General features: G+C 39.2%; 1 long non-coding RNA gene and 1 pseudogene across 1 annotated transcript; both read right to left on the reverse strand.

Moving 5' to 3' along the window:
* Window positions 1-25,055: 25,055 nt before the first annotated feature.
* LOC138839111 (U6 spliceosomal RNA) lies at window positions 25,056-25,152 on the reverse strand (annotated as a pseudogene).
* An 11,534-nt stretch (window positions 25,153-36,686) lies between these two features.
* Window positions 36,687-38,808, reverse strand: LOC138839105 (uncharacterized). The gene is made up of 3 exons (XR_011375845.1): window positions 38,558-38,808; window positions 38,152-38,205; window positions 36,687-36,738 (listed from the first exon to the last, which is right to left on the reverse strand). It is a non-coding gene; the product is annotated as an uncharacterized lncRNA (long non-coding RNA).
* Window positions 38,809-72,089: the final 33,281 nt, after the last annotated feature.

Genomic DNA, 72,089 nt, shown 5'->3' on the forward strand with positions numbered 1-72,089 from the left:
GTGTAATTTATTTTCATGTCTTCATTCAATCTGTTCTTTATTGTAGTGAGGCAAATAGGCTCTGTAAAATAACTTTAGGTAGCTAAAATATTAAGAGAATCTATATCAAAAAGTTTTGGTCTCTCTCCACTGTTGAAGCCAATATGCTTAGCTCGGGTTCTAAAAAGAGATTTCTTACATTTTTCATTTCCTCAATTCTTTTTGATCCCAAAAATTTTTGGCTTATGTAATAAGAGAAGTGTTCACTATCTCATCTTAATAAGGATATTATTTTTTGTGAGCCACTTAGAAATGTGAAATCATTGGTTTGAATTATCCTATCAGATGTTTTTTCTGTGTTTCAGTGCTTCATGTGCAAGACATTGTGGAAAGAATTACAAACAGAAACATGTAAACCCAATACATTCTTTCATTGTTCAGGACACTTTCTCTCTAAATATTTTGACTCAAAATATATTTTTCAGAGAATTACAGTTTGGTAATTAAAGGTCAATTCACAAATTTTGATGTCTTTTTTTTTTTTTTTTAAAGAACTTTGAATTTAAATTCCACTACAACCTTGTTTCACAAACTGAAAATATATTTCCTGGGTAAGGACATTTTCAAGGGAACCTACATGATTTCCAGCAAGTTTTCTGAGGTTTATTGGTTTGTTTGTTTGTTTGTTTAATGAGCCATCTTCACCCACATTGCTCTCTCTCCACTAAGTCTCCATGGATTTCTTTGCATGAAAGCCTCTTTTCCCAGGCAATTTTAAAATTTCTTAATAGGCTAAGTTGTTAAAAATGCTGAAGAATTAAAATTTACCTGTCATAATTGTAAAACTCTTTTGAAATTCCTTTATCAGAATCGTGAATTCACCAATCCCAATTCCAACTTTACCATCAGAAACAGTTAACCTTGTTTTCATGACATAGTGTCCATGCAACGATTCTTTTCCAGTGGCTTTGTTATGCATATATATTAACATATAAGCTGATGCAGAGCAAATTGAACTCCAAGATATGAAAACAGAGGCTTTTTTTCTTTTTGCGGTTGCTGTTTTTAAGGTAGTATATGATTTCTATTTTGTTTTGGGTTTTCTCCCTATGGTTTATCCCCCTGATTTTGGTACCCTGTATTTTGTGTATACATTTACCTTAATTAGGGAATGGAAGAGGAAAAACAAAATGGTGAGAAAAAAGACAAAAGGGCAAACCAATTGAATAGCAATGCTCACAAGACAATATATGAGAAATGTACATATCAACTTGTGAGAGGTATTGAGGAGAAGGAAGACTGTGAGAAAAATGAGGGAGGAGGTAACAAGTATGAAAAGTTATGTATTAACTACTTTACAATTACTGACCGGATCATTGCAAGATAATGTTAAAGCATGCATAGATGCCTCACCAGCAGTCACTCAAGGAATGGCATATGCTGCAGCAATGAAAGGAGAACCATTCGGTTCTTATGAACAAAAATTACATAAGACACGACCTCAGGCCAGAAATTGGGTCTGTTTCTCATATGGCCAGTCAGAACACATGAGTAAAGATTTTCAAGAAAAGCAAAATAAACCTAGTAACAATAAAAAGGATAAAGTGCCTGGACTTTGTCCACGATGAAAGAAAGGCAATCATTGGAAAAATGAGTGTAGATCAAAATATCATAAGGATAGAATTCTCCTAATAGCAGAAGAAAGGAGACAAAAAACAAGAAGAGGGGTGCTACCTCTGCCCCTTAAATGAAAGAGGGGAAACACCTACGGTTACACAAAAATCCCCTAAGGGATCAGTTCCATTAAATCCCTTGTCTCCTCCATTTACAGTATGGGATTTGCCAAGAGCTACTCCAGGAAGTGCAGGGTTTGATCTGGCAGCAAAAAGAGATTACATCATCTCTATCATGCATGATGTTCAGCTAATAGAAACTCAAGTTTATGGTTCTGTAATTGAAGGAACTGTGGGCTTGATAAATGGTAGAAGCTCAAATTATAATAAAACTTTGAGGTATTACCCGGAGTAGTTGATGAAGATTACCAAGGGGAAATTAACGTAACCGTAAGGTCTTTTAAAAATATGCAAATACATATGGATCAAAGATTAGCTCAAATCTTAATTTTAAATTATGTCCATCTTCCAAATCAAATCCTAAAACAAGATCGAGGTACAGGAGGTTTCAGTTCCACAGAAACTGTGGCCTGGGTACAATCTATTTCTAAGGATTGACCCATGAAAACTATAAAAGTGGATAGAAAGCCTATTAAAGGTCTCTTGGACACAGGGGCAGATCCAACATGTATTTCAGGAAAAGACTGGCCCTCATCCTGGCCAATTATGAAGACAGAATCTACATTAATGGGGTTGGGTATGGCTAACAATGTTGCTCAAAGTTCAAAAATTTTAAAGTGGGAGTGTGAAAATAGATTTGGAACTTTCAACCTTATATTATATCTTCTTTGCCCTTACATTATGGGGCAGAGACATTTTGCAAAACATTGAACTAAAATTCGTTACTGCAGATTCCTTTACTGTACAAAATTTTTCATAGGGGCCGCTGATGAGAAGTTTGCTGATGCAATATCATGGAAAAATGATCAGCCTGTGTGGGTTGATCAGTGGTCCCTAACTCAAGAGAAGATACAGGCTGTAGGACAATTGGTAAATGAGCAAATACAGAAAGGATATTTAGAGGAATCCAATAGCCCTTGGAATACTCCAATTTTTGTAATTAAAAAGAAATCTGGGTAATGGATGTTGTTACAAGACCTCAGAGCCATTAATAACACCATGTATGACATGGGGGCTCTTCAGCCAAGACTTCCATTTCCTGTGGCTGTTCCTAAAGGACATTATATAATAATCATTTATTTTCAGGATTCTTAAACAATAAAATCGGATCCTAATGATTTTCAAAGTTTTGCATTTCATGTGCCCTCATGTAATTTGAAAAGGCCCCGGCAGAGATATCAGTGGAAGAACTTGCCACAAGGCATGAAAAATTCCCGTACATTGTGTCAAAAATTTGTGGATAAAGCTTTACAAAAAACTAGGGAAGAGTTTTCTAATGCTTATATAAATTCATTATATGGACGATATTTTAATAGCTGCTGAAAGTAAACATTTAACAGAACAAATTTTAACAATTAACCATTGAGCAATTAACCAACTTTGGTTTGCATATTTTCCAGATAAAATTCAACATAATAAACCTTTAAATTATTTAGGAAAAATAATACATCATGTCACAAAAATGAGTATTAGGCTAGATAAATTAAAAACATTAAATGATTTTCAAAAATTACTAGGAAACATAAATTGGGTTAGACCCTACTTGAAAATTACCACAGGAGAATTACACCCATTGTTTGAAGCCTGAAAAGGGGATTCTAATCCTAAATCTAAGAGACAATTCACTCCAATAATGTTAGAAAAATTTCATTGGTGGAAGAAAAGTTACAAGCAAAAGTGGTCCAATTGGACTATAATAAAGACTGGGATATTATAATATTAAAGACATCTTATATAAGATGTTTATGGCAAGATGGAGTCCTGGAATGGCTTCACTTGCCTCACAGTCAGACAAGAATGATAGCTTCTTATGTATATTTGTGCAGCCAACTCATTGTCAAGGCAAGGAGTAGATCCTGAGAGTTACTTTAGAAAGAAATGTATAAAATAATTATAACTTGTAATAAAAAACAATTAAAATATTATTACAGAATGATGAGAATTGGAAATTAGCATTACTAAATTATACAGGACAAATAAAATTTCATGTTCCTCCACATCTTTCATTAAAATTTGTGGAAGAGGGAAAAACCATATTTCCATTAGTGGTAACAACACTTTTCGAAGGAGCTCTAACAGTTTTTACTGATGGGTTCTCAAATGGAACTTCGGTTGTATACATTCCAGACCACTTCCCTATTATTAAAAGGGATCTGACATTTCAGAGCAACAGGCGGAAATTATTGCTGTAATTTTAGCTTTAACCATATTTCCCCAGCAGCATAACATTTACACAGACTCTAAGCATGTGGTTAACTTATTTCCTACCATAGAGACAGCTCTTTTATCAGGACAATCAAAAATTATAGACTTGTTACAACAGTTACAAAAATTAATTCAACTTAGAAAAGAAAAATTATTTATAGAAAACATAAGAGACATACAAATTTACCAGGTCATCTTTCATTTGGAAATATGATGGCTAACTTATTAACTAGAGAAACCATCATGCTTTATTTATAATTAATCACCTTAATACTAATCAACAAAATCTTACACTTATGCAAAAACATTGGAGCGAAATTGGATTTAAAGTTCAGCCAAAAGTTAAAAGGAAAGATTTGCTCACAGGCACCTGATGTATTAATCACCTCGGGAAGAGGGTATACATGTGTGTTTCCACAGGAGCCGAGTCACCCATCTGGAATCGCAACCGACTTGTGTGCCCTACAAAAATAAGAGAAACCCAGGAAAAAAAAAAAACAAAACAGAAGATGCAAATGAAGAAAGCGATGGCAAAGCTCAAAAGTCTTCACCTTTCTCCTCAACAGGCGAAGACAACAAAAGAAGCCCAACCACCAACCTGGGAATAAATTAAGAAGCTCACCCATTCTGCGGAGGAGATTGTTGTTTCTACAGGAAAGACTATCACTGTTGAAAATACGTTTCTTGCTATGCTTGCCATTATTGCTGTGCAGGCAGTGTCTGTTTCAGCAGAACAATACTGGACATATGTTCCTAATCCTCCTCTTCTACACCTGTAGGATGGGGTGGGGGGATGAGGATATAATACAAGTAATGACAAATAATAGTGACCTGTTACTGGATTTGGAGGACTATTCTAATTTTCATATGACTTCTCAAACAATTAATTATGAAGGAATGACAGATACCACTCCAATTTGCATAACGGTATCAGGAGAAAATCTCCACAGGTGTTTGCCTATAAACTATAGAACTTTTTTGACTGATACCCTTGATCAGTCCAATGATAAAAAGTTCAAAAAAAGATTGATGTGGGAAATTGCCATGACATTAGATTTTCATACTTATAACGAATCCTTTTTCATTCCCAAGAGGAATATACATTTAGATAACTGCCTACAAAAATATCATGACAAAGATCAGTTTGGGGATGTATTAATTACCTCACCGAAATGGTGAGAATGTGGATTTCAAAAGGCCTCTTTTTACAACCCTTTGGGGCACCAGATAGTATTATTGATTTTTCCATTACTAACCCCGATTATGATTATGCCACCTACTTAAAACATAATTCAGGAAAGTTTAATGGCTATGCTCCTGATAGGCACGAGGAACCCCTGAAAAGTTGGCTCACTCCAGCGTGGGTGGCTTCCGTTTTGGTGAGTCACCCTCCCTTTCACAATAAAATGGGCATTCATCTGTATTTGTTTAGACTTTTTGCAGCAACAAACATGATTTTACTGAAAAAGCCCAAAGAAACTAAGAGTACTGCAATTGGGGTAAGAGCATGTGTAGATTATCCTATGGGAATTTTAGCTAGAAAACTAGATAATTTAATCATTATTAATCAAGGAAAATCTTATTATATTAGCTGTAAGGATTATATTTTTACTAATTGTCTTACTTCTTCTCTGGATAAAACATATTCTGGATTTGTTATTTTAAAAAGACGTTCATATGTAATGTTATGTGTAGATCTATAAAATGACCCTTAGTTTAAAAATTCTGCTTTACAAATGCTGAAAATTCTGTATATTGTGTTTCAGCCAAAATGCTTTGTTGCGGCCTTGATTTTAGGAATAAGTGCTTTATTAACAATAATTAGCTCTTTAGCAATTTCTACAGCAGCCTTAGTAAATGAAGTAAACACTGATCATTTTGTTACTGATTTAAACAAATATGTTTCATTAGCCCTAGCAGAACAACAAATTATAGATAAAAAGTTAGAAATGAAAATAAATGCTCTGGAGGAAGTGGTTCTGGCTATAGGTCAGGAAGTTAAAAATTTAAAAACACAACTCTCAGTTAAATGTCATGCTAGTTTTAAATATATCTGTGTTGCTGTTCTAAAATATAACATTTCTTTTAATTGGAATGCCACCAAAAATCATTGGTTAGCAGTCTGGAGAGATAAAGAAATCTCTCATGTTATGGAGGCTTACAGGATAAAATTACAGCAGTTAGTAAAGCTCATTTAGATGTAAAAAGTTTACAGTCTTTGGCAGCATTATTTAAGCATAAGGTGGAGGCCCTCAATCCTCTGGATTGGATTAATGTAATAATTATAATTACCATTGTCAGATCAATTCTCCCAATTCTTATTCTTATATTTCCAGTCATTTTCCGGATGATCTTTAGATTTATGTCTTCTGTGCACCAAGACATTCATGAGCTTCAATTAAAAAATAAAAAAGGAAGAAATGCCATGATACCTCCTGCTGAATCTGCATGAGAGATCACACCAGACAAAGCATAAGCTTCATGGAAGCATGCTTGCAGGAAGGGGGTGTTGGTTCAAGGCTTCCTATATACTTGGCTGCACCTTTATTGCCTCTACCTTTATTCTAACTATATTCTTCTTGGCTGTACATTTGTTTCCTTTATTCTCATTTTGGCTATTTTTCTATTGATCCACGAAGAGAGCATGTGAAGCCACTTACCCTCGTGCCTATCCTTGATCTTCTCTGCTCTCTCTCTCTAATTCTACTCCTCTTGCAGGCCGCCTCACATCCTCTGCGCATGTACACCTACCCCTGGGAGACCCTGGCCACAGCTGACTACACAGTGAGGCCCCGGGACCCTGGCTCCTCCTCACCTCTGCCCAGTCCCCTCTTCCCCTTGGCTCTGCCCCCTACCCTTGCACACAAGAGCAGCCCTGACTGGGCCCTAAGCCTTCCAGGCCACGGTAATTACAGCCTCAGCTCAGCTCTGCAATCCCCGCCAACCCTAGCACTTGCTCAGGGGATCGAATCTCCCCTCAGCCCCACCACTAGAGGAGACTCCTCCAAGCCTCTCCACTCCACATATCAAGAACGTGCACAGTGACCCAGTTAGAGAGAGAGACAGAGAGAGAGAGACTGAGAGACTGAGAGAGATTGTTGGGGAAAACTACCTCTCAAGGACTCAGAACATAGCACCCTTTGAGATGACTCAGCACACAGCATACTTCAAAAAACAGCACAAAGCACACTAAGAAAAAGAGTCAGCACAATGTGTCCTTTGAAGGACTTAGCATATAGTAGCCTTTGGGATGACTCAGCACACAGCACCCTTTGAAGGAGGGAGTCCATAGCACGCTGTGTATAGGACTCAGTGCGTGGCATGCTTTGAAAAACTCAGCACGTAGCAGTCTTTCCCAGGACTCAGCATATAGCACCCTGTGTTATGACTATTTAAATACGTATACTTCAGCAGAAAAGCAACATGTTTAACAACTGTTACAAATAAAGTAATAAATCAGAATATATTACTATACTAATCATTGAATGGATTTTTAGTGGCAGTCAAATATGTAAGAAAAGAGGTAATATACCATTCGTTTGCACTTAATAAGTGAGAAAGAATTTTCTAGTTCTTTTAAAATATATCATAAGTTTAATGAAGAAACTATTCTGCCATGTCATACGATAATCAGATAAAGATGATATTAGAGCAAAAAACAGATTGTACTAAGTTTTGGGATGTTAATGTATGTATTTATTTTGGTTTTGGAAAATTGTGAGGATTTCAAATTGGGGTATTGTTCTTGCTAGGCTGGCATTATATCAGTGGTTAATTTTAGGATAAGGGTTCCCTTTCCACAAGAACATGCACCTGATCTGTCCTTTTAAGTTTCCCATCATCAATGGCATCAGAGTTGCACACCAACTTGTCTAGCTTCCTGGATCCTGCAGTCCTTCCAATCTTAGTCTCTAGATAGTGCACGATGGTGGAAATGATCCAATGCACCCAGCTATAGATTGAGAAGGAACTCCCCTAAAATTTGGCCTGGTTTCTGTTCTCAAGCCTCCTATGTAGTTAAGAGTACAGATTGGAGCCCCTGGTGCCAAACAGTAACAGTATTTTTAAAGCAATTAGACATTTATATGACAGGTTTGTGATTACCTCAGAAAAAGAATAAGAAAGCAATGAAGCATAGAGGACAAACAGAATTTTAGCGAGCTACTCAGAGGGTGAATCAGCTTAGCTAGCTACTCTGGAGGCCGAGATCTGAAAACCACTTTTCAAAGCCAGTACAATCATGAAAAAACATGTGATTATCTCCAAAAAACCAGAAGTGCAGCAGTGGCTCAAGTGGTAGACCACTACCTTGGGCACAGATGCTTAGAGCAGGAATGATGAATGCATGCATGAGCACATGAACATTCATGTGTGTGTACAGTCACGTGTGCGCACACACACACACACAAATGAGTATTTCAATGCAGAGTTCTTTATTTGTTTTTTTTTTTTTTACCTTGCTGTACTTTATTTCCCTGTATTAGTTCACAAATGAACAAAATCAGCTAAGCACCTATTTACATACAACTCATCATGTTTCTCTAAAGTCTACTCTCTTTTTGGCCGCCTGCTCTATTTGACCCAAAAGTAAATTATTCAAGAGATCAATTCATCTCCCTGATCTCTGTAATGTTAGATGATTGTTTAAGTTCTTTCTAGCAATATAATTTTGTGAAATCATACATCAAGCAGCATATTTCTTTCATGAAATGGGAAGCATCTGGAAAAAAATAAACTGTAGGTTTTACTCCTCCTGGCAAGCGTCTGGAAATTTATTATCTTCATATAATCCATGATATGTCTGTGTATGCCAAAAACGGCTGTGAAGATAAAAAGACCCTTCTAAACACATAGAATTCGTATACCATTAATAGGTATGAAGGTTTTTTTTTATTATTCTGAAAATACCATACAGAAGAGTTTCAATTACATGGGCAAGATAATGAGTACATTTCTTATCAAGCATTGTTGCCTCCTCTTTTGTTTCCACTTCCTATCACTTTCCATCTCATCCCTCCTGCCCCTCCCCCCGATTATGCCCCACCTTGCGAAAATTTTAAAGTTCATTTTTCGACAAAACATCTTGTATATCTCATTGTTACAATGGATCCAACTCTATCCTTTTTTTTAAAAGATTTGTTTTTTCCCTTCCCCTCCACAAACTATACCAACATATAATACAGTGAAAACAGGAGCTTTATGGTGGGGAAGGGACATACAAAGCAACAAAAATTCATCTTATAAATATGTTAGAAACAATCGCATGAAAGAAAAAATATTTGAATGCTTATCTTGGGGTACATTTCACCTAACATCAACGAATCTTACCTTTTCTGCTTGTCTCAGACATATCCTATTTATTACCAATAAGGGAAACCATGGGGCCTAAGTGTACTTGGGCTTGGCTTACTTCACTTAATATAATTTTTCCCAAGACTTTCATTTTCCTAACAATGGGGCAATGTCATTCTTTCTGATGGAGGCAAAAAATTCCATTGTGTATATATACCACAATTTATTGATCCATTCATCTATGGAGGGGCATGTGGGTTGGTTCCAGGCTTAGCTATGGTAAATAATGTTGCCATAAACATAGTTGTGCTGGGAACTTTAGTGTGGTCTTCTTTGTGATCATTTGCGTAAATGCCCAAAAGTGTGATTGCTGGGTCATAGGGAAGCTCCATATGAAGTCTTTTGAGGAACCTCCATACCCTTTCCAAGGTGGTTGAACAAGTTTACAATACCACCAACAATGCAGTAGGGTTCCCCTATCAACATCTCCTCCTGCATCTGTTGTTATTAGAGTTCTTGATTATAGCCATTCTAACTGGGGTGAGGTGGTATCTCAATGTTGTTTTGATTTGCAATTTTTATAGCTAGGGAGGTTGAGCATTTCTTCATGTGTCTATTGGCCATCTTTCCTTCCTCTTCAGAGTAGTTTCTCTTTAAGCCTTTAGATCACTTATTTATTGGGCTGTTGATTCTTTTAGGATTTGTTTTTGGGGGATTTAATTTTTTGGAGTTCCAGATATATTTTAGATATAAGACCCTTGTCCATTGTATGGCTAGTGAAGATCTTCTCCCAATTTGTGGACTTTCTATGGATCTTGCGAGTTATGTCCTTTGCCATATAAAAGCTCTGCAATTTCATGCAGTTCCATTTGTCAACCTTTCTATGATTTGTTTTGTTTCTGGGTATATATTAAGCAATTTTCGGCCTGTACCAAGGAGATCTAGGGTTTCTCCTATTCCATCCTGTAATGTTTTCAGAGTGTCTTCATATTGTGAGGTCTTTGATCCATTTGGAGTTGATTCTGCTACAGGGTGATATATAAGGATCTAGATTTATTTTTCTACAAGTAGTTAACCAATTTTGAGAGTACCACTTACTGAAGAGGCTGTCTTTCTTCCATTCTATTTTTTTCAGCTATCTTATCAAAGATTAGATGGATGTAGGTCTTTAAGTTCATTTCAATTCTATTCCATTTGTCCTGAGGTCTGTTCTTGTGCCAGCACCAAGCTGTTTTGCTTACTATGGCTTTGTAGAAGAGTTTGAAATTTGGTACTTATTTTCCTCCTACACTGTTCTTTCTGTTAAGGATCGTTTTTGCTATTCAGGGTCTTTTATTGTTCCATATGAATTTTTGGATTGCCTTTCCTATGTCCTTGAAGAGTGAGGTTGGAATATTGATAGGTATCACATTCAATTTGTAGATACCATTGGGAAGTATTGCCATTATCACGATTTGATCTTTCCAATCTAGGAACATGGGAGTTTTTCCACTTTCTAAGTTTGTTTTGATTTCCTTTTTCAGGTATTTAAAGTTTTCATCATAGAGGTCCTTCACTCCTTTGATTAAGTTAATTCGTAGGTATTTTATTTTTTTGTGGGGCTATTACAAATGGAGTTGCTTTCCTAATTTCAGCCACAATTTTCTCATTGTTGGCATACAGAAAAGCCATTGATTTTTGAGGGTTAATTTCATACCCTTCTAGTTTGCCCAAGTTTTGAGTAACCTTGAGTAAGTTGGGAGCGGGGTCTTTAAATACAAGATCATGTCATCTGCCAAGAGGGAAAGCTATACTTCTTCTTTCCCTATTGGGTTCCTCTTTATGTTTGCACTGAAGAGCAGTAGAGAGAGTGGGCCTCCTTGTCTCGTTCCAGAGTTTAAAGGGAATAGCTTTAAATTTTCACCATTGAGTATAATGCTTTCTGTAGTTTTGTCATACACAACCTTTATTGTATTGAGGAATGTTCCATAGATTCCTAATTTTTCCAGGACCTTCACCATAAAGGGGTGTTGGATCTTGTCAAAGTCTTTTTCTGCAACTATTGAGATAACCATGTGGTTCTTATACTTGGTCTTGATGATGTGATGAATTATGTTAATTGATTTGTGCATATTGAAGCAGCTTTGCATCCCTGAAATGAATACTGTTTGCTCATGGTGTATGATTTTTTGGATGAATTGTAAGTTGATTAGCTAAAATTTTGGTGAGAGGCTTTGCATCAATGTTCATCAAAGAAATGGGTCTATAGTGCTTTTTCTTTGATGAGGGTTTGGGGATGAGAGTTATGATGGCTTCATAGAAGGAGTTCGGTAGTGAACTTTCTCTTTCAATTTCATTGAAGAGTTGGAGGACTATTGGTGTGAGCTCTGCTTTGAAGACCTTGTAGAATTCTGCTGTATAACCATCTATTCCTGGGTTTTTCTTAGATGGGAGTTCTCTTATTGCTCTTTCTATTTCAATGCTTGATATGGGCCTGTTAAGATGGTTTAACTCATCTTAGTTTCTGCATGTCAATATTTGCCAGGAAAATGTCCATTTCTGCCAAGTTCTCAAACATATTAGCATAAAGTTTTGAGCAGTATTCCTTTATAATGTTCTAAATCTTGGTTGTTTTTGTAGTGATGTTTCCATTCTCATCTCTGAGTTTATTAATTTGGGTGTGTTCTCTTCTTTTTCTTTTTTAAGGGTCTGTCAATTTTGTTAATTTTTTTGAAGAACCTTCTCATTTTGTTGATTCTTCATATGGGTTTTTTGGATTCTAATTCATTTAATTCTGATTGAATTTTAATTCTTTCTTTCCATCAACTGGATTGGGGTTTATCTTGATTCTCTTTTTCAAGGAGTGTCAGATCTCATTAAATTGTTGGTTCCATGTCTCTCTAATTTGTTTTTATAGGAACTCAGAGCTATAAACTTGCCTCTAAATCTTGCCTTTTCTGTGTCCCAGAGGAGCAGAAAATCTCTGTGCTAGTTTTTGTTGAATAATATGAACATTTGAACTTCGATTCTAAGCTCTTCCATGACTCACTGATGTTTGAACAGAGTGTTTTTCAGTCTCCATCTTTTACTGGACTTTCTTTGGTGGCTTTTTGTGTTGAGTTCTAATTTTATTCCCTTTTGGTCTGATAGAATGCAAGATATGAATTCAATGTTTCTGAATTTTGACAAGTTTGATTTGGAAAATGTTCCATGTGCTGCTGAGTAAAAAGTGTACTCTGATGCTACTGGATGAATATTTGCTAGATGTCTGCTAAATCAGTTGATGTATGCACTTGTTGAGATCTGCGGTTTCTCTGTTGAGTTTTTGCCGAGTTGATCTATTTAGTGGGGATAGCGGTTTGTTAAAGTCCCCAACAATTAATGTCGTTGGATCTATGTGAGATTTAAAGTAGTATTTCTTGGATAAATTTGGGTGCACAATTGTTTGGCAAATATTTAGAATTTTAATATCCTCCTGAAAGAGATATTAGTATGTAGTAACCTTCTTTATCTCTCCTCAATAATGTTAATTTGAAGTCTATTTTATCTGATATTAGGATTGCAACTCCTGCCTGTTTTGGGGGGCCGTTTGCTTGGTAGATTTTGTTCCAGCCTTTCACTTTCAAAATGTGTTTGATTTTTATAGGCAAGTTGTGATTCCTGAAGGTAGAAGATAGAAGAATCTTGCATTTTAAACCAACTAGACAGTCTACGTCACTTAATTGGAGAGTTACATCCCCTAATATTGAGAGAGAGGACTGAGAGGTATTTGGGTGCTCCTGCCATTTTATCCACCTTCTTGGGTGCTGCGCCTTCTGGATTCTTTCTATGGTTCTTGGATTCTGTTTGTATGTGGTTTCTTGGCCTTTATTGTGGTCTTGTTGTTTTTCTATGTTTAGGACATCTTTAAGTATCTTTTGTAGAGCTGATTTGGTGGAGATATATTGTTTGTTTTTCTTTGCTATGGAAGATTTTTATTAGACCTTCAATTATGAAGGAGAGTTTAGCTGGGTACACTATTTTTGGTTGATAGTTGTTTCTCTTTAGAGCATGGCATACACCATTCCAGGTTCTTCTTGCTTTAATTGTCTCTTTTGAGAAATCTGAGGTGATTCTAATTGGTTTTCCTTTATAGGTGACTGATCTTTGCTCCTTGACAGCTTTAAGGATCTTTTCCTTGGTCTGAATTGATCCTGTGTGGCTTATAATTAGTTGGATGATGGGAAGTCCTGTTCTTGTCTGGTCTATTTAGAGTTTTAAAAGCTTCTTGTATCTGAATATGCCTATCTTTTTGCTTGTTGGGAAGTTCTCTGCTGGGATCCTGTTGAACACATTTTCTATACCATTACCTTCTGTCTCTTTGTGCTCCTCTACACCCATTTCCCTCAGATAAGGCCTTCTGATGGTGTCTTTCAAATGTTGAATAGATCTATCATCTTTCTTGAATTTGTCTTGGATAGTTGTATGTTTTTTCTCTATAATACCTAGGCTGTCTTCAATGCCGGAGATTCAATCTTCTGCATAGGCTAACCTACTGTCAAGACTTTATTTTTCATTTCTTTTCCTTTTAATTGGTCGGCTGTTATGGCTTCAAATTCTTTGTTGGAGCTGTGTTTTAGATCTTGTATGAAATTCTTTACTTCCTTAATTTGGTGTTCAGTGTTTACTCTCAAATCACTTAGTTGATTGCTTATGGTTTCCTTGGACTCCCATTCCTTCTGTTGGGCTCCATTCAGCATTCCCTTTGTGGTCTCCCTGACTCCTTTCAGGTGACTGTTTATGGATTCCATGAATGGCTCTATTGATCTTTGTCTATGCTCATCCAGCTCTTGCAATTCTTGTATTACTCTTTGATTAGATTTCTCACGTTCATGTAACTTCTGTAGTTCTCTTTGACTGATCTCAGCCTGCTCACACAATTCCTTTATTTCTCTTTGAGTATTCTCAACCTGCTCATGCAATACCAGTATCAATCTTTGAGTAGCTTTCTCAAGCCCATGAGCTTCCTGTTTTGATCTTTGGTTTGCCTCCTCTCTCTCCCTAACAAGTTGACACTGAGTCCTTTGCAGGGTTTCAATCTTTTCATTCACCATGTTTACCAGTAGTGTTTGTAGAGCTTTTTGGGAACTCTCATCTGGATTATTCATTATCTGTTCTGTCACCTGATTATCTTGAATGGGAATTGAGATACCCGGACTTGCCATTTTCCTTGTGTTTTTCATGCTTGTTCTGCCCATTTGGGATGAAAGTAATGCCAGTTTTGTGCTAGAACACCATTTTAAGGCAAGCATCAACCAAAGCCCTGTAATTGCATAGTCAAATGTTTGAAGATGCAATCTAGTTCAACAGATACAGTCCATTCAACATTAAATAACTATGTTTTAATGGGCTAAGAATACCAAAGAATAATTTGAAAAACCAGAAATTGTTATGTTTAGGGAGAAAGGTGGGGAAAACAGGGTTAGAGGGATGTGGAAAGGTAAAAGGAGAGTGAAATTAACCAAGTCCTAATCTCACAGAGGGAAATGGATTGGAAAGAATGATAGAAAAGAGAGAAGAAAAAAAATTAAATAAGAGACAAGCAAAAAAGGAAATACAAATATTTAAATTTAAAAAGTGAAACTCTTAAAAGTAATGAAAATTTCAAGAAGTAAAATTGAGAGATGAACGGGGATGAGAGGAGGGGAGGGATAGAAAGGAGACCTGAAAAACTAAAAAATAAAAATACTTAAAATAATTTATAGGTATAAATAAATAATACTGCTATTAAGGAATTTAATCCTAAGAGGTTTTGAATTGAGTAATACATATTTGGATTAAGAATGTACACAATTGGGGATAAGGTCTTATAATCAATGACAGGTATATAGGAGGTGAACAGAACAACAAATAATTCATGCAAAAAGAACAAAAGATGAAAAAGTAAAACGAATGAGAAAGAAAGAACAAAAAAGACCAACATGTCAGTAAACTTTTTTTTAAAAAAGCACACACACACACACACACACATACACCTAAAATAAAAGTTATAAGAGGAAGAAAAAAAAGATTAATGAAAACAATTTTTATAATTAAAAAGTAAAAATTTAAAAAGATACCAAAAAAGACTTCTTTGATTTTGTTTTTGGGGGGTTGATGGGAAGATCCTGTATCTCCCTTGTGTCAGTAATCAGTCTCTTGGTGGAGTCTCTGGTTTGCTTGTGGTGTTTGGTTTTCTGTGGCTTGAATGGTTTCTTAAGTCAGTTTGTTTGGGCAGGCAGAAAAAATTCTGTTTATTTACCCAGAATTTGTGATCGCCTCCCAGGCTAGTTCAGTGGGAGGGAGATCTGCTTTGAGTATCACAAAAGAGGGAGGTGGCTGTTTCCTCTAGTTTGGAGTTGCTGTGATAAGGCTGGGTTCTGGGTAAAGTTGAGGCCTTTCAGCAAACAGTAGCTTCCCTGAGGGGCTAGCTTCTGAGACATTCACAGAGCCCAGCCTGGAGCCATTCTCAGGGTTTATGTTTAATGAATTTCAATTGATTGTCAGGGCTGTTGTAGGGAACGGCAGCCTCTGGCTCTGTTTACCCAGTGAAGAAGGCCACTCTTCGTGGGTGTAGCTTTCTCTGCCTTGTTTTGGTGACTTTCCCATGGGTGGAGTTGAGAATGGCAGGTCAGGGTAGGTACTTGTGACTCGCTAAATGACTCTTTTGTTTTCATCAAAGAACTGAGTTGGATCTAGCTACTTAGCCAGGCTTTTGTCTACATCAAAGGTGGATATCTCCGGTGTTGGGGGGAGGGGTGTCCTTCCCTCCTCTGCTCCCTTTGAGAAGGAGAGAGGATGTCAGTTTTGTACTCACACTGGAGTGTGGGTTCCTGGGTAGCCTCTGGTCTGCTATCTGCAGGATGAAGATATCTGCTACTTGTCAGTTCTTGCTCGTGTAGAGTAAAATCTGCTTGCCCTCTGCATCTGGCACATTTATCCCAGACTCTCTGGGTTGTAGTTATGGCGGCTATGGATGGCACCACAGTCGCCACAGCAACCTCAGCCATGGCTGCTGGAAAATGCTCAGATCTGTCTCCTTACCTGGATTTTCCCACTCTGCCCAAACTCTCTGTACTGTGATGGCACACTTGGTGTGCCTAGGACTGTTCATTGGAACATTAGAACTGCTTTCTATGCAAGAGCTTGTTTAGCCACCAGATTCTCCTCTGCCATCTTCTCGAAATTTCTGAAGGTGTTTAAATATTACTGGAATTGTTTTGGAATAAATAATGTTCACCTTGACTATCTTGAGAAAGAAGAATTGGTTTTTCCGCACTATAAGTAAGAACTTGAGTGAAAGAAACCAAAGGAAAAATGAGGAACAACTCAACACATGCATTCAAAAGAAACAAAACAACCCAAGAAAACACCAATTAACTCAGTACTCAAGAACCTGCAGGAAATGAAAAGATTTTTTTAAAAAAAGCTATGATAAGCTTATGAAAATCCTGACTACGAGGGAGTCTACTATTGTGAGGATAGTGGTTAAAGCTCAGACTAGACAGAAAGATCTGTACACAATGCCAGGCACTTGTTATTCTAAATTCCAGGAAGTATAACATAAAGTAGACTGAGCCCACGATCACACACAAGTTGGAAGCAAGATTCTATCTGAAAGTTAATCAGGATAATTTAGGGCTGTGGGCATGCCAAAGTGGTAAGAACATCCATTTAGGAGACACAAGACACTCAATTCAAATTCCAATCTTATGTGTATTAAAGAAAAAAAAAAGCTATGACTTTAAATAATGGGAATAATTGCAAGATTTGAATATTTGAGTGGAGAAAAATCCATGAGAGAGGTAGAATTTATCCATGTTGTAATACTTTCTACTTAAGTGATAATATTATGTGGTACTCCAAACATAAGAGTGTTACTTTGCAAATGAGCATGGATGTGCATTTGGGTGAAGGAAATACTCTATTTACACAGGTGTAAATTAAATACTTTTTGGGGGTAGATTTTAGTTCTTGTACTAAGAGCCTGGGTGATATCTCTGAGTCTTTTCTCTCAAGGCTATCATTCTACTACTATGAGCCACAGTTCCAATTCTGATTTTCTGTTGGTTGTTTGGAGATAAGAGGCTCATGGACTTTCGTGACCAGGATGGTTTCAAACCATGATCATCAGATCTCAGCCTCCTGAGTAACCCGGATTCCAGGCCTGAGTCGCCCATGTTTTTAATAATTTAGTAAATTGTACAGTTACAGAAGTTATAATTTATCATTATAACCTTTATAATATATATGTTTATATTTATATCAATGCATACATATAGAAATATTTAACATATTTTTGTATCTACAGTAGATTTATGAAATCATCCTTCATTACAAAATAACATGGAAACAAGTTTAATGAGGAGCAAAACAAAGGGAATTTTCACATGTTTCTTGTTGTTGAATGAAATATGAATTGTGAGAATCAGTTTGAGAAAACCATTTAACAAAATGGATAATGGCTATTAATTCCAATCCCTTTATTTGCCCATATTGTGCATCCTCACACATGAGTGTCAAAATCAAACCACACTTTTTTGCATTTGTATATAATTCACATGTTTTAATTTAGGGGATAGGTGAAGTAATCAAATAAAGATTAAAATAATACTAAATGAGGCTATGAGTTAGAGCTGAAAATTATTTAAAATATGATAATAGCTAATTTAATTCCATATCTCTTACTTTTGCTCTATTGTCATATACCTCATTCCCTCATTAGGAAAGTACATAGAATGTTCTCACTAAATTATGTGTAAAATTATGAAAAATGTATTAAAAGAATATGGGCACATCGGGGCTGTGAAAGTGGCTCAGTGGTAGAGCTCTAGCCTTGCATGCCTGAGGCACTGGGTTTGATTTCTCAGCACCACATAAGCAAAAAGAAGAAAGCCAGAAATGACGCTGTGGTAGATTGCTAGCCTTAAGCAAAAAAGCTGAGGGACAGCACCGGAGGGGCCCAGAGTTCAGGCCCCTCGACCGGAAAGAAAACAATAACAACAACAAAAGAATATGGGCACAGTGTAGATTTAGCTGATTGGTACCTGTAGGGAGTAGTGTGTTTTTGAGGACCTGAAAAACGTTGTGATGTAGATGAAGGAAGGGATGTGCTAATTCTGGAAAATTGGCTAGAGGATTGCTCCCAGAAAAACAGTGATGATTTTTTCCAAAAGGTTAGCATAAAATCACTCTCACAATCATGTTCACTACTGCACTACTCACAGTAGAGAATTTATGGAAACAGCCCAGACGCACTTTAGCAGAGGGATGGTTGGAGAAAGTGTTGCACATATACACAATTGGATTGCACCCATCCATTATAAAGACTGTTACAGCATTTGCAAAGAAATGGATAGAACTCAAATTATGTTAAGTAAACGAAGTCACAGCCAGACACAAAAAGAACGCGTATTTAGAAGCCAGAATTTTATGCAAGTTAAACAACAGTATTAATCAAAGCATGCTATTTGTAGAGGAGTATTTAACAGGTGTAATTTCTTATAAAATTGAACTTTTAATCCAACAAAATGAATGCCAGGAGGCTACCACTTGGAAAATGTGAGGGGAAATCAAAGGGAAGAAATAAAGAGACTTATGGAAGTAGAGAGTTAAGCCATAATATTCAATGCAGATAGTATGAAACTAATAAAAACGAAAGTGGGTTGAGGTTTGGAAAAATGTGAGAAAGTTATGTAAAGATCCATTGTAATTATAAACTGATTCATTGAATGGAAAACATTTCGTACAACTATTTAATAAAAATATAATTAAAAACAATGGAGACATCTGACCTTAAACCATGAGTCAAAATATTAGAATATATCACATGATAAAATAAAAGGTAGAAAGTATCAAATTCTGATTGGTTTTCCAAGTACTTTACCTTTGGTATCTAATTTAATCCTCACAATAATCCCATCAAGTGAAACTATTTCTATTTTTAATTCTAAGATGATGATATTTAAGTCTTCAGAGTTGGAATTACTAGTACAACATTCTACACACGGTAAGTGTTAGCTTGCGTTCCATTCCCACTATATGAACTAACTTCATTCTATTTTATAACTAAATACCAGCACTCAGCCTACTAATTCTAGGAAAATTCCCAAAATTATTGTGCACACTCTAATAATATTTCCTTTATCTTTGTTAGAAAATAGGTAACTAAGCTGGACACCGGTGGCTCACGCCTATAATGCTAGCTACTCAGTAGGCTGAGATCTGAGGATTGTGCTTCAAAGCCAGCTCGGGCAGGACAGACTGTGAAACTCTTATCTCTAATAAACCACTAGTAAACTGGAAGTGGCACTGTGGTCCAAGTGGTAGAGCGCTCGCCTTGAGTGGAAGAGCGCAGGGACAGCACCCAAGCCCAGAGATCAAGCCCCATGACCAACAACAACAAAAAAAGAAAATAAGTAACTGTAATAAGAAAACTCCAAGTTCATAATCAATTTATACCTCCCTGGTGAAAGGAACTGCTAAACTATAACAATTCTTGATTTCTAGCTCAAAATAGTAGAAATAATATTTTATGCCTTCACTCAACACTTCACTGCCTGGGTACCCCATCTCTGGTTAACACAGTCTTACTGAAAAAATGACCTGCCCAATTCCTGATGGAAACAGACTGCAGGTCTTTTGGAGCAATCGTTTCCACATTGTAGCTCACCTAAATTGTTTACCATTAGAAGTATTTTGATTGCTTTTTATACCCACCATTTTGAGAGAAATGTACTACTTTAAAATGTTATTAAAGAAAGACTGATATAAAATCACATTTGACCCCAGATAAATATTTTACCTTTCATATACCCAAAAATGCAGTCTTACCTATTATTAATGTTAGGAACAAGAGGTTAAAAATCATTGACACCAAGGCCTAATTATGAATTAAAGACTCTCCAACTTGTGAATACAATTGGTTTAAAAAGACAACAATACTACTGCATTTTTAAGTCCCTATGATAATGATAATGATTCGCTATGATAATCATAATGATAAACTATTAACACTTAAAAATAACTCATTTTCTTGGGAGTAGGACAAAAAGCACAAGGTTAATCCTAATCATTTTAAAAGACCTTTATTTATACTAAAAGTTCACTGATAACTATAAAGATTCTAAACCTAACTGAAGTATAGAGGAAATAATTTAACTGTATCATCTACATTCAATAGACTATTAATAGAAAACAAAATTACACTAATAATTAGCTTACCCAATTCACTTAATTCTTTTATTCTATTCCATTTACTTTCATAAAAACTGGGTTTTCATAAAATGAAGCATAAAAAAGGGTATATACCCACTTACATTTTCAGATCTTAACAATATTTCAGAAATTTTAGCTCTACAGTCAATGAACTGAAATAATACTAAAATATTCAAAAGATTTTCAGAAATTGCAAGACTTGCTCTGAGATGTTATGTATATTGGAAGAGATATTCAAAAAGCCTTATTTGTTAAAGTCGCCGTATTTTCTCCCACAAAAGAGCCATTAGTAAAGATACCTGTGCATGTACAAAACACCTTCAAATGCACCCACAATCTGGAAATAACACTTGCTTTTTGTTTGTTCGTTTTTGAAAGGAATATCTAACAAGCATATCCACAATACTTATTTTCAATGAATAAGATGGGATATTCAAACATAATATGGGTTGGATTATCTCTTAGTGAGAATAGATATAATCTTGCAAAGAAAGTGATTTTCAACAGAAATCCGGAAAGAGTTTATCCAACTTGTGTTTCACAGGAATAATCAGAGAGTAATTCCTGTTTGGTCAAGTCAGTCCAAATCACTCTATGAGTGTATCTTAAAAGTATAACCAATTTAAGAGGTCAAATACGTATTTTGTACTGACACTCATCTTATAGCAACAACTTACCAACTAATTATGTCTGAATCTTCTTACCTAACATACAATAAGAGCTGAAGCGGTCTCTTTTTCTAACTTAATATTGTAAATGCTTTGATTATGATATTATTAGACAAATAATATGTACAAAGGATGGTTCCACTGAAATGACATGACAGAACACTGATAAATAAAAACATTGCAACACAGTTAGCTTTTTTTCAGCCTCACCCTGTCCACATTGGCAAGCAACATTGCAACAGCACACAAACACATATACACATACACACATGTTCGCACATGTACACACACATATACATGCATGCTAAATTGAGGGTTTATTGTACAAAAAAGTCCACATAAAATATTAGTGATTAGGACAAATGATAATATGCCTTATTACAAAATAATACATAAACCATTACCACGCATGTTACATTTTACCTGCCTCTCCACATGTGACCACTTAATTTAGTTTTAATTAATTAATTACCTTATTAATTAATTTATTTGTTTGGTGCTAATACTAGGGCTTGAACTCAGGGCCTAGCTTTGTCCCAGAATTTATTTTTTGTTTCAGTTTTCTCAAGGCTAGCATTTTACTTCGTGTACCACAGCTCCATTTCAAGCTTTTGCTGGTTACTTTAAAATCAGAATCTAATGGACTGTTTTTTCTTGGTCTGCTTTCAAACCACAATGCTCAGATTTCATCTTTCTGATTAACTACAACTAAAGACATAAACCATCAGTGTGGCTTCTACTTTTTCCTATATAGTTATCTAATGCACATACTTAGATGGTAATTTTAAAATGAGAGTATAGAAGCAAGATGTACAGTGATGATACTGTCCTGTCAGAAATTCAAGTTAGTAATGTAAATTTATTCTTAAAACCATACACAAAAAATACCATGATATAGTGTAAGAGAACTCACTATTGAACATAGGAGCCTTAAGAGCTTTCTAATGGATCCATTATTTATTGGTACCCAACATTAGAAAAATGTATGAGGCATTGGTAAAATAGAAGTGCTTTGCATGACTACATACATTCCTTGTTTTTATAAGAAACTTGCTTTCATCTAAAAAGTAGGCCTGTCTATTGTCTTCATGTAATTTTGATGATTTAAAGTGCTTAGTGAGAAGGTCAAAATGTATTAGTAGTCCTTCACTGTCAATTCTCATTTTCTTCTTGGAGAATATAATGATCAAATCAGTAGTTCAGAATCGGCAAGCAATACTTCAGAATCATGCTTCCAGTGCAAGGGGATCACCAGTAAGAAATCCTCAATACCAATTTCCACAAAGTTTTGTCACAGATACAATCTCCCTGCCTTCTCTAGCTGCTTTACTACCCTCTTATTCCTTCATTGTACAAGAAAAGTATGATTCAACTGATTTCAGTCAGATCTGTTACTAGAACTATCAAGGATTTATTTTACTGTCTGTAATTTGGTAAAGTTATGTCTCTTTACGTAGGCTACTAAAAATGTATTTACTAACTTCAAGTAATTACATAAATTCGATTTCCATCTCTTTTAAAAAATAAAATTTTGTTTGCTCTACAAATTGATCAGAGGCATTGATTTTGTGGCTAGCTACGAAATTACACATCTGTCTCTTTCTTTCTCTCTCCCTTTCATGGTTCTCATAGATAATATGATTGCTCCATAATTATCCTAATTTATTTTGCTTTTATATTTTTGGTTGTATCATTTCACTTTTTGCTCTGCCATTTCCCAAATCATTTATATAGAAGACATTATTTCCTATTTTCTCATGCCTAGAATAAGCTTCACATGAAGACATCACTGGTCCTCATTTTCAGTGTGTACATTTGAATATGGAGGAATATCTTTCCTCTGCTCTCCATCAATTCCCTACTCTCCAGTTAGAATAATTTCGAATAGTAAAATTGGAAAAAGAGAAAAAAATCATGGGGAATAAACAGTTACAGAAAATTCACCAGATATTTCTGACCAGTTCAACCAATGTGAACTATTAGGGAAATAAATGGACACCTCATTCCCACTGGCACTCAAAGTCTCTGGTTAGGCAATTCTTAGGAATATGGGGAACAAGGTGAAAAAGTAAGGAATGGTATCAATTGCAAGAAAAAAAATTGGAGAAGGATCCAAGCATATTTCTTCATTGTGCTGCCGAAAATATTCAGCTTACTACAGTGCGGAGACTTCTTTCCCAAAAGGCCACTTATGTGAATAGTAGGGATGATGATGAGTATACCCCTCTTCAAGAAGCCTACAGTGGACAATTAAACATTGTCAGTGAGTTGGTGTCTCAAGCGGCACATGCAATAACTGTAGATGACTGGACACCCCTGAACAGTGCATATACGTGGAATAATACCAGAGTGGCTTCTTTCTTACTTCATCTTGATACAGATACCAATGCCCAAACTAAAGGACTCTTTTTAAAAAAATTTTTTTTTGGTCTGGTCGTGGGGCCGGAACTCTGGGCCTGGACGCTGTCCCTCATCTCTTCAGCTCAAGGCTAGCGCTCTACCACTTGAGCCACAGCACCACTTCCCGCTTTTTTTTCTGCTTATGTGGTGCTGAAGAATCGAACCTAGGGCCTCATGTATGCAAGGCAAGCGCTCTACCACTGAGCCACTTTCCCAGCCCAAAAATTTTTGTTTGTTTGATTTTTGTTTTTCTTGTGGGTTTTTTTTTTTTTTTTTGGTCGGTCATGGGGCTTGAGCTCTGGGCTTGGGTGCTGTCCCTGTGCTCTTCAGCTCAAGGGGAGTCCTCTACCGCTTGAGACACAGTAACACTTCCCCAAACTAAAGGACTCTTGACACCCTTATATCTTGCTGTTGAGAATTGAGATAGCAAATATACGCTGGATCGCCTTCTGTTGAACTATTATATAAATCCAGGCCTGAAGAACAACATAGAAGAAACTGTATTTGATATTGCCAAAAGGATAAGTATGTATCACTACCTCTATGAAGTTGTGAAAGGCTGTACAAATTGTTCACCGAAGTCCTAATGGTTGGGTTAAGTTTCTTAAATTTCAAAAATGCAAGTCCATCTTTTGTGTCCCTACAAAATATTTTCACAATCCAAATAAAAGCAATATCTTTTTTTTTTTTGGTCGGTCATGGGGCTTGAACTCTGGGCCTGGAGCTATCCCTGTGATCTTCAGCTCAAGGTGAGCCCTCTACCACTTGAGACACAGCTCCACTTCCAGTTTTCTAGTGGTTTATTTGAGATAAGAGTACCACAGACTTTCCTTCCCAGACTGGCTTTGAACCATGATCCTCAGATCTCAGTCTCCTGTTTAGCTAGGATTGTAGGCATGAACCACCAGTGCCCGGCAGCACCAAAATTTTACTGTAAAAATTCATGGATTCCGCGGAATTCTTCCAAGTGAATTGCCTGCCTTGGATGGAAAAATATATTCAATAGTTTTTGTAAACATGTATAATAACTTCTTCAGAGTTTGTGATTTTTTAATAAGAAATAATTTTAATTTACCTGTTGAAATGAGTAGTACAGAAACTAAAATATTTCTGGTGCTTGTCTGAAAAAGTATATTTTAAAATATTCTATATTCTATGTTTGCATAATGTTCATAATTTATTTTCTCCTAGATATACTTTGAATTCTATATTATTTTATAACATATAGGATCATTAATGTGTCCTTTTGGATTGTATTCCATATAGAAACAGTTTGAGTCCTTTTTTTCTAGGTCTTAATATTATTTTTCTTTGGGATAAAATGACAATGTTGTCTATTTTGAAAAGTTTTGTAAAGTTTATGCTATGTAAACACCTTTTTGAGGTGATTTAATACACTGATGTCAAACTTAATTTAATTATATGAATTACGGGTATTGTTACACTTGTAATTTTGCCATCAACTTTCTAATCACTTTTTTTCATTTCTTGCATGTGAAGAATGAAAAATATGGAATACTTCTCAAATTTTCATATTGTACTTGTGCAAGTGCCATGTTAATCTCTGTATTGTAATTTGAGTATACTTGCTGCTGAAGCATGTAGTATCCTCTAAATTTAATAGTTAATGATGCAATCTTTATACAGGCTTATATCTATGGGTGCATACTTGTAACAAGGAAACCTTATTGTTCCTAACAATGCTATTGATCTTATTTCCCTAAAATTCTGTGAATAGTGGAAATAATTATATTGATCAGTCGATTGCTCACATTTCCAAACTTTTTTTGCCAATGAGTATCTTAAATATTTTTATTTGGAATTTGATCATACTCTCTATTATTTATAGTTTGGTCCAAATGTGATGGTTTCTCTAGTACTTATTTATCCAGCTTTGTGGACCTAATGGAGTCAAACTAAGCGTTGCTTAAGAGCTACTTCTAAAATTCTTCAGCTGACATTTTCCCAAATGAAGTTTTACTGGAACAAATGTCTACCTGAGCCTTTACCCTTCTTCCATGTGGGAAGAGACCAACCAGAATACCTTACCATGACAGCAAAGATTTTCTTACTAGAACAAAACTAATCTTGGTTATAAGGGATCATAGAGAGATGAACAGTTCAAACAGAACTGTTCAGACGAGAAGGTATTTTATCAAAATATAATTGTTTATTATACATTCCATTTAAAAGTAGCTAAAGCCAAGAAGGTGAAAAAATTGTTCGTATGCATGATTACTTAATGTCCTGACCTGTCTCTAAGTTCCTGGCAGGAACTTACACTACTGCCTGTTTTTCACCAAATATTTTCATAGTTGCAGGAGAAGTGCATATGTTTCTCCTCATTATTAGGCATTAAATTGATAATGTTTTAATCACAGTCTTTTCTCTTGCCTCCATGCTGTAAATCTACAAATGATAAAGCTTTAGTTCTAACTCTATCAAACACTGAAGTAGAGATAATGGAATCATACTTTAAAACAGAGTTGCCTTTGATACAGTAACTACAACAGAACAATACAAAACGTGTGTCTTTTAATCATATTATATATAGTTATATATTTTATATTTTTATGTGCTGATTTTATATTTCACACAATGAAACTTACTAGAATTAGTTGATAATTTGACAAATAAATTGATATTTATTTACTCCAATAAATAGAATTGGAATATAAATATTTAGGTTTCAAATATATATTAGACTAGGAAACGTATCAATGCAATCTTTTTAGTATAAACTTGTGATACATTATAACTGTTCTTGGTCTTCTGAATCCACATGAGAAAAAAACAATGTTTTCCTCTAATCTGTAATGGATTTTACTCTGCTGCTCTGTTTATTGTTTTAACTCGCTTGTCCCAAACTGTTTTTGTCCATATTTCTGAAGCATTCTTACTGATTATGCCCAAATTTTGCTAAGATGTCTAAAAAATATTATTCTTCTGCAGTACCCATGGGTCCTAAGATCCCAAGGCCCAGTTACCTGCATCATCAGATAACAGGGGCAAGAGTTTTCACCAAGGCCCATGAAACATATCAACACAAAGTAATTGAAGATCCATCTCAATTTCGCATTTCCTATATTTCAGGGCCCCAATTCCTTGAGATGCAGGAATTAGCAGTAAGCAATTGTGAAATGCAAGGCAACTTAAAATGAAGGATGAGATCACAAAATTTGAGAGAAAGTACTGTAATTCAAACATTCAACTTACAGATGACCAGCTCATATGAGTGAACAAGTTCACAAAGTGTCATAAGATTATTTTTAATACCCCTCACCTATGATTAACGAAAGATTTTAGTCCAACATAAGTGGGCAAAAAAATAGTTCCTAGAAGGATAGATCTATAATTGTTTTACCAAAGCCCGAAAACTTGACTTAGAGGTCAAATGTAATTCAGAAAAACATTTGAATCACTAAGGACTGCTTCAAAACACTGGCACTTCAGTACAACATGGTTCTGTGGTATAAAAATATCAGTCTCAAACCAATGATAATCTACATTTAATCTCCTGAAAGTATATTCCTTTTCAAATAAACTTTTTAAAATCACTTTCGCCAAAATAACATTTGACAAGTTGATGATACTTAGTGACAATACAAGTTTTTCAAGTGTAGGGAGCAAGTTACAATAGAGTTGAATTATTTACAGAGCACTAATGCCAAACATGTTCAACCATTCATTAAAATGTAGAAATAGTACCAGCCACAATTTGTGTTTTTCAGTATGGGCCTTTCAGAAATGTGTTTAATATGTCAGCCTCCTAAATTTCAAACCCAAATGTTAGCTAATAAATTTCATCATTTAATAAGGTGCATTTTAAACAATCACAAATAGTTGCCTTATCATATGTTATTTTATGTTTTCCCTCTGTCTAACATAGTAAGAAATATGACTTTAAGTCTTGAATATGGGTACTAATCAGAGATATTACAAACATAATATCTGTCTTCTATTTCTATCATATTCCTATTTAGGAATAAATTTTAATTTTCTTCTTTTTTCAAAACTTATAGGTAGTATAAAATATTATTCCATGTAAAATAAAAGAATCACAACATTGTACAAAGCCATTTATAAAAATGCAGTTAGTAATACATTCTAAGCCATTTTTTAACTTTCTTTTTGACTAAATAATCTTTCAAACGGTTGAGAAAAAATCATGTTTAGGTGCTTCCCGTCTCCAGTCTCGCAAATTGTTGCTGCAGATGAATGAATTATGGAAATATAAGCTGACATCATTTCAAGAATATGCAGGATTGAAACTCCATGGAATGTATATAATCCTTTCAAAGTATTAATAGTTTAACAGAATGACTATCAGGAAGTTGAAACCAAAGAGGAATTATAGTAAAGACATAGAATGAATGAAAAATGAACAAGGAGCAAATACAGCTAGAATACTGAATGTACACATATGATGAAGGAAGTGGTAAATTGGAAATAAATCTTGGAGAAAGGGTTGGTTGAGAACGATAGAAGGAGTGACTCTGATCTAGGAGCATTGGACAATTAGATGGATATATTTAATTGTAACACAATTGCACAAACTTTTAAAATTCAGTTAAAAAACACAACTAGAAACAAAAACACACAAAAATCACAACCAAACAGCAATCTCTAGAGAGTATGAATATGACCACTCAAAATTTTAATCAGTTAATGAAGGGCAGTCATGGGAAAAGCAAAGAAAGCTGTTCAAAGAGGGAAGTTTGGGATAGGGGAGAAATTTGAACAGAATTAAATAGATTGTCTAAGGTTATAAATCACCTATATCTGCTGTATACAGTATCTTACTTCTATGAGTTTTCTGTCTGAACTGGATAATCCAGTCCTGAGACACACTTGGTAGCTTGTGAGGTAGAATGGAAGAAACAAGATCAAGAACCCATTACTCCACTGGAGAGAAAACAATCCTCTATATTTTCTCTAATCTCTCTTCACTACTCATTCTTCATACTTTTAAGTCAATTGATTTTGAATTATATTTTTCTTCTTTCTTCTGTCAAAGTAATTGGTCAAAGTAATTTCATTAAATATTATTTGCCATTTTCTTCTTTCATGCTGTTTAATTGGCCAAGTGAGTCCATAAAACTTCCCTCTTGTATTTGGTTGCCATGAAAGAACATCTATGTTAATAAGGAGAAATCTAATGTAAAACTTTGTCTCCAGAAAACAGTCTAAGAGCCTGTGATCACAAATATTTGGCTATATATTTTTTTCTTTTACCTTGAAAGACTTCTTGTGTCTAAAGTGCCCACAAAAATAAGTACTCCATCACTTGTTGGTTCAATCAGAATTGTCTAACCTCAAAGATATATTTTGCTAAGAAGATGCTTAGAAAAAACCAAAAAATACTGCTCTTTTTATTTTCTCTCTTAAGATTCTCCTTAGATACCATATCAGGAACAGTGAAGTTATTCTATGCAAAATTATTTTAATATATTATTTTTCTCTTGGTCTTGCATTTGTTCACCAAGATGTATGGAGGAGAATAGAGTTAAATCACCCATACCTTGGAAGAAAGTGTCTGTTACAAAAGGAAAATGCTTCTATGTCCTATTTCTATGTCCTACTCTTAGCTCTTGTCAGAGTTCCAATTAATCACAGCTTCTTGGCTTCCAGTCTAGTGAAGCTGAAGGACCAACGGGCTCCACCACTGCTACATCTTTATTATTTCTCTTTTAAAACTCTTCAAGTTGCCTCATTTGGATGTGGAATGTATTTTCATGTCTTCATTCAATCAGTTCTGCATTGTAGTGAGCCAAATGGGCTCTGTAAAATCACTTTAGGGAGTAAAAATACTAACACAATTTACATCAAAAAGTTTTGGCCTCCCTTGACTGCTGAAGTCAATACGCTTAGCTAAGGCTTCTAAGAAAACTTTTATTATTAATTTTTCCATTTGCTCAATTCTTTTCTGAACTTTTTGGCATATGTAATAAAAGAAGTCTTCACTACCTCATATTAATAAGAATATTATTTTTTGTGAGCCACTTAGAAATGTGAAATCATTGGTTTGAAGTATCCAATCAAATTTTTTTCTGTGTTTCACTGCTTCACGTCCAAAGACATTGTGGAAAGTGTTACAAACAGAAATGTGTAATCCCAACACCTTCTTTCATTGTGGAGGGCACTTTCTCCCTAAATATTTGACTCAAATTATCTTTTTCAGAGAATTACTGTTTGGTAATTAAAGGTAAATTCACAAATTTAGATGCCTTATTTTTTTAAGAACTTTTAATTTAAATTCCAATACAACCTTCTTTCAAACAGTGAGAATATAGTTCCTGGGTAAGGACAATTACAAGGGAACCTACAGGATTTACAGCAAGGTTTCTGAGGTTTGTTTGTTTAGTTTGAAAAAGAGCCATCTTCATCCACATTGCTCCCTCTCTACTATATTTCCTGGGATTCTTTGCATGAAAGCCTATTCTTCCAGGCAATTTTAAATTTTCTTAATAGGCTAAGTTATTAAAAATTTTGAAATATTAAATTTTACCTGCCATAAATTTAAAACTGTTGAAAATCCTTTATCAGAACCACAAATTCACCAATCGTAATTCCACCTTTACCATCAAAATGTTAACATGCTGTTTTCATGATATAGTATCCATGCAGCTATTATTTTCCAGTGGCTTTGTTATGCATATATGTAACCATATTAGCTGATGCTAAGCAAAATGAATTCCAAGATATGGAACCAGATTTTTTTTTCATTTGTGGTTGTTGTTTTTGATGAACTATGTGATTTCTGTTTTCTTTGGGGTTTTCTCCTATGGTTTATCCCTGCTGTATGGTGAGACAATGGTGAGCATAAAGGTGAGACAAAGGACAAAAGGCAAACCAATGCAATAGCAATACTCACAAGACAATATGTTGGAAATGTACTTTACAACTTGTGAGGGGTGAAGGGGTGAAGGAAAACTGTGAGAAAAATGAGGAAGGGGTAACAAGTTTGAAATGTTTTTTATTCACTACCTTACAATTACTGTAAAGTCACTGTACATCAATTTGATAATAAAATTGAAAAAATAAGCTGCATAAAATGTAATTTTACTGTATTGGTACAGTAAATATAATTCTTTATGTAGTAACATTTTAAAAATCAATACTATTTGGCTTCTAATTTGAATTAATTACCCCTTATTTATCAGAGGTTCATCAACTTGAATGTTATCCAACTAGACACTATTTTCACAATATACTTGCCAAATTTTTCAAAAAAGAATAAATTTAGTACTTTCTCATTCTAAAACAGAAAACAGGGTCTGGGAAGATGGCTCAGTGGTAGAGCGCTTGCCTTGCATGCCTGAGGCCCTGGGTTTGATTTCTCAGCACCACATAAGCAAAAAAAAAAAGCCGGAAGTGGTACTGTGGCTCAAGTGCTAGAGCGCTAGCCTTGAGCTGAAGAGCTGAGGGACAGCGCCCAGGCCCAGAGTTCAGGCCCCACGACCAGACCCAGTTTAATACTATGGAAACCCATAATTTTAAAAGTAAGTTTTTTAGAGGACAGAATATATGTGTTCTTCAAAATTCCTATGACTAACAACTACTCATTTTTAAATTCTCAACATTACTAACAGATTCAAAACAGTACCTGTTTGCATGTTATGTAATTCTGCAATAGATGCAGTTTCCAATGGGGTGTTACAGAATGAGAAGTAAACAGAAAAATAGCCACATTCTTGTAGAGGATAAAACTGTGAAGCATGTGTAATAATTAATTCTTCAAGAGTAAGCAATTGTTTATAAGAGTAAGCTATTATGTCTATGACCATCAATCCCAAGATTTATGCCATAAAGTCATCCTAGCCCAACAGTTTCCAATTTGTAAGGGACACCTTAAAATTCCTTAATTCACATCATGAATACCTTATCTCCATTTTGAAAAAATACTACACCTCTTCTAATGTGATACACTCTTTGTTCTGAAAAGAACACCACAATAAACTGAGCTGCATCATTTTTCCTCCACTGGTATTCTTGAGATCAGAACACTTGTAAATATTATTTATATTTAGACTTTTTTAACTATCATAGATATTCAGTATGCTAAGATAGGAAAATTATGATTCAAAGCCTTCCCAGGCAGGAAGGTTTCTTAGAATCTTACCTCCAAAAAACTTCTGTGCAAAAGCCAGACTCAAGTGGCACTGAGGTTGAAGTGGTAGGGCTTGAGCCTTGAGCATAAACATCAGAGACCTTGTCCATGCCAAGAGTTCAAGTTCTAGGATGAACCAATAAAAAAAACAAAATTGAAAAAAAAAACCCAAACCTAGCATTTTTCTCCATGTATACAGAGGCGCGTAAATAAGGAAATGGCTTCCTGTGGTACATATAGGTAGAAGAAAGAAGATGTCACACAATTACTCTCTTCATACCATATTAAACCAAACCTTTAAAAATTGGTTTTTCTAAATGTATAAATTAATGTCATCCATTTTTGGCAACTCTGTCTAGATTATTCATATTAACATGGTATACATGAACTCTGCAAATTATCTATTAACTATGTTCTAATTATAACTGTTGTGAAAGAATATCTAGGCAAATAGAATGCCAGAATTATTTGTGAATTTTTCAATTAATCCCTCTACTTTAAAAGAATTTTGTAGTATCCTATAGAATATGAAATTACAAACAAATCCAAAAAATATATTTTAAATCTAAATTCTAATTTAACAAGGTCTACAAAGTCCTACATTAGACGAACTTTGCTATTTCTCCAGACTTAAGCTTTTGTAATCCTTCCACATTTATTTGGAATCCAACAGAATGAGGGATGGGAATCATGAGCTGTTTTGCATCTACGAATGTTCTGTAATGATAAGAGCATTTAAAACACAAGTGAGGATATGTATGGGGTGCATTCAATAGGAAACTTGACTTCTCAAAACATAATGACAAAATTAGGCCAAACTTCCAACTGTGTATTCCTTTCTTGTTGTTTGGTTTGTTTTACTGAGACAAAATTATTCTACCTGGTCCAGGGAAGGTATCGATATGTAATTCCACTCTCTTATCTCTTGTCTGAGTGCTAGAATTCCAGGCTTGTATCACATTGCCCTGCCATAGTTTGTTTATTTAATCTAGAAACAGACTAGAAATTCTGAACTTCTCTTATGATTTTATCCACTAGACTGACTGCTCAGACTGTTTATGTACTATTTTCAAAGGTGTTTTAACATTTGACACAGCATATGAACATTTTCAGATGCACCTGCAGGTTTCCCTGATTCATTCCACTATGTATCCTATCCCGTTAAGAATGATTGCTTGACTCTCTTACTAGCTCTGGTCCCTACCTATGTAATATTCTCAACTTCTGGGGGAAAATTCACTTGAGGACTTTCTAATATTAAAAATTATCACTTGATTCTAGTCTTACTCAGGACCTATTTTCTATTGTTTTCTAACTTTACTACATATTCTGAGAGTTGTTTCATTTGTGTATTTTTGTGTGCACATATAAGTGCCTCTATGTGTTTGTGTATGTTTGTATGTATGTATGTATGCAAAAACTTAAAGCTGTAATTCAGCAATCTTGCTCGTGACTGGTATCCCAGCTTTGACTGGTTAATTATAGGTACTGTCTCAAAGCCTATACTGTCCAAGCTGGATGCAAATTGAACTTCCGAGACTCCTTTACATTCTTAGGTTTTATTTTTCCAGGAGCATCAACTTTTAAACTTCAAACACTTTTGTGAGTGTAAAGTCTAACTGTAGCCCAGATTTTTAACTCAAGAATTCATATAAAGATAGATGAACATATACATTACATATCCTGAGTGTACACTGTTAGAAATGTGATCATAAACCAAGTTGTTGTGAGATCTGAGGATTGGGTTTTAAAGTCAGCACGAGTAGGACAGTCCTGGAGACTCTTTTATCCAATAATTACCAGAAAACTGGAAGTGACACTGTACCTCAAGTGGAGGAGCACTAGCCTTGAGCTGCATTTCAGAGGGACAGCGCCCTGTCCCATATTTCAAGTGCCACGAAAAACAACAACAATAAAAAGGAATATAAGAAAAGTAAAGAAAAAGAAATGTGATCTTAGCCACCAGGTTCATTGCTAGTATAATTCCTGTTCCCTCAAGATAGACTCTTTTTTTCCAGTTAAGTCTATTCTCCCATATGTGACTTGCATTGGAAACAGAATCATTCTTCCATTCTCCTTTTTGCACATTTATATGATCAGCAAGCGTGATTTAGAAAGGGAGTGGCCTCATGCTTCATGTTCCAGTTAGGGGTAATGCTTTCTCTATATCACTCCCATAAATCTACATACGGGACTTGGCTTTATTGTTTCAAATTTTTATTTGTAGAGTCTTGTATATTGTATTGAACACTTATACATAAACACAGAACTTCTTTTTCTCCTATAATTGCTATTGTTTGTTTTACTGTTAACTCATGGACAGTTGGGAAATTAATGCATAGGATATAGATTCACAAAAAATTATCTGAGAACCTTCTTACCATTTAAAATTCACCTTAATTTACAGAGCACATGAGAAGTTTGAACAAAATATTCTCATGGATAATGTATTTATAAGCAATTTAAATTGCATTTGTCTTTACTAAGTTGTCTCTGAAACATGTGTTACCTCATGTCCAAAAGTGTCTTTGTGCTATTTCAAAGAAGCCAGAAAACATTCATTTTTTTCTGGAGCAGCACCATAAATTGTTTCTGAAGTAAGTGGAAGTAACTGTTACTGGATGTGGAAACTGATCCCAGGAGAGGAATTTAACATAGAGAAATGACAAAGTTCAAGTTAACTATTGCGTTCCTTTGTACTGTACAAGAAAAGAATCCAAGGCTGGAAGGAAACTCTGTCCCTGACTTTTTTGAGTGTGTCCTTTACTCATATAAAACTTCTGGTTGAGAGTATTGCAAAAGGAAACAATATGCCATTTGAAGGCAGGCATAGAACAAAAGGAAGTAACTTTGTTTTAAAAGTGTTCTACTGCAAAGAAGCAAAGACATGGAGGTTTTAAAGTGTCTTATGGATGGATGTTTCACTCCTGAGATGATTCTCTTGTTGCAGGAATCAGTTTTCAATTCCTTTAGTCTGGTCTTGAGTTTTCCATAGCAATAAGAATTCCAAAAAAGCAGGATCCAGTGAGTATGATCAGCAAAAGCAGCCTCTTCTCGGACCACCACTATTTTAAGGAGAGTCCCAAAGAAATACCCAGGGTTTGTTTTGTTTGCTTGTTTGTTTAGTTTGTGCTGGTTCTGAGGCTTGAACTTAGAGACTGGCCCCTGTCCCTGAACATTTGTCTTTCTTTCTTACCTGGACCAAACCTAGTACTCCACTGCTTGAGCCAAAACTCCACTTCTGGATTTTTGGTGTTTAATTACAGATAAGTGTTTGACAGACTCTCTTGCCTGGGTTGGCTTTGAACTAAGACAGTAAGAAAGCTACGTGACATCAACTCTATGGAACTCTTTTGAACCAAGAAATATTAGATGAAGTTTATTATAAAGCTAATATTTGACAATTTTTAAATAAGAGAATATGTTTAGCAAAGAAGCCATAACAAATAATTCAGTAAAAGTAGGTGCACTACTAAATCATTTGGGAAGATTACTATTGACTTCATCATTCCTTTGGGGGAAAATTAAACCTATATTTGCACTTTTTTGTTGGTTGTGGGGATTGAACCTTGATCCTAGGCACTGTCTCTCAGCTCTTCAGCACAACTTGAGCACTCTACCACTTTAGCTACAGCACAACTTCCGGGTTTCTGGGGTTAATTGAAGATAAGTGTTTCATGGACTTTCCTGACCAGGCTGGATTTGAACCACAATCCTCTGGACTCAACCTCCTGAGTAGCTAGGATTACAGGCATGAGCCACCAGCACCCTGCTCATATTTGCATTTATGTGCACTTAATGTCACTATGTAGACAAAGAATGGAAATATGAACCATATGATGTGACATTGCAGCTTTTCAGAATAATTAAGGTAGCAATAAATATGTCCTTTTCCATTTTGTTACATAAATGACTCATGAGCTATGGGACTCTTACATTAGCATCCTCTTTCATCTTTGTAGGTGTATTTAGTATTAGGAAATGTTCATAGATAAATACAGCAAGACAGACTTTTAGAAAGCAAAGGAGATCAGGTATGAAAGATCAGCATAGGAGATACATTCATCACACAGAGATTAAGAACTAGCCTAGGAGATTTTGAATGCCAAAGGCAATGAGGAATTAGCCTAGTTGATAACTAGTTCTTTAATAAGCAAAAATGGTTCCCTAGAACGGTTTCTGCTATACCTTAGTTACTATAATTTATTCTTTCCATCTGGGGTTATTCCTTCTCTTCTGTCAATACTGTTAATTAGCCTCCGCCTTTTTTGTAAGATGACTGGCCAAAATAGTTTCTGAATCTCACTTACACTATCCTTCTCATTGTCATTAGCAGTGACCCCACTCAAAAGCCTGGAATCTTTGAATTTCCAGAATTAATCTTCACCTGACATCTAAGCACATTCCTAGCATTAATTGCCGTGACCTAATGAACAAAACATTTTTCCAACACAGAATCCTAACATAGGTAAAGTACATGTATTAGGAACTATTGTCAGGTATCAGTATGGAAGGAGCATTTATATATTCCAAGTATGGGTTCTTTATTTCGCATTTACTAACTAAATGTCCATTGTTGTTGTTGCTGTAATTTTGGCAGTCCTGGGGCTGAAACTCGGTGCTTGGGAATTATTCTTCAGCGTTTTTTTTTTCCGCAAGGCTAACCCTCCACCACTTGTGTTTCTTTTTCAATTTATGTGGTACTGAGGAATTGAACCCAGGGTTTCATGCATGCTAGGCAATCACCATACCATGAAGCCACATTCCCAAAACGCTAAATGACTTTCTTAAGATGGCATTACATTTTCATTCTATAACTCTGTATCATAATTTTAGCCAGGAATTTTTGCTAGAAAAGAGCATTGAACACAGTACTGAGTCCAGTAAGGCTAGATGAACAATGGATGACTGTCACAGTGTAGCCAGGGCACAGAGGGACTTACCTCATGGAGCTGGTACAACAGAATGATCGAGACAGCTCCTGACCCACAGCCTACCTCGAGAATGAGAGGACCACCTTGGTTCCAGCCACATGGGGATGCTGGACCACCTCCTCCAGCACCCATTGAATCAGTTCCTGAGAGAGAAAGCGAAAGAAAGAAGGTCAGAATTCCACTTAAGCCAGGTGCTGGTGGCTCAGGCTATAATCCTAAATACAATGGAGGCTGAGATATGAAGATTGTGGTTTATAGCCAGCCCAGGCAGGAACACCTGTGAGACTCTTATCTCCAAAGAACCACCAAAAAACTGGAAGTGGTGCTGTGATTCAAGTGGTAGAGTGGTAGCTTTGAGCTGAGGAGCTCAGGGAGCTGCCCTAGGCCCAAAGTTCAAGCCCCATGACTGAAAAGAAGTGGACTTCCCACCACAAGAAGTGGACTGAATAGCACCCATTGTCCTAGGGAGCATGGCAGAGAAGTCAGGCCGAGCTTCCTGTCAGCTGGGAGTCATTAGTAGGTCACCAGGCTTCTCTGTGCCTCAGTTTCCCCAGCTTCAAAACTGAACAAAGTGAAGGATCCCGTTACTCATGGGCATAGAGTAATAAAGAAAGAGAGCGATGTTTTGTTTCATAATCCCAAAACTCTTGCACCATTAATAACACACACCATCTGAGATCTTTCCGGGTATCTTCCTATCATATGCTCACAGAATTGCCAAGAACAGTATCAGATGGCCCCTCCCTCTGTGCCTGTCCCTGCTCCAGAGATCCCTCTGTATCAATCCCTTGTTTCCTCACAACTGTCCCATGAGGAGATTGAAGTCCAATGGTTGAGGCCCAACCCAGAGACTCACATCTGGTCAAGAATCGGCTGCCGTGGACTGAGTTTGGGACAATCCATCTAAACCAATGACTGAGCATGTCGCTACATATCTACCATCCCAACTACAGAAGAACGGGCCTCGTGGCTCATGCCTGTCACAGATAGGCGGACCATGATCCAGCCCAGAATGAGCATATATTAATTCTCCATCTCAGAAATGCCCAAGACAGAAAAGCTTGACTCGCATGGTAGAAGACTTGACTGGCAAGCCTAAGGCCTTGACGTCAAACCCTAATATACCAAAAAGAACCAGAGTCCCAGTGCCAGAGGTTCATGCTTATAATACTAGGTACTCAGGATGCTGAGATCTGAAGATCACAGCTCAAGATTTAAAATAGGGTTGGCCTCGCCCATCAGACGTCATTATGAGAAGACCCAGAGACTGACCTATGCTGTTGCGCTCCATACTAGCAGAACTCATATCCTTACTAAGAGTTGGCCATGCTCTCTGTCCTCCTGGGAAGCCATCCCCTGCAGGCAACACTCCCAGGTCCTCCCAAGCTCCCACTGCCACCAACCAGGCCCAAGGGAGTACACAGTTCCATTGCACACAGATCCCTTTTCTTGTAATTTAACTGTGCTGTGTCCCCTTCAAGCCTCTCACCCTTCCAGGCCCCCAGACCTCAGCTGTGAAACCCATACATGCCCCAAAGATAACAGGTAGAAGTTACCAAAGCATTCGGCCTCCTTCCAGACAGGTGACAGAAGACTCCTCCATGCAGCACCTGCAATTTGCCAACTGATCACTCACCTGAGCACAGTCAGGCTGTACAAGGAAAAAGGTTATCTCTCTGTCTCTCTGTCTCTGTCTCTGTCTCTGTCTCTCTGTCTCTCTGTCTCTCTGTCTCTGTCTCTTTCTCTCTTTCTCTTTCTCTCTCTCTCTCTTTCAATCTCTCTCTCTTTCTTTCTCTCTCTCTCTCTCTGTCTGTCTCTCTGTCTTCAGGTGAAAGTTTGACTGAGCACAAAAGACAAGGTCTCACACAGTAAGGGTGTCTATCTTCTGCCTCCAACACCTCCCATCCCCAGAAAAAAAGGAAAAAAAACCCAGAAGGCAGGTGTAGACATGCTGCTCCCCACCTCTGACTAAAGCCACTGGGTTCCCACCAGGGAGTGGAAGGGCGCAGATATGCTGCTGTGTGGCTCCGACTACTCCAGGCCAGGGGATCTTTGGCGCCCACTCCTCACCCAACCTGCATCTCCCCGTATCCTGGACAATATCCACTGGGGATGGGGGTGGCATCCTCGGGTCAACCCCCACCCCCACCCCTGGGGCACATTTGTGGCAGGTCGTGGGCCAGACTGTGGGGAACATGAGAGGCGTGTCCGGGTTAGAGGGGAGGTAGTGGTGTCAACAAACAGAGTGAATCAAGGTGCTACTGGGCAGCAAGGAATGTGGGCGTGGCCACCATTCTTCTATCCCATTGGTCAGAAAGAACCATGAAACAATAGAAGGGTGGCTGGAATCTTCTGATGCAGGCAGAATGGGTGGAGTCAAAATGAAGGCAGCCCCTTTCCCAGGGAACTCTGTCCAATCCAGTTGGGGACAAGAGAGTGACCCACTTTAGCCGGATGGCTGCACAGATTGTTGTGTAGGTCTGTTTGTTCCCAGACCTAGAACTAAGGATCTGGGCACAATCTGTGAGTTGTTTTTGATCAAGGCTAGCTCTCTACCACTGGAGCCACATGGCTTTACTTCTGTCTTTGATGGCACAAGTTGGACAGGAGTCTCAAGGACTTTCCTGCCTAGGGTGACTTTGACCATGATCCTCCTTTCACAGCCTTGTAAGTTTTAAGGAGGACTGCTGAGAGCCACTGATGCCTGGTTTTGCTGATGTTCTTGGAAAGACCTGTGAGTTCTCTATCCTCAGGTTTAAGTGGTAGGAGCTGGAGCCCACAGCTTGAATCCTGGTCCTGCCACCAACAAATGGCAGGACATCCTATGAAATTCATTCCTACTCATATGATTACCAAAGGAATGTGATGTATGTCATGATTAAATGGGCAGTACTTGAATGTTTAGAGGATAAAATTATACACAATTACATAACAGGACACTGATTAATATTAATTAATACTTTATGAAGCATTTAAACAATCACCTTCATTAAATGGAGGCCAAATGAAATACCTACGAATTGGGCATCACATAGCATAGAGATGCCATTTTTTTTCTGACAGGACTGGGATTTGAACTCATGGTCTAGGTAACCCTGCTGTTGCACTGTGTGGGAAGGGGAAGCTTGCCTCCTTGAATTCAAGAAATTCAAGTCTGTTTCTTAGGCCTGAAATCGATGCCCACCACTAGAAAACATACTATTTGTTTACATTTTAAATATATGATTTATATTTTTAAACATATGTTAATTCCATATTGCATTCAGTGTAGTTATTTTATTTTTTGTTTTATTCATGTACTGACTACTCATTTTATTAACTATTATGACACATAGAACAGTGATTACATTGATTACATAGGATATAGTTTTGCATATGTATTGCACGTCCTTCCTGACACCCAGGACTTTCACAGAAAAGGAAAACATGTGTCACCATCAGCTTCTTACTACACGATTCATTTTTTGGGAGTGCTGGCATCTGAACTCACAGCCTTCAAGGCCCAATTCATGAATGGGTGAGTGTCAACCTGCCAGCCTGTGGCAAATTGAGCTGACAGGCAGTCTCGAGTACCTGAGATCAAGCCCCAGCGGTTGACAAAATAAGAACAGATTGAAATACAGATATAGAGTGCTAGAGATGTCTATACATTATTCAGTTATATAGACTACATTCCTACCAATTCCTGGGTATTTATAATGCCTCCATGTAATTAATCTTATTGTTTTCATGGTTAACAAACTATTAAGTAAATCAATCAATATCCTGAAATTATTGCATTCTGTACGTAATGTTTCATAAATATTAAATAAAGTTAGTCTTCTGAAATGATGCTGTCTAATTTTATAGGAGCGTCATTCACCATCAACTCATTCAACTGTGACATTGATAATATTACCTTGTTATTCCCATGGATGGGAACGAGTCTCTTAGTATCTCCTGCCATTGATTGTTGTCATGACTGGGATTTGAAATCAAGGCCAACATTGCAATGTGGACCTATGACTTCCTCAATAGTCTGACAACCTTCAGCAATGAAAGGTGAAATACCCTTTGCAACAGTGTCATTCAGGCCCAGGAGGGTCACTGTGCAAAAGAAGAAAACATAAAAAGGCCATCTCGCTGCATTTTTTTCTGTACATTTTTGCCACACAAGGCCTGGGGGTCAAGGATCCCAGGATCTACTGTGGGACCAGTGGCTACACCCCAGCATAGGGTGTCAAAGGTGAGGCAGAGTTACCAAAACCTGAGTTCAAGCCCCCTGCTGCAAAAAATAATTAAAAGAGATTAGCTCCCTGGCTTGCAATTCACCCCATTTATTCTGCCAGGCTTTGGATTTGAACTCAGAGTCTAGGTGAATCTACAGCACTGTGGAAGAAGCGGAAGCTCACCGTAATTGAAGATAAGAAAGTCAGGCCTGTAATCTAAGCCAAAATTCAAGCCCCTGCCTTGGAAAACATACTATTTATATACATTGTAAATACAGGATTTGTACTTACCTATGGATGTTCAGTCCATACACGTTTGGTGTGGTTGTTCCTTGTACTTTTGGTTTTATTCACTTATTTACCGTTGATTTTACTATGATGACACTCATTCCCTTTATCACATTGATTACATCCCATCACATGGAATCTAAATTTGTAGACATGTTCTCCGTCATGCCAGACACCCAGTACTCTCAGAGAAAAGGAAAAAAGTTTCACACTTGGCTTCTTACTGCATGATCCAGTTGTTGGTAACACTGGGATCTGAACTCAGGGCCTAGCAGGACCAATTGGTGAATAGTTCAAGGTGACCACACCAGCCTGTGAGCAACAGAGGAGTTAGGCCATTCCCAGGATCTGACATTGATCCCCAGGGTGGGCCATGATAGTCATAAATTAATAATTTAAACATAGGATCTATATTTACATATATGTGTGGACAGTATCTTGCCTTTGGAGTACTTTTTCTCTTATTTTCTGTCTTATGTAAGTATTGTGTATTTTACTGAATAATGTAACAGATATAACAGAACTTACATGGAAGACAACCTATTGCCCTGGCTATAGGGTTTCCTATGCATTCTCCATCCAAGCTGAGACCCAGGACTTTCACAGGACAGGAAAACAGGTGAATCGATGGGCTTCTCACATCAGGATTCATCTTTTGGCAGTGTTGGGATTTGAACTCACACTCTATCAGGCACATTTGGGGAAATGGCCAAGGTGAGGACACCAGCCTGTGAGCAACGAAGGAGATAGGCCATTCCTAGTAACTGACATCGAGTCCCAGGGAGGTCCAGTTAGTCATAAATTCGTAATTCAAATATAGGATATACATTTACATACATGTGTGGACAGCATCTTGCATTCGGTGCACTTCTCCTTAATTTGTGTCTAATTCATGGAGTTATTGTGTATTTTACTGAGTATGGTGACAGGTATACTGTGCTGACATGGATGACAATCTGTTCCCATAGTTATATGGTTGCCTATGCATTCTACATCCTAGTGAAAGCCCGGTTCTTTCACAGGAGAGGAAAACATGTTCAACGACTGGCTTCTGACAACAGAATGAATCTTTTGTCAGTGCTGGATTTGAACTGAGGTCTGGGTAGCTCTGTTGCACTTTGGGGCAAGTGAAATCTCACCATCCTTGAAGACTAGAATGTCAGGCCTCATCAAGGGCCTGATTTGAAGTCCCAGTACTGGACAAAATAACAAGCCTGCCTTTTTTAAACATAGGATCTCTCTTTACCTACAAGTTTGGTATGCATCTTGCATTCAGTGTAGTTATTCTTTTTATTTTGTGTCTTATTCATGGATGTATTGTGTATTTTATTGAGTATGGTGATAGATATAACTATGCTGACATGGATAACAACCTATTCGAATGGCTATAGAGTTATCTATATAGAATTTCCATCCTAGCTGAGACCCAGGATTTTCACAGGACAGGAAAACAGGTGGATCGATTGGCTTCTCAAATCAAGGTGAATCTTTTGGCAGTGCTGGGATTTGAACTCAAGCCCTAGCAGGCCCAATTGGTGAATGGGTCATGGTGAACACACCAGCCTGTGAGGCACTAAGGAGGTAGGTCGTTCCCAGGACCTGAGATGAAGCCCTGGTGGGGGCCAATATGGTCATAAATTTATCATTTCAACAGAGGATCTATATTTCCATACATGGATGGGCAGCATCTTGCATTTGGTGTAGTCATTCTCTTTATTTTGTGTCTTTTTCAGTGATGTATTGTGTATTTTCTTGAGTATAGGATGACAGATATAACTGTGGTGACCTGGATGACAACATATTCCCATGAGTATAGAGTTGCCTGTGCATTCTCCATCCTAGCTGAGACCCCGGACTTGCACAGCACAGGAAAACTGGTGCAATGACTGGCTTCTCACAACAGGGTAAATTTTGGCAGTGCTGGTATTTTAACTTTGGGCCTAAAAGGCCCAACTGCACAATGGTTCCACGTGATCACACCAGACTGTGAGCCACTAAGGAGCTGGTCGGGTCCCAGGAACAGAGATTGAGCAACAGGGAGGCCACAATTGTCCTGAATGCATCATTTAAACATGGGATGTATATTCAAATCCGTGTGTGGACTGCATTGTGAATTTAGTGTAGTTATTCTATTTTGTATGCTATTCATGGATGTATTGTGTATTTTCTTCAGTATATGATGACAGGTATAATTTGCCTCACATGATAACAACCTATTCCCATGGCCACAGGGTGGCCCATGTATTCTTCATCCTAGCTGAGACCCAGGACTTGCACAGGAAAGGAACACAGGTGCAACAATTGGCTTCCAACATCAGGATGAATCTTTTGGCACTGCTGGGATCTGGACTTGGGGACCAGCAGACCCAATTGACGAATGGGTCCATGTGAGCACACCAGCCTGTGAGCTACTAAGGAGTAAGGCCGTTCCCAGGGCCTGAGATGGACCCCCCAGGTGGGGGGGGGGAGGAGGGTACACAGTAGTCATCCATTCATAAGTTGAAGGTAGTATGCAAATGAGTACACAGTTGTATAGAGTAGGAGAGACGAAAACCTGTGATGGAATCCAATCTACCATGTGTCTACTGATTCTTGGATCTTTCCAGATGTCTTCATTTCATGACTGTGATGATTATTGTCAAGCTTAATCAACACTGCTTTACAAATAAGTGATACCCCATGAGTCTTGCCTATCATTTCCTAGTCACATCATGCATGAACTACTCATTCGATGAGATCGATCACATTCCATGACTTTTCCTGGTCCAGAAACAAGTTTCTCAGGATTTCCTGCCATTGCTTTCTCATGGGGGTGGGATGAATTCAAGCTTCAGGCATGGAAAACATACTCCTTATATACATTTTAAAGATAGGATTTATACTTCCATAGAGATGTTTAGTAGATACTGTGTTTGGTGTGGTAGGATTTATACTTCCATACAGATGTGCAGTCCATATCATATTTAGTGTTGCTATTCATTTAATTTCTTTTTTTATCCATTTATTTACAATTTATTTTATTGTCTTTGATGACACCTATATCATTTATCCATTTATTACAATTTTTACATCATATCACATACCATCTGGATTTGTAAATGTGTTCTCTATCATGCCTGACACCCTGGACTCTCCCAGAAAAGGAAAATATGTGTCACACTAGGCTTCTTACTCAAAGATTAAATTTTTGGCAGTGCTGGGATCTGAACTCAGGGACTAGCAGGCCCAATTCATGATTGGGTGAGTTTTAGCACAGAAGCCTCTAGCCAATGAAGCTGTCAGGTGTTTCCCAGGCACTGAGATCAAGCCCAAAGTTTAGCCTAAACTTAAATACATGGCTAGGCAGAGGTGGTATACAAAAAAATATATATTGTTAAAGAGTTCAAGAGCTGTCTATCTATGACTGAATGACATCTACTACGTTCCTACCAACTCTTAGGTATTTATTATATCTCCATTGAAACAGTATTATTCTTTTCATGCTTAATAAATTATTAATTAAGATCAATCAGCATCCTAGAATTATTGCATCCAATCTTAGACTAGACAAATGCATGAACTACTCTTTCAATCTGTATTCTTAGCATAGGAACGAGTCTCTTGTGATCTCCTGCCATTGGTAAATGTAAGGATTAGGATTTGAACCGAGGGCCTATGTTGACATGTTGGCTTATGGCTTCCCTGATAGCCTGCCAGCCATCAGTAATGGCAGGCCAGGTCCACATTGAAACCATGTCATTCAGACCCAGGATGGTCACCATGTAAAGAAAAAATTGTAAAACCCTGAGCCCTCTACAGCTCCCCATTTTTTGTGCTGTTCTGCTTTTTTTCCTTCCTGCAAGCCCTCTGGGCCTAGGGTCCCAGGATCAGCTTTGGGTCTCTAGGCTGCACCCCACCCTAGGGAGAGTGAAGCTGAGTCAGAGTTACCATGACCTGAGTTCAAGCCCCATGGTTGGCAAAATTAATTAATTAATTAACTAACTAACTAACTAAATTGAAATAATAAAGCTACTTGGTTTGGAATTTCTGCCAGTTTTCTTTAATAGCCTGGGATTTGAACTCAGAGTCTTGATGAATCTGTAGCAATGTGACAGAAGGCGCAGAGTTGCCAATATTTGAGTTCAAATCCCATGCCAAGCCAAAAATAAATAAGTCACTGACCTCAGCAGGGAAGTTTTAGTTGTGAAGATGGGAGGGAAGGGATGGCAGGGGAAAAACAAACGAGGAGGCAACAATGCTCAATAGGAAATGTACTCATTACTTTGCTCATGTAACTGTGACCCATCTGTACAACATTTTTAAAATAAAAAACGTACAAAAAATTATGTAGTGCTCAAGAAGCACTTTGGGGTTAAGGGGTGGATGTCTGAGTAGCTGTACAAAATTCTACACTGATTTTTTTCAGTGTTCAGTATGGAACTGAATAAACATAACTGTTTCTGTTACAAATATTAAGTCACTGTCTTGGAACTGGGGCCAGTATTTCTGCCATTGCTGGGATTTGAGCTCACTGTCCATGTAACTCTTTTGCACCTTGGGTGAAGGCTAAGATCCCTGTCCTTGAGGAAAAGATTTTCAAGCTAGAGTTCCCAGGGCCTGAATTAAGACCCTGCAATAGAAAAAATATTTGTGTACATGTGTAATATAAGATATCTAGGTAAATATGTATGTTTATTTCATATTACGATTATTATTAATTTTGTATTTAATTTTTATTTTACTCATTTTATTGTTTATTGTATTTAGTATTATTATACACATAATATTTATTATGTTGTGTATATATATTATAAAAGTATACACAATAATTCAGTACATTGACTAATTTTCATTAATACTTTATTAAGTTTTGAAATATAATACTTAATTAAATGGAGGCATTTGTCAACTCATCACATGGTTAGAGTCTGTCCCCAGTACGAGTTTTGTCTTATTTATCTTTGGACAACTTCCTATACGGATTTGTTTAGATGATTTATACTCAGAAGCCTTTTCTTGTGGATAGGCAAGTTGAGGGATAAAATCGTAAGGTTGGGTCTGGAAATGTGGCTTAGTGGTAGAGAGCTTGCTCAGCATGCATGAATGCCAGAGTTTGAATCCTCAGTGCTACATACTCAGAAAAAGCCAGAAGCTGTGGTGTGGCTCAAGTGATAGAGTGCTAGCCTTGAGAAAAAGAAGCTCAAAGACAGTATCCAGGCCCTAATTTCAAGCTCCAGGTCTGGCAAAACAATACTCCAGATTCCAGTGGCTCTGGAAACCTACTTTCTCAGGAGGCTGAGATCTGAAGGTCACAGTTTGAAGACAGCCTTGGAAAGGAAAGCCTGTTAGACTCTTACCTCCAATGAACCATCAAAAATCCCCATGTGGCACTGTGGGTCAAGTGGTAGAGTGTTTGCCTTGAGCTGAAGTGCTCAGAGACAGTGCCCAGGCTTCAGTTTGAGACACACAACTGGAAAAAGATTGAGGGATAATCAAAATAATTTTCCTATTTGCTACTTATGAAAATATTTTTAGGAAAATGAATGCTGATGTACACCACAATTGGAGTCAGACCTCAAGGTTCAAGTGTAGCACATCCATAAGCCCAGCCTCTCAGACTCTAGCATTATAAACTTGTGTCCTACAGGGTTCTGAAAGGCACATTGTTGAAAGGCTTGATATGCTCCCCAAGCACTTTGTGATAAGCAGTTGACTTGTATTGTCAATGTCATTACAGTTCTGACCCTAGCCGAGAACCAATACCTCACGTCCATCACCCTAGCTCAGGAGGCTGAGGTCTCTCATAGGGTGAAACCAGCCAAGGCAGGGAAGTCTAGGACATTCTGACTTCCTGTTCTGAAAGGTCAGATGCTTAAGAAATTCCTGTTTCACTTGGTGATGAGAAGTTACTTGCACTCTAAATGTTCTTGGAGTTCTTGAGCTATAGAAGAAGGAAAGAAATATTATTGACCCAATCAGGGTTCAAATGAAGTTCTCAGGATCCAAGCCCTAACTTTGTTAGCAGGAATAACTCCAGTGTAACACTGTATTTGAAGGACAGAAAACAGTTTCAAAAGCCAGGCTAGGTGCAGAGAACTAGGCCTGCAGGATTAGGAGGCAGAATATACACATTCATCATGGAAGTGAGCTGCAAAACCACTTCATTCATTCCAGGCACAGCCAGCAATGGGGGCAACCTGAAACATTTGTTAGAGTTACTGCAGGATCAGGCTTTTCTCAGTCTCTTCAAACAATGACTAATTAACCTTCCTTCCTCCTGTGAAGGGAGCCTCAGGCTATCTTTAGATTACCAATAGAGAGCCAGTTTAATGCTGGAGAGGGGAGGAACAGAGTAGAAAAACCCTGCTCTCTGGTCTTAGGGAGTGGGTTTTTGACTCCCAATTTGTCAAGTTTGAAGGCCCTTCTATCTCTGCCAGTCCATTCTCCTTACTTCATTCTCTACCTCATTAATGCAAATCCCCAGTCCAAGGAGGGGCAGGGCAATTTCTCTTCTGACTCCAAGCACCTGAGTTAGAACCTGGCTCTGCCCTCTTGACTCTGGGGCTCTAGGATGCCTGAGAAATGGGACAGAGACAGTCATCCTGCTCTGCATTTGTGTGTAGGCGATGCTGGTGTCCTGGCACACTGCAGAAAGCCTCATGACTGGGAATGTTGCCTTCTTTCCTTCTGATGTCAAAAACAGATTCATCTATCAACTTTCTTTCTTTCCTTCCTTCCTTCCTTCCTTCCTTCCTTCCTTCCTTCCTTCCTTCCTTCCTTCCTTCCTTCTTTCCTTCCTTTCTTTCTTTCTTTCTTTCTTTCTTTCTTTCTTTCTTTCTTTCTTTCTTTCTTTCTTTCTTTCTTTCTTTCTTTCTTTCTTTCTTTCTTTCTTTCTTTCGTTCTTTCTTTCTTTCGTTCTTTCTTTCTTTCGTTCTTTCGTTCTATCTTTATTTCTCTCTCTCTCTCTCTCTCTCTCTCTCTCTCTCTCTCTCTCTCTCTCTCTCTCTCTCTCTCTCTCTCTCTTTATTTCTTTCTATCTATCTACCTACCATCCTACCAAGGTAGCTATCTCTTTGCCAGTTGTTGGGATGAATTCAAGGCCTGGGAATTGTCTCTAGCACTCTGCTACTTGAGCCACAGCACATATTCTGGCTTTGTCTGTGTACAGGTGCCTGAGGAATCGAACCCAGGGCTTCTTGCATGCTAGGCAAGCACTCTCTTATTAATCCATAGTCCCAGCTCCTTCATTTTTTTCTGAATGGTAGTTTTTACATAAGTATGCTACCATTTTATGTTCTCAAGTTTAATTTTCTGGTTACTTCTAAGAAACCTGATCTCTTCCCTTGCCAGATTTGTGATTGTTCCTGGATTGCCTTCATAATAAAATGTAAATAAAGGCTGCTGAGAGCTTCAGTGTGCATCATATAAAGACACAGGCCTAGAACCCTGGAAGAGAAAAGCAATGGGCCTGAAATGAAGAGAATGATGCAGTATGTACAACTAGCATATCTGAAAAATAAACCAGTAAATAAAAGCAGAGTTTGCACTATGGGAGGTAATATATATACACACATAAGTAGGTAGGGCATTGATACATAAAGTTGGCCTTCTCTTTTTGAATTTTTTTGTGGCCATCCCAGAACTTAAACTCAGGGCCCAATGTGTTTCTGAGATGTTTTGCTCAAGGCTGAGTCTCTACCAACACCACAGCTCCACTTCCCGCCAGCTGGTAGTAAATTGGACCTAAGCAATTCCCAGGCTTTCCTGCCTGGTCTGGATTGTATCTCCTACTCAGTTTTCTCTCTCAAAGCTGGAGCTCTACCTCTGGGCCATTGCTTCACTTCTGGTTCTCTGGTGGTTTATTGGAGAAAATAGTCTCAGAGACTCTCCTGCTCTGCTGGCTTGAATGGCGTTCTCCTGAGAAGGCTTCAAATGGTTTCCTCAGGAATTCACTGAGGAGCCATTCCACACAAACCCTTAGTCTAAATCTCGAGGAGTACTAGAAAAAAATGGAAACATTGTTCTACCCCAGTCGCAGGACCCCCACCAAAAAGACCACCGAGTGTCAGACTTTACAGCTGTTTTAAGGTTTTATTTAAAGGGCGGCAGCTTGGGTCTCATCCTACATTCCAACACAGCAGCACCTAGGAGGAGAGCCCCAAGGTAAATATTTGCAGGGTTTATAAAGGCACACAACCAACCAGGTGTTTGGATTATCACCACGTGTTGCTCTGCCAGAAACAAGCAACAAGTGGTCACTGCCTCAAAACTTTAACCCTTCATTCCCCGCCTTGACTTATGGTCTTGTGGCTCCAGCCTCAAACTAAACTCCAACAGCTCTTGATCTTGAACGGGTATGGTCCCTAACTGACCTTAGCCATAATATTAAACAACAATACCAATAATAATCATCTCATTTTTCTTTTCTTGAGTTGTATGCAGAGTGGTTGGGTAGGATGCTTGGAGACTTCCCTTGTTTCCCTACGGTTGTCCAGGGCAAAGGGATCAGCTGATCTGGGGTGGGAGCAGTGGATCCCAGCAGCAATGCCATCCACCTTAAGGGCAGTAGGTGTAGCCATTCGCACCATGTAAGGTCCCTTCCACCTTGGTTCCAGAAATATCAGGTTGTGTCTTCCAACAAACACCCAGTCCCCTGGTTTAAACAAATGGGGTGGGGGTAGGAATAGAAGCAGAATCATATAATGCTCTAAGCTGAGTCCACATCCTCTTTTGCACCATCTGTAAATAGTCAAGCTTACACAGAAATTCAATATCATCCAAATCAGCAAGCAATTCAGTCTGAAGGGTAGGGATAATGAGTGGAGGGTGTCCATACATTATTTCAAAAGGAGTAAAGCCAAGCTGATAGGGTGAATTTCTTACTCTAAACAGGGCAAAAGGAAACAGCGATACCCAGTCTGGGCCAGTCTCCAAAGCCAATGTAGTTAAGGTCTCTTTTAGAGTCTGATTCATTCTTTCTACCTGACCTGAACTCTGGGGTCTATAAGCACAGTGCAATTTCCAATCCATCTCCAGTGCCACGGCTATTCCCTGACTTACTTTTGAGTCGAAGGCTGGTCCATTGTCCTACCCAGTGGTGGATGGGAAGCCATCCCTGGGTAGAATTTCTTCCAGGATCTTCTTAGATATGAAGTTCACAGTCTCATGCTTTGTTGGGGAGGCTTTAACCCATCCTGAAAAGGTGTCTACAAAAACTAGCAAATATTTATATCCAAATTTTCCAGTTTTAATTTCTGTGAAGTCTACGTCCCAATACACACCTGGCCTATCTCCATGGAGATGAGCTCCTTTTGTAACCAGTTGATTAGGGGCATTGGTGAGCTGACAGGCTTTAAAATTTTTTAACAATTTCCTCAATGAGTTGATTTCCTTGCCTGATTTTTACTTCTGAGAGTAGGAGCAAGTTCTCCATTCTTCGGGTTCCCATGTGAGAGACCCGATGGATTCTCATAAGAAACCGCTTGCCCAATCTTTGTGGCAAGATAAGTTTCCCCTCACCAGTTTTCCACCAGTCTTTATCTCTTTCTCTGTTTGGGGGTTTATAGGCCATGGAAATTTTCTTTATCCACTCCAAGTCTTCTTGGGAATACTGAGGCTCAGGAGGCAAACCTTGTGGCCCTGGGCTGGAGTTCCACCTCTTTAGCTGCCTGATCGGCCAAGTTATTTCCTTTGGTTATTGAATCAATTACCTTTTGATGGCCAGGAAAGTGCATAATGGCAATATTTGCTGGTTCCCAGAAGGCCCGGATGAGGCTTAAAAGTTCTTTTTCATTTATAATAACCTTTGCCTCAGCTGTCAACAGCCCCCTCTCTTGGTAAATGGCTCCATGGACATGCACAGTGGCAAAAGCATACCGACTGTCCATGTAAATGTTTAGTCTCTTCCCTTTTCCCATCTGTAGGGCTTTTGTTAGTGTCACTAGTTCTTCTCTTTGTGCAGACGTTCCCTGGGAGAGTGCTTCTGCCCACCCTATCTCAGTGTCCGTGGTGATTGCTGCACCGGTGTACCTTTTTCCCTCTCAAATGAAACTGCTGCCATCTGTGAACCAGGTATGCTCAGCATGCAATAGTGGCAAGTCCAACCAGTCTAGCCTCTTTTCTTTGGCCTGGTCATGCTTTTCACACTCAATTTCATGTTCTTTGTTCTTCCATTCTTGTCTTTGCTACTGTCTCTCTCTTATTGTAAACCCTTTCCACTGCAGCTACTAGATCCCTAATAGACTTTTCACTAAGTCTGTCTAGAGCCTGCAACTTTCGCTTTATGTCTGGTGCAGCTTGATTTATATAGGCAAACATAATCATCTGAGCTGACTCCTGGGTCTCAAGATCATACGGGTATATTGACTAAAAGCTTCCAGGAGCCACTCAAGATATGCTGCCAGACTTTCACTTCCTCCCTGTCTAACATTATAAACTTTGGCCATATCAGTAGGTTGGCAAGCTGCCACCTTGAGACATGCCAACAGAGCCAACTGCTCCCTACTTTCAACTGTATTGTTGTCTCAATTGTTGGTTGGATCTCAGGAAAATAGGCAGTGATCAGAGCAGGATCTGTGATAGGTGCTCTTTTGGGGCCAGGGATATGTTTCTGGGCTGCCTCTTGGATATAATCTCTCTCTTCGGTAGTAAAAAGGACCTGTAAAAGCTGACTAAAATCATCCCAAGTGGGCTGATGAGTAAAGAGAATAATTTCAAGTAAACAAATTAAATCCTGGTGTTTCTCAGAAAAGGGGGCATTTTGGGTGTGCCAATTGTGTAGATCACTGGTAGAAAATGGCCAATATTGGAGTTGCTGTTGACCATCTGCATCCACAGGACCTATGGTGCGTATGGGAAAAACAGCTGCATTAGAAGGGGGGTTTGATCCCACTTTGTTGTGGAGTGACTGGCCACTCAGAAACGTTAAGGGCAGGTGGTGAGTGTTTTATAGCTCCCTCCTCCTCTTGACCATTCTCAGGTTCTGCAAAAGGAACCTGGAAAGGAGAGAATGGGGGAGGAAACATTTCTTCTTCCAAGTTATCTCCCTGAAAAACCGGGGGGTACCTTTTCTTTCCCTCTGTCTCAGTTACTTTTTGTAAGTCTAGGAGGCTAGATGGAATGGTGCCTATGGTTTCCAGTCCCGTCAGACGTACAATCCAAAAATCAATAAACAGTACAAACAAAACACACGCAGGCCTGACATTTACAAAAAAGGGCTTACAAAGTGAAGATCTCCCAAATTGGTCCACTGACTACAGTCACGGTGGGGTTCCACACCCAGGCCACACAGCAGAAAGAGCAGAGCCACAGTGGGCTAGTTGGGCCTCTGTTAGGAGGCCCTCTTGGTCAGTTCTGGCCCAACACTGAACCGACCCCCACCCCACAATTCACACAGCGGGGTTCCAAGGACCCCTGCCCCACAATAGGATCTTGGACATCTCCCAGTTCCTCCAGGGTTGTGGTGCAAGCGCATCTGCCTCAACAACCCTTTACGAATCGGAGTGGCCATCCTCACAAAGGAAAACGAAAGTAAAACAGAAAAATGACAGGACAAGACAAATTAACAAAGACAGCTCTATATTACCTTTGGAGGCTGAGATCTCGGGGGTTTTTGGGGGGATCCCGGACAAGCCCTCACTAATATGTTATACCCAGGTCACAGGATCCACTCCAAGAAGACCATCGAGAGTCAGACTTTACAGCTGTTTTAAGGTTTTATTTAAACGGGCTGCAGCTTGGGTCTCATCCTACACTCCAACACAGCAGAGCCTAGGAGGAGAACCCCGAGCTAAAGTTTTGCAGGGTTTATAAAGGCACACAATCAACCAGGTGTTTGGATTACCACCACGTGTTGCTCTGCTAGAAACAAGCAACAAGTGTTCACTGCCTCAAAACTTTAACCCTTCACATGAAGATGCTACTAGTGTGTTCTAGACACTTAATGTTGGAGACACAAAACACTCATAATTATTAGATCATTTTATAGGCAAAAGGAGCAATGCAGACTGTATGAGGATCACTCCAGCTTTCTGTCCTCATATCCTGAGACAGTAAATTCACAGCAGCTCAATGCTAAGTGACAGAACTGGCATGTACTGTGGATATTTGCTCCCAAATCCTGTGACACTCATTTCTCGCTTTTGGCCTCAAACCTGTGACCAGAGGGGAAGATGAGGAGAGAAAATCCTTCTAAGGGAAAGCAGCTATAAATAACATTGGATAGTTTGCTTATAAATTAAAACCTTTTGAATGACGCTGTTAAGAAGTCAGATTGTCCAGATTAAAAAATGAAGAAGTGAAGAAATAAGGTGCCAGTGGCTGCTGTCTGTAATCCCAGGACCTCAGGAGGCTGAGATGTAGAGAAACTTAGTTTTAATCCAGCCAGTGTGGGAAAGTCCATGACACAGTTATTTCTAAGAGATCACAGAAATACCCAGAAGTGGTGCTGTGACTCAAGCTTAATGCAGTACCCTTGAGCAAAAGGAGCCCAGGGACCATGAATAGGATCATATGTGGAAATATGGGGTAGAACCCAGGACGTGTCCCCTCTAAAAGAGCCTGTACTTCCATGTCTTTGTATTCTTATAGGTGAAATTCCCGAGTAGCTATACTGAATGGCACCAACCTAGGAAATTTGTATTCAGTACAATGAGTTCATAACAGAGAGACTTCTTTCAAGATAGTGCAGGTTCCGGGGCTCCCCTCACTGTTCACAGTGTAACCTGAGGGTTTCTCTGCATCACAGGCCTGCTGGAGGAAGTCTCTCTCATTGTCTAGACAGGCACACAAAAGTCCTCACTCCTGTACAGCTGGGTAACAAACAACTCCATCTGGGCCAGTTAGTGAGAATGAGTGTGAGTGGGCTCTGAAGGTCAGTAATAATGGCCTCTTTGTACCCTTAGCTATCTCTCTCCCCAGTGCTCTGTTTTAACAGGAGACCTTCATTTGTTCCACCTCTCATGGCAGGCCAAGTTCTGTGCACTTATCCTGCCTTTGTGAGACTATATTCTGTTGTTCAGTTACAGTGCTCAATATAATTCAGGAGTCATTCAGGCAGACAACTAAGGCACTGAACATAATGAAATGATTCATTGCAAGCAATGTTGGGCCTATGATGCCTTTCCTATGTTTCCGGAAGCTTGGGAAACCCAAGCACATGTTGGATATCACAAAGCTTCCTGTCATCTAGGACTGGTGAAGCTCATCAGGTTTTGAAACCTTTGACTTCTCCTAGCTGGTCCCTGGGTGGTCAGGTTTTGGGGTTGAACATAAGGCCTGAGTGCTGACCATGAGCTCAGTGCAGAAGCCCAGTGCTTTCCCATTTTGTGTAACAACATCTCTTCTGGTCTGTGAGTGTATGTGTGGGTGTGTATGTGTGTACACCACGGTGTGTGTGTGCGTGGGTGGGTGTGTGCATGCACACATATACATGAGTCCTGAAGCTTGACCTCAGGACGTGAGGACTGTACCTAGTTTCTCTTGTACAATGATATCCCTCTCCCACTTGAGCCACAGAGCCACTTCAGGCTTTGTCCTAGTCATATGGTCCTGAGAAATCAAGCCCACGATTTTATATATGCAAAGTATTCTACCACTAAGGCACATTCCCAGCCCTCTATTTCAGCTTTGTTAGTTTATTTCTGTCTTTTTTATTGTTGTTGTTGTCAATTGAAGGAGTTGAAGTCTTGGTGTGGGTGCTGTCCCTGACCCCTTCAGCTCAAGTCTTGTGCTCTACCACTTGAGCCACAGAGCTACTTCTGGTTTTCTTGTGGTTCATTGGTGCTAAATTTCTCAAGGACTTTCCTGCCTAGGCTAGCTTTGAACCATGATCCTCAGATCTCATCCTCCTGAGTAGGTAGGATAACCAACATGAGCTAAAGCACCCAGCTTCCCCTTCAGGTTCTTAGTAGTGAATTGGAGATAATAGTCTCATAGTACCTTTTCTGTCTGAGATAGTTTGGAACCCAGATCTTTAGAACTCAGCTTCCCGAGAAGGCAGGATGACAAACTTCAGCTACTGACCCCTTGGCCATAGCCTCTGCTGCAAGGGGGTCCATGGCTCCACGTGGTGGAGTGCTAGCCATGAGCCCAAGAGATAAGGGTCAGTGCCTCAGCCCTGAGTTCAAGGTTCATGACCAAGAAAAAACCAAACCAAACCATTGTCTGCTATAGACAACTCACGAGTCTTCAGTAATACATAATTTTGTCCCTGACATGGGGGCCTATCTGAGCCGCAATATTCTTGTCTGTATAATCCTCTAAGTTGTGGAGCTGTTACATAGACAAGATGTAAGAATGCACCCTGTTAAGGACATAGCACATGGCACTCTTTGCACCACTCAGCACACAACATCCTGTGAAAGACTCAGCACATAGCACCCTGTGCAGGACTCAGAATGGAGCACCCAATGGAGGACTCAGCACATAGCTCCATTCCACAAGCTGTCATTAGAATTAGGGTGCTTTCATCAGTATCACCATTCTTTGAGGAAAATTTACAAACCATAAAAGTTCACATTTAATGGTTTAGTGGGGTGTTTTTCTGGGGAGAGGGTGTTAGCCATGGGGCTTGAACTCAAAGCTCTACCATTTGGAGCCACATTTTGAGGTGTCTCTCAGACTTCCTGCCAGGACTGGGTTTTAAAGCCCCTGAGCAGCTAAGATAACGGGCATAAGCCAGGATGACATGGGTAACCCGTGGAGCAGGGTTGCAGCAGTTTACATGTGACTAAGTCAGGTTAGGTGGCAGCTGTCAGCACCAGACTCCTAGCTTGCTCTGTAATGAGGTATTTGAAGTTCTGTCCTTCTATAGAATATCCTACCTTTTTTTGGTATCATACCTGGGGCTTGAGTAAGAGCTTAGACACTGTCCTTAAACGTTTGTGCTCAAGGCTAGCACTCGATTGAAAGACAGCAGAACTTCTGAGTTTTCTGTTTTGTGGCACTGAGGAATCGAACCCAGGGCTTCGTGCTTACTATGAGAGCACTCAACCACCGAGCCTCAGGAGGGAACGAGGTATAAATAGATATAGACTGCTGTATATAAATATTATATACACAAAAAGAGATTTCTACATAATATTAAATCATAGATAATATTGCTACCAATACTTAGGTATCAAATTATGTCTCCATTTAATGATGTGTCCCAGTTAACAATTAATAAAGCATTAATTAATAATTACTCAATATCCCATAACTGTTTATCATATATGTACATATATCCATACATATAATTTGATATTTCATAGAATGAGAACAATGTCTATATATTATTAAATTATGCATCATGTGTTACTCCCAATTATTAGTTGTTTAATTATGTCACCTTGTAATTTTTATTTTGTTAATGCTTAATAAAATATTAATTAAACTTAGTGCACATCCTACACTTATTGCATGTAATATTATCCTAGAATGATTCACTACTAATTCAATCTGTTTATCATTTACTGTAGTGGTAACTTTTCTACCTATGATGTTTTCTACCTTTATTACATCCTATTACATAGCATATAGATTTGCATCCAAATTATACATCCTACCTGACACTGAGCACTTTCAAAGAAAAGGAAAACATGTGTCGTGCTCAGCTTCTCACTCCAAGATTACATTTTTGGGAGTGCTGGGATCTAAAATCAGGGCAAAGAAGGCTCAGTTCATGAATAGGTGACTGCCAGCACAGCAGCCCCTAGGCAATTCAGCTGCCTGGCAGTGCCCAGGCCCTGAGATTGAGCCCTGTATGTTGACTCCAAATTGTGCTTAGAGTAGTTATTCATTTTATTTTTTATTCATTTACCATTTATTTTATTGACTGCTATAACACATGGAATATTTACTACATTTATTACATAGGATATAGAATTGCCTATGCATGAAACTTCACACCTGACAACCAGGACTTTCACAGAAAAAGAAAACATGTTTCACCATGTGTCCTACTGCAAGATTCAATTTTTGTTAGTGCTGGCATCTGAACTCACAGCCTACAAGGCCCAATTCATGAATGGGTGAGTGTCAGTACGCCAGCCTGGGGCATATGGAGCCAACCAGCAGTTCCCAGCACCTGAGATTTAGTCCCAGGGGTTGACAAAACAAGCACAGATGGACATGCAGATGGTAGTACACAAATAAATATAGATCTTTATAGAGTACCAGAGATGTCTACATATTATTTTAGTTATATAGGCTACATTCCTACCAATTCTTGGGTATTTATTATGCCTCCATGTAATTAATATTACTTTTTTCATCCTTAATGAATTATTAATTATATCGACCAATGTCCTGAAACTGTTGTGTCCATGTAATTAATAGTATTCTTTTAATGTGTTAAAAATTTTCATTAAAATCCATCAGCCTCCTAAAATCACTCTGTAATTTTATGCTAGTATCATTCAGGAACAAGTAATACAACCTTGACATTCATAACTTTCCATCGGTATTCCTATGAATAGGAACGAGAATCTTAGGATCTCCCTTCATTGGTTGGAGTCAGGACCCAGCTTCAAACACAGGTCCTATGTTGTCATGTTGGCCCATGGCTTCTCTGGAAGAACGACAGCATTCAGCAATGCCAGGTTACCAACACTTTTCAGCCCTGTCATTTAGACCCAGGATGGTCACCTTGAAAATAAAACAAATGTAAAACCAGCAGCCATCTGCAAGTTACTGGGTTTTTTTTAATGTGTCTTTTCATTTATTTATTTTTCCTGTCAGCCTTTGAGGCCCAGGAACCTAGGTTCAGCTGTGGGTCCAGTGGCTGCAACCCAGGCTAGAGTGATCAAAGCTGAGAAGAGTTGCCATGCCCTGAGTTCAAGCCCTGTGCTTGGCAAAATAAAAATACATAATACATACATGCATATGTACATATATACATTAAAAATATTTAACAATTATTAGGCTACTTGGAGTTGTTTTCACGCCATTTTTTCTTCCGGGCCTGGGATTTGAACTCAGGGTCTGGGTAAATCTGCAGTAATGTGGGGGAAGGGAAAGCTCACAGTGCTGGAAGATAAGAAAGACAGGCCTGTTCCTAGCACTCGCAAAAATAATATTTGTATACATTTTAAATACATGATTTATACTTACATACACATATTTACTGCATATTGCAGTTAGTGTAGTTATTCATTTTATTTTGTTTTTTATTCATTCATTATATATTTTAGAGAGTATGATTACATGTATAACATTTTTTACATCCTATAACACAGAACATAGATTTTGCTCTGTATTATACATCATTCCTGAGACCCAGGACATTCACTGATAAGGAAAGCAAGTGGGACACTTGCCTTCTTCCACCAGGATTAGGTTTTTGGCAGTTCTGTGATTTGAACCCTGGGCCTAGAAGGCCCACTTCATGAATGGGTCAATGTTAGCCCACCAGTCTGACGCAAGTGAAGTTGTTGAGCAAATTTGAGGACCTGAGAATGAAGCCCTAGGAGTGGCCAATATATAAACAGATAGATGTGTAGATTGAAGCATGTGTGTGTGTATTTACATATGTATATGAATCTATAAATAAAGTTATATAGAGAGACAGATAGACATTTATGTAGATTCTAGTGTATAACGCTATACAAAGAATGATGACCTATATCTTATTTTTATATATTCTATTACTATGAATTATTTGGTCTAAAATTATGCCTCCATTAATTAATCACGGTAGGAGACTTAATAAAGTATAAATTAAATTAATCAATGACCTATATTTATTCTGTACAATCTTATACTACAAATGACTAGCTAATTAGTAGTTCAATTGGTATATTACAAAGATTGTTCTTATAGATAGGAACGAGTAGGTGAAAGTCCCAGGATCAAACTGAGGGCCTAGGTGTCTTGGTTGGGCTCAGGCTTCACTGACAGCCCACCAGCCTTCGGCCATGCAAGGACATGTACAATTTTCAAGCCGAGGCATTAAGAGCCAGGGTGGTCACCGTGCAAAGGAAACAAAGGTAAAACTATTGTCTAAAACTTCCTGGTTTTTCCTCCTCCATCTTGGTTGCTTTATTTTTTTTTTTGCCTGAGTTGAACTCAGGTCGTAGGATCCCTGGATCATCTGTAGGTGTAAAAGCTGCACATCAGCCTAGGGTAATCAAGGCTGAGGCAGAGTTGTGGTGACCTGAGTTCAAGCCCCGTGCCTGCCCTCCCAAAAAAGTTAATGTCCTGGCTAGGAGTTAGGGCCATTTTATCTGCCATACCTGGAATTTGAACTCAGGGACTGGGTAACACTATTGTGTTCTGGGTGAAATGAAAGCTAACCTCCTAGAAGAAAAAAAAAAATCCGGAGCATTTCCCAGTGTGTGAATTCCAGCCTTAGAAATGGCAAAAAAATATTTATATACATGTATAATATCTATCATATATATGTATTTGCATAGATGTTACATATTGTATCTAGGGCACTATTTCCACAGAAAGGAAATCAGGTCAACATTGGCTTCTTACTCCACCTATTGACTTCAGCACTCCTGGGATTTGAACTCAGGGCCTGGAATGTCTAAATCATCAAGGGGTCAGTTTAAGGACAGCAGCCTCAAATAAATTCAATGCCAGGCAGTTCTCAGGACCTGAGTTCTAGCCACATGAGTGTCCAATATATAAATAGATAGATGTGTAAATTGCTGCAAATACGTGTATATAAGTATATATAGTGAAAGAGAGTGATGTATATGTATATTCCACTGTACATTTAAATATAAATATATTTATAGAATGTGAGATGTCTATATATTATTAAATTACATGTAATATATTACTAATAATTATTAGGTATTAAAGTATGCCTCCATTTAATGAAGTATCATGGATTAAGGCACAATAAAGTGCTTCCTTGTGTAAATGGAGCTCTGGGACAATTTCTAGGCTCATAGTTTAAGCCTCAGGATCTGCACTAAAAAAAAAGCCAGTAATTGCATGTGTCTGTGTATATATGCATGTATTTCTATCAGTGAACATCCATAGTCGTTATGAACAATAGCACCCAGCTAACAAATTTGCTTTGAATAGAATGATGTCATAGCACAGAGAGTGCTTTCAAGACAGTGCATTTTCCTAGTCAAAAAAATTTAAGACCGTGGCTTGGAATTTGCACCATTTTTCTGACAGGCCTGGGATGTCAACTCAGGGTCTGATTATCTCTCTGGCACTGTGGGGGAGGGGAAACCCACCATCGTTGAAGACAAGAATTTCAGACCAGTTTCCAGGGACTGAATTCAAGGCCCAGTACTGGAAAAAATAATATTCATACATGAGATCTATTTACATACATGTGATTACTCCACATGACATTTATTACCCTTATGTATTTTTTATTTATTTTATTTAGTATTATTACATATATAACATTTATTTCATTTATTACATCTTATGAAATGGATTTATTTGCATACAGATTATACATCATACAGAGACCCAGGACTTTCACAGAGAAGGAAAAAAATGGGTCAAAATTGGCTTCTGACTCCACATATAAACTTTTGGCCATGCTGGGATTTGAACACACAGCCCACAATGCACAAATCATGAATGGGCCAGTTGTAAAACAAAAGCCTTTGGCAAACTGGACTGCCAGCCACTTCTGAGATCAAGCAATACTAGTGGCGGATAGATAGATAGATAGATAGATAGATAGATAGATAGATAGATAGATAGATAGATAGATAGATAGATAGATAGATAGATAGATAGATAGATAGATAGATAGATAGATAGATAGATAGATGTGTAGCTTGCTATGTATATGAGAGAGAATATGAGGATTTTAAATTATATATATTATGGATTATTAGTTATTAAATTATGCCTCCTTTGAATGTAATGAAGTATCATGGTTGAATACTTATTAAAGCATTAATGTAAAAGTAGTCAGTATTCCTTAATTGGGAGAATCATACCATGGTGCTAGAATGGAAGACAATACTTTTTGTGTGGCATTCTATAAGAGAATCATGAACTAACTGCAAATTTAATTGTTACTTTTATAACATTCCATTAGGCATTCCCATGGATAGGAATGATTTCTCAAGATCTCACTCCATTTGTAGGTGGCAGTCCAGGCACTTCAATTCCAGGCCTGGGTAATTTACTTCAAAATGCAAACCATTGGAATGACACTGTGAAGATTTCAGATTGTCAGGATGAAAGAAAAGAATGAGAAGAAAAGAAAGCAAAGTGTCAGTGAATCCTACCTGTAAGCCTAGCTCTTCAGGAGGCTGAGAGGTAGAGAATGCCAGTTTGAATTCAGCCAGGACAGGAAATCCCACCACACTCTTATTTCTGAGGGATTACAGGAATAAAAAATTCCCATGAATGGGGCTATGACTCAAGGGCAAAGCACTACCTTTGAGCAAATGGAGCTCAGGAACATTGCCTAGGCTCACAGTAAAACCCCCGCACCTTCCAATAAAAAAAAAGCCAGTAACAACTTGTCACCCCCTGTATGTATGCATGTATTTCTATTGGTGAAGGTCGAGTTCCTATGATGAAAGGTATCCAGCTAGGAAATTTACTTTGAATAGAATGATTTCATAGAACAGAGAGAGTTTTCAAGACAGTACATCTTCCAGGGCTCCTCTCACTGTTCCTATTGTAGCCTGAGGTTTTCTCCACATCAGGGACTGCTGGAAGAAGTCTTCCTCGTTGTTGGAATAGGCCTCACTCCTGTACAGCTAAGTGATTTAAAAAAAAAACTCCTTCTAGGCCAATTAGTGTGGAGTGTGGGTGGGCTCTGAAGGCCAGGAGAAAAAGGCCTCTATGTACCTCAATCTATCTCTCTGCCAAGAGCTCTGTTGTGACAGGAAGACTTCATTTGTGCACCTCCCATGGCCAAGTTCCCTGCAATTGTCCTGTCTTTGTTAGACTATGTTCCAGTGTTGAAATAACCTGCTACAATTAATTCAAGGGTCCTTCTGGCAGACAACTAGGGACCTGAGCCTAATGAAATGATTCATTATTGGCAATGATCCTCCCTGCGTTTTCAGAAGCTTGCTAAATCAAAGCACATGTGTAATATCACTATGCTTCCTGTCATCTAGGGCTGGTGAAACTCGTCAGATTTTGAAATTTTGACCTCTCCTAGTTGGGCCCTTCATGGCTGTGTTTCAGGGTTGACCACAGGACCTGGGTACTGACTATAAACTCATTGCAGAAGCTCAGTTCTTTATCATTTGGTGTCACAGCTTTACTTCTGGTATCTGTGTGTGTATGTATGTGTGTTCATATACTTGTCCTGGAGCTTCAACTCAGGACCAGAACACTGTACCTGAGTTTCTCCTGTACAAGGATAGCACTCTACCACTTGAGGCACACAGCCAATTCACGTTTTTCTCTAGTGATGTAGTACTAAGGAATGAAACCCAGGGATTCACACATGCAAAGCACTGTACTCCAAAGACACATTCCCAGCATTCTACTTCAGGTTTCTTTCTTTTGTTGGAAATTGGAGGAATTTAAATCTAGGCCTGGGTGTTATCCTTGAGCTCTTTAGTGAAAGCCAATCGCTCTACCACTTGAGCAACAGCACACCTTCAAGTTTTTGGTGGGTCACTGGAGAGAAGCGTCTCAAGGAATTTTCTGCCCAGGCTGGCTTTGGACCGTGATCCTCAGCTCTCAGCATCCTGAGTACCTAGGATGACAGGCACGAGTCAGCAGCGACTAGCTTCCACTTCAAGTTTCTAAGTGGTGAATAGGAGATAATAGTCTCATGGGACCTTTTGTGTCTGGGATAGTTTTGAACCCAGATCGTCAGATCTCAGTTTCCTGAGTAGGCAGGATGACAGACCTCAGCTACTACATGACTAGACTGTAACACTCTGTTGCAAGGGGGTCCTTGGCTCCACATGGTAGGGCACTACCCATAATCTCCACAGGTAAGTGTCAGTGGCTAGGCCCTGAGTTCAAGGTTCATGATCAAGAAACATAAACCAAAACAATTGTCAGCAGGAGACAACTCACTAGAGTTAGGTACATACATAATTTTGGCCCTAACATGAGGACATATCTGAGCCACAATTTCTCATCTGCACAATCATCTTACTTGTGTAGCTCTTAAAAGAACCAGATGAAAAAATAAAAAATTGCACCCCATGAAGGACTCAGCACACAACTCATGAAAGACTCATCACATAGCTGTAACCCACATAATGTCATTAGAAATAGGGGGCTTTCATCAGTATCACCATTCTTTCAGAAACACGCCACATACAGTCCAAATTTAAATTTTAGAGGGGTGAGATTTTTTTGGGGGGGAGTCAGCCACGGGGATTGCACTGAAATGTTGGGGGTACTGTCCTAAGATCTTTTGATCAGACTAGAACTCTAACACGTTAAGCCACAGCTCAGTGTTTTACAGACTTCCTGCCAGGGCTGGGTTTTAAACCCACCAGTGTCAGATCTCAGCCCCCGAGTATCTTGGATGACAGGATGAGCAAGCCAGCAGCATCTAGTTCATGGAACTGGGTTGCAGCGGTTTACCTCTGGCTAATTCAGGTTAGATGGCAAATGTCAGTACTAGACTCCCAGCTTGCTCTTTGATGAGGTATTTGCAGCCCTATCCTTATATAGTTGCAGTCAGAACATTCTCTTTTCCTTTTTTGTTTTTGTTTCGGTGCCAGTCCTCGGGCTTGAGTAAGGTTTTAGAGACAGTCCCTAAGCCTTTATGCTCAAAGCTAGTCCTCGAATGTTTGAGCTACAGCAAAACTTCTGGATTTTTCTATGCACATGGTAGTGAGGAATCGAACCATGGGCTATGTACTTACTAGGTGAGCACTCTACCACTGAGCCCCAGTAGTGACAAGTGTATAAACAGATAAATGTGTAGATTGGTAGATAGACAGACAGACAGACAGACAGACAGACAGACAGACAGACAGACAGACAGACAGACAGACAGACAGACAGATAGATAGATAGATAGATAGATAGATAGATAGATAGATAGATAGATAGATAGATAGATAGATAGATAGATAGATAGGTAGATAGATAGATAGATAGATATAGATATATTTAACGAGAGATGTCTGTAAATTATGAAATTGCATATTTGATATTTCTACCAAATATTGCCAATTAAATTATTCCTTCCTTTTTTAAGTATCATGATTAAATGCCTAATAAAGTATTAATTGAAAATTAGTCAATGTAGTATAATGGTTGTGAATAATTTTATAATATAATTGTACACTACTAATGTAATTGTTACTTTTACAACATTCTATTTGTACAGATGCCTATTGGAAAGCGTCTTTTTTTTATTTTAATTTTAATTTGTTTTAATTTTTTGGGGGGTTCCGGTCGTGGGGCCTGAACTCTGGGCCTGGTTGCTGTCTCTCAACTCTTCAGCTCAAGGCTAGCACTCTACCACTTGAGCCACAGCGCCACTTGTGGCTTTTTTCTTTTTGCTTATGTTGTGCTGAGTAATCAAACCCAGGGCCTCTAGCATGCAACACAAGCACTCTACCACTGAGCCACCTTCACAGCCCTGGAAAGCATTTCTTAGAATCTCCCGCCAGCCATTCATTATTGGGAGTCCCAGGATTCAACCTTCAGTCCTAAGTTGCTGATTTCGGCTTGGCTTCCCTAATATCCCACCAAACATCAGCAAGGTAAGGTCATGTACATTGTCTGGGCATTGTTATTTAGCCCCAGGATGGTACAATACAAAGGGGAAAAAAAGTAAAACCACCTTATTGAACTTCTCAGTTTTATCCTTTTCCTTTTTATTTTTATTTTTTGCCAGTCCTGAGATTTGAACTAAGGACCTAAGATCCCAGGATCATCTTTGGCAGAGATGCCAAGACTTGAGTTCAAGCCCGGTACTTGGACTACAACCAAATAACAACAACAACAACAACAATAGTAATAATAATAATAAAAAGGCTCAGGCTTGGAATTTGCACCATTTTAATGGCAGGCCTGGAATTTAAACTCAGGGTCTGGGTAACTCTGCGGCACTGTGGGTGAAGGAGAAGATCACCGTCCTAGAAGACAAGAAGTTCAGAAAAGTTCCAAGTCCCTGAATTGAAGTCCCAGTACTGAAAAAAATAATACTCATATATGAGATCTATTTACATACAAGGGTTTATTCCATATGTCATTTTTTACCCTTATGATTTAGTATTATTACACATAAAACATTTATTTTATTACATCTTATCACATATACTGAGACCCAGGACTTTCACAGAGAAGGAAAAAAATGGGACAAAATTGGCTTCTTACTCCATGAATACATTATTGGCCATGCTGGGATTTCAACTCACAGCCTACAATGTCCAATCCATAAATGGGGTCACAGTATTAGCCCACCAGCCTCCAGAAAACTGAGTTGCAGCCAGGAAGTTCTGAGGACCTGTGATCAAGCCACAGTAGTGCCATATATATATATATATATATATATATATATATATATGTGTGTGTGTGTGTGTGTGTGTGTGTATGTGTGTGTGTGTGTGTGTATGTATATATGTATATATGTGTGTGTGTGTGTGTGTGTGTGTGTGTGTGTGTGTGTGTGTGTGTGTGCTTGTGCACACATGTGCATGAGTGCATCTTGGTTGTAGGGCTTGAATTCAGGGCCTGTGCTCTGTCCCTCCGTTTTTTCATTCAAGGATAGCCCTCTACCACTTGAGCCACAGCTTTTCTTCCAGCTTTCAGGTGGTTCTTGGGAGAGGAGACATTTCTTGTTGGGCTGCATCTTTATGGTTGTCCTCCGATCTTAGCGTGCTGAGGGAGCTAAGAATATGAGAGCATGAGCCATTAGCATCTGGCCAAGCTTTCCTTCTTGGATAAAACAGAATACCTATTTCCTAGCCAAGCACCCATCTACAGCTATCCCTCCTTCCCCTCCCCTAACCCTCCAGGCTTCAGAGGAAACATACTCTCCCCTGAGGACAAAGAAATAGGATGCACTGACAGGTTTGAGCATTAAGTTCTCCACAGAGCCAGGGGCTGCTGGGAGTTGATGTAGAGATCTGAGATCTAGGCCAGGGAAAGTAGACAGCTGTTAGAACAGAAAGTATGAAAAGACATGCCTATAATCCTAGCTATTCAAGGCTGACACTGGAAGATCAATCAAGATTCAAAGCTAGCCTGGGCATACTCTTATCTCCAAAGAATCACCAAAAAGCTGGGAAGAAGAAATATTATAATTCAAATATTAGAGTATCAAACTTATGCAAACAAGCTAAAGGTTCCCACCTAGGCTCTTCAAGCCTTGGTAAACACACACACACACACACACACACACACACACACACACACACACACACACACACACACCATGTTCATGCAAAATTAGAGATTTCTACACTGTAACCTTTGGGTATTCTCTACCTTTTTCCCCACTAAATCTGGTGGTTGTTGGCCTAGGACTTCGATGCATCCAACACCACCTAACATCTATAATTTTGGGGAACAGACTGGCTATAACATCAGCCTTCCCCAATCCGAGCTCCTTAATTGGGTTATGGTCTATCCAGACCCTATGGGATACCTTTTACAGACTTGCCAAGATCCTTTAAAAAGGCATCACATGCTGGGCACTTTTGGCTCACGCCTGTTGTTCTGGCTACTCAGGAAGGTGAGATCTGGCTTCCAAGCTAGCTTGGGTAGAAAAGTTTGTGAGACTCTTATCCTCAAAGAATCATCACAAAAAAAGAAGTGTCCCTGTGGCTCAAGTGGTAGAGTGCAAGCCTTGAGAAAAAGAGCTCAGGGACAATGCTCATGGACAACAACAACAAGGAGAGGCATTGCATGTTGGCTTTGGGATTGACATGGGCCAAATATTGGAAATTTCAAGAGTGCCAAGATAAAGCAGTACCTCCTTTAGTCCCATGCTCTTCTATCTTGTCCAATCCCTGTCCTTGGCTGTGCTTCAGGACAGGATGGCTCTGGCTTGACGGCAAGGCTCCAAGGACGAAGATCCCAGACCAATTGCCCTGGCTCCTTCCTCCCTGCTCACACTGCTGATTCTGCTCTTTGCCATAGACGTTCTTCCTGAAATCCATCCATGAGATCATTGACACCAACACAGTGGTGAATGGTGGGTCCAGCCTAACTCAGGGAAGTCAGAGGTGGAAGCCAGCCTGGGACTAGGCTTCTACTCTGGGTGTGGGCTGAAGCCAGGGCTGACATTTATTTCATTCTGAGCCTTGCTGGGGTAGGGAGACAGTGTAGACACAACATTGAGTCAGGTAAGATGGGAATCTTTAGCACCACTTGTGTGGGGGAGGCTGTGGCAATCAGGGGGGCACTGTTCTTGGTACTCCTCTTTCGGATGTCCCTCTCCCTCTCTCATCCCTCAATAGTAAAAGAGAAACTTTAAATAAGGGTGTCAAAGAAGGGGCAGGGAAGTATTTCCGTGTGAACCAGACTTGTGCTTCATATTCATGCTAGCCCCTAATTCCTATTTATCTGAGGATTGGCATGTGGGTTTGGCGGAGGAGGATCATCCTAGCTGAGAATGTAGCTCAGTGATAGACTGGTCGCCAACAAGTCTGAAGCCCTGGGTTTGATTCCACAAAGATAAAGCTGGAAGGGGAGGTGGGGCTCAACTTGTAGACCACCAGTCTTGATCAAATAGAACTCAAGGACAGTGGCCAGGCCCTGAGTTCAAGCCCCATAACTGGAAGAACAAATCCTTGTGGAGGCTTTATTTTCCATTTGGAAACAATTTATGCTTTGTGATAAGCATAACATGGGCCTCTTCCCTGGCCAGCAATGGGCCATTAGATGGCTCTGGAATTTGGGCCTCCTCCCAGCAGCCTCTGCTCTACTTGGCCCACAGGTTACCCTTCCTATCACCAGGTAGATGGAGGCCTAGAGAACCCCACCTGGCCACCTAGTTCTGGTGGCTGCTGAGGATTTGGGAAATCAGTATGTCACATAGGGAGTCATCATCCCCATCAGTCTACAGAGAAAAGGGATTGAGCACTGCAAGCCTGAGTGCACCAGCTGTGGGTAGTTCTGGATGTGGGGATCTGCAGCAGGACACGCTCTGTGGGGGAGTCCTGTATGGGGCAGCAAACCCTGACTTCTCCTCTTGCATTTTCCACACTATCCTGAAGTATCAATTCTTCAAAACCTTTTTGTGCCTTCCTCATTTTGCCCACCCAGGAGCCTGAGGCCTCTGAAGAAGCTGGACTGGTGGAGAGCTCAGCCTGTGTCGGTATCTGGAGCCCCGTGTAGGAGCGACAGAAACTCTTCCAGCTATCTACTCTTCATTTTCTCCTGGGACAGCCGGCACATGCACTCGGCTTTCTCCTGACACAGCTGATCCAGAATGAACATCTGTCCTTTACATGCCAAGAGGGATTCCTGGACGGTGCGGATATGTGCCGACAGCTGGTTGCATCAATGGTGGAGCTCATCTGCAGGAGTCTGGAAGTCCACCTCATCAGGCAGGTTGCGGATGAACCAGATTTTCTTCTTGGATGCCCACATGTCCCACTTCTCATTCTCTCATGTGTTGTGGTGGCAGCTCATGGGCGGGGGACCTGTGGCTCCAGCTCTATCTGGTACTGAGCTGTCCGGCGAAGGGGGAGTGCCTGCAGCAGTCAGGCAGGAGATTCCCCCTGTGGATCTCAGCCTCTGAGAGTGCTAACAGAACCACATCCCTCTCAGTTTGGGGGACATCTCCATTTTCTGCCATGGGCACATCGAGGAGAGTCGCTTCCTCAGCTTTTGCTTCTCCAGGGTTCACAGCTTCCCCTTCCCCAGGGAAAGCCAGGAAGCTCAGCTGGGCCTGCAGGTGCTCCTCCTGTGGACTGGTCACTTCCAGGCACTTGAAACTGTCCTGCCACTTTGGGGGCACCACCTAGTCCCTCCATTTGGTCGGACCCTGCACTTGTTTCAGCTGCTCCAACTGCTGGGTCTGCTTCTGCAGGTTCTACAGAAGGACCTACTACTTGGAGCAAAGCTGCTCATTTGAAGTGATGTGCTGCTCGCAGGTGGCTCTGAGCTCCTGCAGCTAGGCCAGGGACTGCTCCTGCTGCCCCTGCAGCTCACGAGCTGCTTGGCCTTCTCTCTCAGCCACCTCTTTCCATTCCTCTATCTTCTCCTCTGAGCAGTCCAGCTGTTCCCGCAGATGATTCTTCACCTGCTGCACTGAGTCCACGATGCTGGTGAGCTCCTTTTTCTCACTGCTCACCCTGCAGAGAGCATCCCGCAGCAAGGCCAGCTGTTCCTCCAGCTGTGGGTTGCACACACATGCATATCGTGGGGTCTCGGGGATATCCTGCCGATCTTTGGTTTTCTCCTCTAGTCTTCCCAGTTGCTCCTGCTGCTCCGCAATCTGGAGATGGAGACTCTGATTTTCCTGGACCTATATGTGAAGTTGTTTCTCCAGGTTTTTCAACCCCATCTGCGTGCAGTAGGCATGGGCCTGCAATTGCTGTTCCTCCTGAGATGGACCCTGGGGGGGCCATGGCTCTGCCAGCTTTGTTCTCAGTTCCCCCAACTATTCTCTAGGTGCAGCACCTACCTCGATCCTCACTCCTTCTCCTCTGTCAGTTGGTTTACGTGCTCAGTCAGCCACCAGGCCACCTCCTTCGGCATGGAACTCTCAATGCTCAGGTTCTGGGAGAAGGTGTCTGTCTCCAGATTTGCTGTGGTCACCATTCAGCTCAGGTTGTCCTGTAGCCTCTTTAGTACATCACACCTCTGCAGCACTTGTTGGAACTTGCAGATTCTGTTCTTCCTGTTGCTCCTCTATGTCCAGAGTGCTTCCAGCTTCTCCGAAAACTCTGTGTTCACTTGCTCCAGGTCATAGAAGCTTCTGGTCTTTTCCTTGAGCTGAAGTGTTACATCCTTCAGCTGTTCAAACAACATTTCAGTATCCTTCTGTAAGTAGTAACCACAGAAGCCACCATCTCCAGCTCCCCCATGCACTGCTCTGCAGCCTGTAGGCAGCTGGTGAGAGCTTCGTGCTTCATTTCTCTGTCATCGGCCGCGAGCTGCATGTGGGCTGGTGCTGATTGTAAATCACTTTCTGCTAAAACCAACCACTGTATGGGTAGCTTGTGGATGTCTAGCTCTGTTCTCGGTGCTTTGTGAACTTGGGCTACCTTCTCCTTCTCTTTCGCTTGTCAATCCTGCAGGTCTTTCTTTTCCTGCTTCAGTGGTTGGATCTCGGCACAGAACACCTGGTTTCTTCTTTTGCTGCAGTCCAGGGAAGGCACCACATGTCGGTAGCACCTCTGCAGATTCTTGGTGGTATCTGGACCCTTGACACTCTGGACCCTGGTGGGCTGTGACTGTGTCCAAAGGCAGGGGAGGCCTGTGGTAAGCATCACCTTTGGCCAGACCCTCCGTTGAATCACCCTCCCCAGTGGTGTTTTGTTTGGAATCCTTCCCTTTTTTGTATTCTTTGTTTTCTTGAATGTTGAAGGTCTGACGTGAGGATTCTTCTGCTGGTGTTCTGGCAGTAGTTTGTTGCCCGCAGCTCTGACTCAGAGTCTTGTTGTTTCAGACATCTGAGTGCTTTGATGGGAAAGATGGGCTGGCCACATTCCCAGGCTCTGGGAAATCCTCTATTCTCCCACTCACTTAATAGGTTGCCAATTTTCTATTTTACTCCAAATTCGCCTCTAGACTCTTGCTTACCACTCAGTTACCTCTACCTTCCGCAACTTCTGGTAGTGGTGTCAACCAACAGACAGCCGGATGGCTACACAGATTGTTGTGTATGTCTGTTTGTTGCCAGTCCCGGACATTGAACTGAGGACCTAGGCACAGTACGTGAGCTGCTTTTGCTCAAAGATACCCCTCTACCACTGGAGCCACATGGCTCTACTTCTGGATTTGTTGAAACTGAAGTTGGACAGGCGTCTCAAGTACTTTCCAGCCTAGGGTGAATTTTACCATGAATCTCCTTTCACAGCTTTGTAAGTATCATGGAGGACTGCTGAGAGCCACTGGTGCCTACTTAATCATTGGTCTTGCTGATATTCTTGGACAGACCAGTGAATTCCCTACCTTCGGGTTTAAGTGGTGGGAGCTAAAGCCCACAATTCGAATCCTGGTCCTTCCACCTCCAAATGGCAGGAAATGCTAAGAAACTCATTTTTTCCAGAAAAGGTGCCATAAAAATCTTTCTTTTTTAATTTTAATTTTAATTGTTTGTGAACATACTGTAGAGAGGGGTTACAATTACATGGGCAAGATAATGAGTACATTTCTTATAACGAATTGCAGCCTCCTCCTTTGTTTACCCTTCACATCCCTTCCCAGCCTTTCCACCACCCCCACTGCCAATCCTCCCCATCTCCCCCTCATCAAAGTTGTAAAGTTTGTTTTCGACATGAAAACTTGTACTTCTCATTGTTGCAACAAGTCCACCTGTATCCTTAAACAACTTGGTTTTCCCCATCTCCAGAAATTATTCCTACATCAAATATAGTGAAAGCAGGGGTTATAGTGTGGGGGAGGGACATACAAAGAAACAAAGAAATAATCTTATAAATGTGTTAGAAACAAATGCATGAAAGAAAAAAACATTAAAATACAAATCTAAGAGTTCATTTTCCTAACATCACATTATTTAACCTTTTCTGCTTGACTCATACATATACTAGATATTACAAATAAGGTAAACCATGGTAACTATGTTTCTTTGGGCTTGGCTTACTTCACTTAATATAATTTTTTCCAAGTCTTTCCATTTCCTAACTAATGGGGCAATGCCATTCTTTCTGATGGAGGCATAGAATTCCATTGTGTATATATACCACATTTTCTGAATCCATTCATCTACTGAGGAGCATCTAGGTTGGTTCCAGATCTTAGCTATGGTAAATAATGCTGCAATACACATAGTTGTGCTGGTACATTTAGTTTGGTCTTGTTTGTAAACATTTGGGTAAATGCCCAAAAGTGGGATTGCTGGGTCGTATGGGAGCTCTATGTGAAGTCTTTAGAGGAAACCCCATTCTGCTTTCCAAAGTGGTTGAACAAGTTTACACTCCCACCAACAATGCAGTAAGGTTCCCTTCTGTCCACATGCCCTC

The sequence above is a fragment of the Dipodomys merriami genome, unplaced genomic scaffold, assembly GCF_024711535.1.
Source record: "Dipodomys merriami isolate MVZ:Mamm:240054 unplaced genomic scaffold, mDipMer1.0.p SCAF_293, whole genome shotgun sequence".
In the NCBI taxonomy this organism is placed as follows: Eukaryota; Metazoa; Chordata; class Mammalia; order Rodentia; family Heteromyidae; genus Dipodomys; species Dipodomys merriami.